The sequence below is a fragment of the Pristiophorus japonicus genome, unplaced genomic scaffold (assembly GCF_044704955.1).
Source record: "Pristiophorus japonicus isolate sPriJap1 unplaced genomic scaffold, sPriJap1.hap1 HAP1_SCAFFOLD_29, whole genome shotgun sequence".
NCBI classification, from domain to species: domain Eukaryota; kingdom Metazoa; phylum Chordata; class Chondrichthyes; family Pristiophoridae; genus Pristiophorus; species Pristiophorus japonicus.
Genome location: NW_027252668.1, coordinates 581,261 through 653,349, shown reverse-complemented (window position 1 = coordinate 653,349; position 72,089 = coordinate 581,261). Strand labels below are relative to the sequence as shown.

The following is a 72,089-nucleotide window of genomic DNA, read 5'->3' as shown; positions in this document are numbered from 1 at the left end:
TGGACAGTTTGCTGTAATGCACTGTTTATATAGACTCTGTAGACTGATTGCTGTAATGCACTGTTTATATAGCCTCTGTAGACAGTTTGCTGTAATACACTGTTTATATAGACTCTGTAGACAGTTTGCTGAAATACACTGTTTATATAGACTCTGTAGACTGATTGCTGTAATGCACTGTTTATATCGACTCTGCAGACAGTTTGCTGTAATGCACTGTTTATATAGACTCTGTAGACTGTTTGCTATAGAGCGCTGTTTATATAGACGCTGTAGACAGTTTGCTGTAATGCAGTTTATATAGACTCTGTAGACAGTTTGCTGTAATGCACTGTTTATATAGACTCTGCAGACTGTTTGCTGTAATGCACTGTTTATATAGACTCTGTAGACTGATTGCTATAATACACTGTTTATAGAGACTCTGTAGACTGTTTGCTGTAATGCACTGTTTAAATAGACTCTGTAGACAGTTTGCTGTAATGCACTGTTTATATAGACTCTGTAGACTGTTTGCTATAGAGCGCTGTTTATATAGACTCTGTCGACAGTTTGCTGCAATGCAGTTTATATAGACTCTGTAGACAGTTTGCTGTAATGCACTGTTTATATAGACTCTGTAGACAGTTTGCTATAATACTGTTTATATAGACTCTGTAGACTGTTTGCTGTAATGCACTGTTTAAATAGACTCTGTAGACAGTTTGCTGTAATACACTGTTTATATAGACTCTGTACTGATTGCTGTAATGCACTGTTTATATAGCCTCTGTAGACTGATTGCTGTAATGCACTGTTTATATAGCCTCTGTAGACTGATTGCTGTAATGCACTGTTTATATAGACTCTGTAGACAGTTTGCTGTAATGCACTGTTTATATAGACTCTGTAGACAGTTTGCTGAAATACACTGTTTATATAGACTCTGTAGACTGATTGCTGTAATGCGCTGTTTATATCGACTCTGTAGACAGTTTGCTGTAATGCACTATTTATATAGACTCTGTAGACTGTTTGCTATAGAGCGCTGTTTATATAGACTCTGTAGACAGTTTGCTGTAATGCAGTTTATATAGACTCTGTAGACAGTTTGCTGTAATGCACTGTTTATATAGACTCTGTAGACTGTTTGCTGTAATGCAGTTTAAATAGACTCTGTAGACAGTTTGCTGTAATACACTGTTTATATAGACTCTGTATTGATTGCTGTAATGCACTGTTTATATAGACTCTGTAGACTGATTGCTGTAATGCACTGTTTATATAGCCTCTGTAGACTGATTGCTGTAATACACTGTTTATATAGACTCTGTAGACAGTTTGCTGTAATGCACTGTTTATATAGACTCTGTAGACAGTTTGCTATAGAGCGCTGTTTATATAGACTCTGTAGACAGTTTGCTGTAATGCAGTTTATATAGACTCTGTAGACAGTTTGCTGTAATGCACTGTTTATATAGACTCTGTAGACAGTTTGCTGTAATGCACTGTTTATAAAGACTCAGTAGACTGATTGCTGTAATGCGCTGTTTATATCGACTCTGTAGACAGTTTGCTGTAATGCACTGTTTATATAGACTCTGTCGACTGTTTGCTATAGAGCGCTGTTTATATAGACTCTGTAGACAGTTTGCTGTAATGCAGTTTATATAGACTCTGTAGACAGTTTGCTGTAATGAACTGTTTATATAGACTTTGTAGACTGTTTGCTGTAATGCACTGTTTATATAGACTCTGTAGACTGATTGCTATAATACACTGTTTATATAGACTCTGTAGACTGTTTGCTGTAATGCACTGTTTATATAGACTCTGTAGACTGTTTGCTATAGAACGCTGTTTATATAGACTCTGCAGACAGTTTGCTGTAATGCAGTTTATATAGACTCTGTAGACAGTTTGCTGTAATGCACTGTTTATATAGACTCTGTAGACTGTTTGCTGTAATGCACTGTTTATATAGACTCTGTAGACTGATTGCTATAATACACTGTTTATATAGACTCTGTAGACAGTTTGCTGTAATGCACTGTTTATATAGACTCTGTAGACTGTTTGCTATGGAGCGCTGTTTTTATAGACTCTGTAGACAGTTTGCTGTAATGCAGTTTATATAGACTCTGTACAGTTTGCTGTAATGCACTGTTTATATAGACTCTGTAGACAGTTTGCTATAATACACTGTTTATATAGACTCTGTAGACTGTTTGCTGTAATGCACTGTTTAAATAGACTCTGTAGACAGTTTGCTGTAATACACTGTTTATATAGACTCTGTACTGATTGCTGTAATGCACTGTTTATATAGACTCTGTAGACTGATTGCTGTAATGCACTGTTTATATAGCCTCTGTAGACTGATTGCTGTAATACACTGTATATATAGACTCTGTGGACAGTTTGCTGTAATGCACTGTTTATATAGACTCTGTAGACTGATTGCTGTAATGCACTGTTTATATAGCCTCTGTAGACAGTTTGCTGTAATACACTGTTTATATAGACTCTGTAGACAGTTTGCTGAAATACACTGTTTATATAGACTCTGTAGACTGATTGCTGTAATGCACTGTTTATATCGACTCTGCAGACAGTTTGCTGTAATGCACTGTTTATATAGACTCTGTAGACTGTTTGCTATAGAGCGCTGTTTATATAGACGCTGTAGACAGTTTGCTGTAATGCAGTTTATATAGACTCTGTAGACAGTTTGCTGTAATGCACTGTTTATATAGACTCTGCAGACTGTTTGCTGTAATGCACTGTTTATATAGACTCTGTAGACTGATTGCTATAATACACTGTTTATAGAGACTCTGTAGACTGTTTGCTGTAATGCACTGTTTAAATAGACTCTGTAGACAGTTTGCTGTAATGCACTGTTTATATAGACTCTGTAGACTGTTTGCTATAGAGCGCTGTTTATATAGACTCTGTCGACAGTTTGCTGCAATGCAGTTTATATAGACTCTGTAGACAGTTTGCTGTAATGCACTGTTTATATAGACTCTGTACTGATTGCTGTAATGCACTGTTTATATAGCCTCTGTAGACTGATTGCTGTAATGCACTGTTTATATAGCCTCTGTAGACTGATTGCTGTAATGCACTGTTTATATAGACTCTGTAGACAGTTTGCTGTAATGCACTGTTTATATAGACTCTGTAGACAGTTTGCTGAAATACACTGTTTATATAGACTCTGTAGACTGATTGCTGTAATGCGCTGTTTATATCGACTCTGTAGACAGTTTGCTGTAATGCACTGTTTATATAGACTCTGTAGACTGTTTGCTATAGAGCGCTGTTTATATAGACTCTGTAGACAGTTTGCTGTAATGCAGTTTATATAGACTCTGTAGACAGTTTGCTGTAATGCACTGTTTATATAGACTCTGTAGACTGTTTGCTGTAATGCAGTTTAAATAGACTCTGTAGACAGTTTGCTGTAATACACTGTTTATATAGACTCTGTATTGATTGCTGTAATGCACTGTTTATATAGACTCTGTAGACTGATTGCTGTAATGCACTGTTTATATAGCCTCTGTAGACTGATTGCTGTAATACACTGTTTATATAGACTCTGTAGACAGTTTGCTGTAATGCACTGTTTATATAGACTCTGTAGACAGTTTGCTATAGAGCGCTGTTTATATAGACTCTGTAGACAGTTTGCTGTAATGCAGTTTATATAGACTCTGTAGACAGTTTGCTGTAATGCACTGTTTATATAGACTCTGTAGACAGTTTGCTGTAATGCACTGTTTATAAAGACTCAGTAGACTGATTGCTGTAATGCGCTGTTTATATCGACTCTGTAGACAGTTTGCTGTAATGCACTGTTTATATAGACTCTGTCGACTGTTTGCTATAGAGCGCTGTTTATATAGACTCTGTAGACAGTTTGCTGTAATGCAGTTTATATAGACTCTGTAGACAGTTTGCTGTAATGCACTGTTTATATAGACTTTGTAGACTGTTTGCTGTAATGCACTGTTTATATAGACTCTGTAGACTGATTGCTATAATACACTGTTTATATAGACTCTGTAGACTGTTTGCTGTAATGCACTGTTTATATAGACTCTGTAGACTGATTGCTGTAACACACTGTTTATCTAGACTCTGTAGACTGATTGCTGTAATGCACTATTTATGTAGACTCTGTAGACTGATTGCTGTAATACACTGTTTATATAGACTCTGTAGACAGTTTGCTGTAATGCATTGTTTATATAGACTCTGTAGACATTTTGCTGTAATACACTGTTTATATACTCTGTAGACTGATTGCTATAATACACTGTTTATAGAGACTCTGTAGACTGTTTGCTGTAATGCACTGTTTAAATAGACTCTGTAGACAGTTTGCTGTAATGCACTGTTTATATAGACTCTGTAGACTGTTTGCTATAGAGCGCTGTTTATATAGACTCTGTCGACAGTTTGCTGCAATGCAGTTTATATAGAATCTGTAGACAGTTTGCTGTAATGCACTGTTTATATAGACTCTGTAGACAGTTTGCTATAATACTGTTTATATAGACTCTGTAAACTGTTTGCTGTAATGCACTGTTTAAATAGACTCTGTAGACAGTTTGCTGTAATACACTGTTTATATAGACTCTGTACTGATTGCTGTAATGCACTGTTTATATAGCCTCTGTAGACTGATTGCTGTAATGCACTGTTTATATAGCCTCTGTAGACTGATTGCTGTAATGCACTGTTTATATAGACTCTGTAGACAGTTTGCTGTAATGCACTGTTGATAAAGACTCTGTAGACAGTTTGCTGAAATACACTGTTTATATAGACTCTGTAGACTGATTGCTGTAATGCGCTGTTTATATCGACTCTGTAGACAGTTTGCTGTAATGCACTGTTTATATAGACTCTGTAGACTGTTTGCTATAGAGCGCTGTTTATATAGACTCTGTAGACAGTTTGCTGTAATGCAGTTTATATAGACTCTGTAGACAGTTTGCTATAGAGCGCTGTTTATATAGACTCTGTAGACAGTTTGCTGTAATGCAGTTTATATAGACTCTGTAGACAGTTTGCTGTAATTCACTGTTTATATAGACTCTGTAGACTGTTTGCTATAGAGCGCTGTTTATATAGACTCTGTCGACAGTTTGCTGCAATGCAGTTTATATAGACTCTGTAGACAGTTTGCTGTAATGCACTGTTTATATAGACTCTGTAGACAGTTTGCTATAATACTGTTTATATAGACTCTGTAGACTGTTTGCTGTAATGCACTGTTTAAATAGACTCTGTAGACAGTTTGCTGTAATACACTGTTTATATAGACTCTGTACTGATTGCTGTAATGCACTGTTTATATAGCCTCTGTAGACTGATTGCTGTAATGCACTGTTTATATAGCCTCTGTAGACTGATTGCTGTAATGCACTGTTTATATAGACTCTGTAGACAGTTTGCTGTAATGCACTGTTTATATAGACTCTGTAGACAGTTTGCTGAAATACACTGTTTATATAGACTCTGTAGACTGATTGCTGTAATGCGCTGTTTATATCGACTCTGTAGACAGTTTGCTGTAATGCACTATTTATATAGACTCTGTAGACTGTTTGCTATAGAGCGCTGTTTATATAGACTCTGTAGACAGTTTGCTGTAATGCAGTTTATATAGACTCTGTAGACAGTTTGCTGTAATGCACTGTTTATATAGACTCTGTAGACTGTTTGCTGTAATGCAGTTTAAATAGACTCTGTAGACAGTTTGCTGTAATACACTGTTTATATAGACTCTGTATTGATTGCTGTAATGCACTGTTTATATAGACTCTGTAGACTGATTGCTGTAATGCACTGTTTATATAGCCTCTGTAGACTGATTGCTGTAATACACTGTTTATATAGACTCTGTAGACAGTTTGCTGTAATGCACTGTTTATATAGACTCTGTAGACAGTTTGCTATAGAGCGCTGTTTATATAGACTCTGTAGACAGTTTGCTGTAATGCAGTTTATATAGACTCTGTAGACAGTTTGCTGTAATGCACTGTTTATATAGACTCTGTAGACAGTTTGCTGTAATGCACTGTTTATAAAGACTCAGTAGACTGATTGCTGTAATGCGCTGTTTATATCGACTCTGTAGACAGTTTGCTGTAATGCACTGTTTATATAGACTCTGTCGACTGTTTGCTATAGAGCGCTGTTTATATAGACTCTGTAGACAGTTTGCTGTAATGCAGTTTATATAGACTCTGTAGACAGTTTGCTGTAATGAACTGTTTATATAGACTTTGTAGACTGTTTGCTGTAATGCACTGTTTATATAGACTCTGTAGACTGATTGCTATAATACACTGTTTATATAGACTCTGTAGACTGTTTGCTGTAATGCACTGTTTATATAGACTCTGTAGACTGTTTGCTATAGAACGCTGTTTATATAGACTCTGCAGACAGTTTGCTGTAATGCAGTTTATATAGACTCTGTAGACAGTTTGCTGTAATGCACTGTTTATATAGACTCTGTAGACTGTTTGCTGTAATGCACTGTTTATATAGACTCTGTAGACTGATTGCTATAATACACTGTTTATATAGACTCTGTAGACAGTTTGCTGTAATGCACTGTTTATATAGACTCTGTAGACTGTTTGCTATGGAGCGCTGTTTTTATAGACTCTGTAGACAGTTTGCTGTAATGCAGTTTATATAGACTCTGTACAGTTTGCTGTAATGCACTGTTTATATAGACTCTGTAGACAGTTTGCTATAATACACTGTTTATATAGACTCTGTAGACTGTTTGCTGTAATGCACTGTTTAAATAGACTCTGTAGACAGTTTGCTGTAATACACTGTTTATATAGACTCTGTACTGATTGCTGTAATGCACTGTTTATATAGACTCTGTAGACTGATTGCTGTAATGCACTGTTTATATAGCCTCTGTAGACTGATTGCTGTAATACACTGTATATATAGACTCTGTGGACAGTTTGCTGTAATGCACTGTTTATATAGACTCTGTAGACTGATTGCTGTAATGCACTGTTTATATAGCCTCTGTAGACAGTTTGCTGTAATACACTGTTTATATAGACTCTGTAGACAGTTTGCTGAAATACACTGTTTATATAGACTCTGTAGACTGATTGCTGTAATGCACTGTTTATATCGACTCTGCAGACAGTTTGCTGTAATGCACTGTTTATATAGACTCTGTAGACTGTTTGCTATAGAGCGCTGTTTATATAGACGCTGTAGACAGTTTGCTGTAATGCAGTTTATATAGACTCTGTAGACAGTTTGCTGTAATGCACTGTTTATATAGACTCTGCAGACTGTTTGCTGTAATGCACTGTTTATATAGACTCTGTAGACTGATTGCTATAATACACTGTTTATAGAGACTCTGTAGACTGTTTGCTGTAATGCACTGTTTAAATAGACTCTGTAGACAGTTTGCTGTAATGCACTGTTTATATAGACTCTGTAGACTGTTTGCTATAGAGCGCTGTTTATATAGACTCTGTCGACAGTTTGCTGCAATGCAGTTTATATAGACTCTGTAGACAGTTTGCTGTAATGCACTGTTTATATAGACTCTGTAGACAGTTTGCTATAATACTGTTTATATAGACTCTGTAGACTGTTTGCTGTAATGCACTGTTTAAATAGACTCTGTAGACAGTTTGCTGTAATACACTGTTTATATAGACTCTGTACTGATTGCTGTAATGCACTGTTTATATAGCCTCTGTAGACTGATTGCTGTAATGCACTGTTTATATAGCCTCTGTAGACTGATTGCTGTAATGCACTGTTTATATAGACTCTGTAGACAGTTTGCTGTAATGCACTGTTTATATAGACTCTGTAGACAGTTTGCCGAAATACACTGTTTATATAGACTCTGTAGACTGATTGCTGTAATGCGCTGTTTATATCGACTCTGTAGACAGTTTGCTGTAATGCACTGTTTATATAGACTCTGTAGACTGTTTGCTATAGAGCGCTGTTTATATAGACTCTGTAGACAGTTTGCTGTAATGCAGTTTATATAGACTCTGTAGACAGTTTGCTGTAATGCACTGTTTATATAGACTCTGTAGACTGTTTGCTGTAATGCAGTTTAAATAGACTCTGTAGACAGTTTGCTGTAATACACTGTTTATATAGACTCTGTATTGATTGCTGTAATGCACTGTTTATATAGACTCTGTAGACTGATTGCTGTAATGCACTGTTTATATAGCCTCTGTAGTCTGATTGCTGTAATACACTGTTTATATAGACTCTGTAGACAGTTTGCTGTAATGCACTGTTTATATAGACTCTGTAGACAGTTTGCTATAGAGCGCTGTTTATATAGACTCTGTAGACAGTTTGCTGTAATGCAGTTTATATAGACTCTGTAGACAGTTTGCTGTAATGCACTGTTTATATAGACTCTGTAGACAGTTTGCTGTAATGCACTGTTTATAAAGACTCAGTAGACTGATTGCTGTAATGCGCTGTTTATATCGACTCTGTAGACAGTTTGCTGTAATGCACTGTTTATATAGACTCTGTCGACTGTTTGCTATAGAGCGCTGTTTATATAGACTCTGTAGACAGTTTGCTGTAATGCAGTTTATATAGACTCTGTAGACAGTTTGCTGTAATGCACTGTTTATATAGACTTTGTAGACTGTTTGCTGTAATGCACTGTTTATATAGACTCTGTAGACTGATTGCTATAATACACTGTTTATATAGACTCTGTAGACTGTTTGCTGTAATGCACTGTTTATATAGACTCTGTAGACTGATTGCTGTAACACACTGTTTATCTAGACTCTGTAGACTGATTGCTGTAATGCACTATTTATGTAGACTCTGTAGACTGATTGCTGTAATACACTGTTTATATAGACTCTGTAGACAGTTTGCTGTAATGCATTGTTTATATAGACTCTGTAGACATTTTGCTGTAATACACTGTTTATATACTCTGTAGACTGATTGCTATAATACACTGTTTATAGAGACTCTGTAGACTGTTTGCTGTAATGCACTGTTTAAATAGACTCTGTAGACAGTTTGCTGTAATGCACTGTTTATATAGACTCTGTAGACTGTTTGCTATAGAGCGCTGTTTATATAGACTCTGTCGACAGTTTGCTGCAATGCAGTTTATATAGAATCTGTAGACAGTTTGCTGTAATGCACTGTTTATATAGACTCTGTAGACAGTTTGCTATAATACTGTTTATATAGACTCTGTAAACTGTTTGCTGTAATGCACTGTTTAAATAGACTCTGTAGACAGTTTGCTGTAATACACTGTTTATATAGACTCTGTACTGATTGCTGTAATGCACTGTTTATATAGCCTCTGTAGACTGATTGCTGTAATGCACTGTTTATATAGCCTCTGTAGACTGATTGCTGTAATGCACTGTTTATATAGACTCTGTAGACAGTTTGCTGTAATGCACTGTTGATATAGACTCTGTAGACAGTTTGCTGAAATACACTGTTTATATAGACTCTGTAGACTGATTGCTGTAATGCGCTGTTTATATCGACTCTGTAGACAGTTTGCTGTAATGCACTGTTTATATAGACTCTGTAGACTGTTTGCTATAGAGCGCTGTTTATATAGACTCTGTAGACAGTTTGCTGTAATGCAGTTTATATAGACTCTGTAGACAGTTTGCTATAGAGCGCTGTTTATATAGACTCTGTAGACAGTTTGCTGTAATGCAGTTTATATAGACTCTGTAGACAGTTTGCTGTAATTCACTGTTTATATAGACTCTGTGGGCAGTTTGCTATAATACACTGTTTATATAGACTCTGTAGACTGTTTGCTGTAATGCACTGTTTAAATAGACTCTGTAGACAGTTTGCTGTATTGCACTGTTTATATAGACTCTGTAGACTGCTTGCTGTAATGCACTGTTTATATAGACTCTGTAGACTGATTGCTATAATACACTGTTTATATAGACTCTGTAGACTGTTTGCTGTAATGCACTGTTTAAATAGACTCTGTAGACAGTTTGCTGTAATGCACTGTTTATATAGACTCTGTAGACTGTTTACTATAGAGCGCTGTTTAAATAGACTCTGTAGACAGTTTGCTGTAATGCAGTTTATATAGACTCTGCAGACAGTTTGCTGTAATGCACTGTTTATATAGACTCTGTAGACAGTTTGCTGTATTGCACTGTTTATATAGACTCTGTAGACTGCTTGCTGTAATGCACTGTTTATATAGACTCTGTAGACTGATTGCTGTAATACACTGTTTATATCGACTCTGTAGACTGATTGCTGTAATGCACTGTTTATGTAGACTCTGTAGACTGATTGCTGTAATACACTGTTTATATAGACTCTGTAGACAGTTTGCTGTAATGCACTGTTTATATAGACTCTGTAGACATTTTGCTGTAATACACTGTTTATATACTCTGTAGACTGATTGCTATAATACACTGTTTATAGAGACTCTGTAGACTGTTTGCTGTAATGCACTGTTTAAATAGACTCTGTAGACAGTTTGCTGTAATGCACTGTTTATATAGACTCTGTAGACAGTTTGCTGTAATGCACTGTTTATATAGACTCTGTAGACAGTTTGCTGTAATGCACTGTTTATAAAGACTCTGTAGACTGATTGCTGTAATGCGCTGTTTATATCGACTCTGTAGACAGTTTGCTGTAATGCACGGTTTATATAGACTCTGTCGACTGTTTGCTATAGAGCGCTGTTTATATAGACTCTGTAGACAGTTTGCTGTAATGCAGTTTATCTAGACTCTGTAGACAGTTTGCTGTAATGCACTGTTTATATAGACTTTGTAGACTGTTTGCTGTAATGCACTGTTTATATAGACTCTGTAGACTGATTGCTATAATACACTGTTTATATAGACTCTGTAGACTGTTTGCTGTAATGCACTGTTTATATAGACTCTGTAGACAGTTTGCTGTAATGCAGTTTATATAGACTCTGTAGACAGTTTGCTGTAATTCACTGTTTATATAGACTCTGTAGACAGTTTGCTATAATACACTGTTTATATAGACTCTGTAGACTGTTTGCTGTAATGCACTGTTTTAATAGACTCTGTAGACAGTTTGCTGTAATGCACTGTTTATATAGACTCTGTAGACTGTTTGCTATAGAGCGCTGTTTATATAGACTCTGTCGACAGTTTGCTGCAATGCAGTTTATATAGACTCTGTAGACAGTTTGCTGTAATACACTGTTTATATAGACTCTGTACTGATTGCTGTAATGCACTGTTTATATAGCCTCTGTAGACTGATTGCTGTAATGCACTGTTTATATAGCCTCTGTAGACTGATTGCTGTAATGCACTGTTTATATAGACTCTGTAGACAGTTTGCTGTAATGCACTGTTTATATAGACTCTGTAGACAGTTTGCTGAAATACACTGTTTATATAGACTCTGTAGACTGATTGCTGTAATGCGCTGTTTATATCGACTCTGTAGACAGTTTGCTGTAATGCACTGTTTATATAGACTCTGTAGACTGTTTGCTATAGAGCGCTGTTTATATAGACTCTGTAGACAGTTTGCTGTAATGCAGTTTATATAGACTCTGTAGACAGTTTGCTATAGAGCGCTGTTTATATAGACTCTGTAGACAGTTTGCTGTAATGCAGTTTATATAGACTCTGTAGACAGTTTGCTGTAATTCACTGTTTATATAGACTCTGTAGGCAGTTTGCTATAATACACTGTTTATATAGACTCTGTAGACTGTTTGCTGTAATGCACTGTTTAAATAGACTCTGTAGACAGTTTGCTGTATTGCACTGCTTATATAGACTCTGTAGACTGCTTGCTGTAATGCACTGTTTATATAGACTCTGTAGACAGTTTGCTGTAATGCAGTTTATATAGACTCTGCAGACAGTTTGCTGTAATGCACTGTTTATATAGACTCTGTAGACTGTTTGCTGTAATGCACTGTTTATATAGACTCTGTAGACTGATTGCTGTAATACACTGTTTATATCGACTCTGTAGACTGATTGCTGTAATGCACTGTTTATGTAGACTCTGTAGACTGATTGCTGTAATACACTGTTTATATAGACTCTGTAGACAGTTTGCTGTAATGCACTGTTTATATAGACTCTGTAGACATTTTGCTGTAATACACTGTTTATATACTCTGTAGACTGATTGCTATAATACACTGTTTATAGAGACTCTGTAGACTGTTTGCTGTAATGCACTGTTTAAATAGACTCTGTAGACAGTTTGCTGTAATGCACTGTTTATATAGACTCTGTAGACTGTTTGCTATAGAGCGCTGTTTATATAGACTATGTCGACAGTTTGCTGCAATGCAGTTTATATAGACGCTGTAGACAGTTTGCTGTAATGCACTGTTTATATAGACTCTGTAGACAGTTTGCTATAATACTGTTTATATAGACTCTGTAGACTGTTTGCTGTAATGCACTGTTTAAATAGACTCTGTAGACAGTTTGCTGTAATACACTGTTTATATATACTCTGTACTGATTGCTGTAATGCACTGTTTATATAGCCTCTGTAGATTGATTGCTGTAATGCACTGTTTATATAGCCTCTGTAGACTGATTGCTGTAATGCACTGTTTATATAGACTCTGTAGACAGTTTGCTGTAATGCACTGTTTATATAGACTCTGTCGACAGTTTTCTGAAATACACTGTTTATATAGACTCTGTAGACTGATTGCTGTAATGCGCTGTTTATATCGACTCTGTAGACAGTTTGCTGTAATGCACTGTTTATATAGACTCTGTAGACTGTTTGCTATAGAGCGCTGTTTATATAGACTCTGTAGACAGTTTGCTGTAATGCAGTTTATATAGACTCTGCAGACAGTTTGCTGTAATGCACTGTTTATATAGACTCTGTAGACTGCTTGCTGTAATGCACTGTTTATATAGACTCTGTAGACAGTTTGCTGTAATGCAGTTTATATAGACTCTGCAGACAGTTTGCTGTAATGCACTGTTTATATAGACTCTGTAGACTGTTTGCTGTAATGCACTGTTTAAATAGACTCTGTAGACAGTTTGCTGTATTGCACTGTTTATATAGACTCTGTAGACTGCTTGCTGTAATGCACTGTTTATATAGACTCTGTAGACTGATTGCTGTAATACACTGTTTATATCGACTCTGTAGACTGATTGCTGTAATGCACTGTTTATGTAGACTCTGTAGACTGATTGCTGTAATACACTGTTTATATAGACTCTGTAGACAGTTTGCTGTAATGCACTGTTTATATAGACTCTGTAGACATTTTGCTGTAATACACTGTTTATATACTCTGTAGACTGATTGCTATAATACACTGTTTATAGAGACTCTGTAGACTGTTTGCTGTAATGCACTGTTTAAATAGACTCTGTAGACAGTTTGCTGTAATGCACTGTTTATATAGACTCTGTAGACTGTTTGCTATAGAGCGCTGTTTATATAGACTCTGTCGACAGTTTTCTGCAATGCAGTTTATATAGACTCTGTAGACAGTTTGCTGTAATGCACTGTTTATATAGACTCTGTAGACAGTTTGCTATAATACTGTTTATATAGACTCTGTAGACTGTTTGCTGTAATGCACTGTTTAAATAGACTCTGTAGACAGTTTGCTGTAATACACTGTTTATATAGACTCTGTACTGATTGCTGTAATGCACTGTTTATATAGCCTCTGTAGATTGATTGCTGTAATGCACTGTTTATATAGCCTCTGTAGACTGATTGCTGTAATGCACTGTTTATATAGACTCTGTAGACAGTTTGCTGTAATGCACTGTTTATATAGACTCTGTAGACAGTTTTCTGAAATACACTGTTTATATAGACTCTGTAGACTGATTGCTATAATGCGCTGTTTATATCGACTCTGTAGACAGTTTGCTGTAATGCACTGTTTATATAGACTCTGTAGACTGTTTGCTATAGAGCGCTGTTTATATAGACTCTGTAGACAGTTTGCTGTAATGCAGTTTATATAGACTCTGCAGACAGTTTGCTGTAATGCACTGTTTATATAGACTCTGTAGTCTGTTTGCTGTAATGCAGTTTAAATAGACTCTGTAGACAGTTTGCTGTAATACACTGTTTATATAGACTCTGTATTGATTGCTGTAATGCACTGTTTATATAGACTCTGTAGACTGATTGCTGTAATGCACTGTTTATATAGCCTCTGTAGACTGATTGCTGTAATACACTGTTTATATAGACCCTGTAGACAGTTTGCTGTAATGCACTGTTTATATAGACTCTGTAGACAGTTTGCTGAAATACACTGTTTATATAGACTCTGTAGACTGATTGCTGTAATGCGCTGTTTATATCGACTCTGTAGACAGTTTGCTGTAATGCACTGTTTATATAGACTCTGTCGACTGTATGCTATAGAGCGCTGTTTATATAGACTCTGTAGACAGTTTGCTGTAATGCAGTTTATATAGACTCTGTACACAGTTTGCTGTAATGCACTGTTTATATAGACTCTGTAGACTGTTTGCTGTAATGCACTGTTTATATAGACTCTGTAGACTGATTGCTATAATACACTGTTTATATAGACTCTGTAGACTGTTTGCTGTAATGCAGTGTTTAAATGGACTCTGTAGACAGTTTGCTGTAATGCACTGTTTATATAGACTCTGTAGACTGTTTGCTATAGAGCGCTGTTTATATAGACTCTGTAGACAGTTTGCTGTAATTCACTGTTTATATAGACTCTGTAGGCAGTTTGCTATAATACACTGTTTATATAGACTCTGTAGACTGTTTGCTGTAATGCACTGTTTAAATAGACTCTGTAGACAGTTTGCTGTATTGCACTGTTTATATAGACTCTGTAGACTGCTTGCTGTAATGCACTGTTTAAATAGACTCTGTAGACAGTTTGCTGTAATGCACTGTTTATATAGACTCTGTAGACTGTTTACTATAGAGCGCTGTTTATATAGACTCTGTGGACAGTTTGCTGTAATGCAGTTTATATAGAATCTGTAGACAGTTTGCTGTAATGCACTGTTTATATAGACTCTGTAGACAGTTTGCTATAATACACTGTTTATATAAACTCTGTAGACTGTTTGCTGTAATGCACTGTTTAAATATACTCTGTAGACAGTTTGCTGTATTGCACTGTTTATATACTCTGTAGACTGTTTGCTGTAATGCACTGTTTAAATAGACTCTGTAGACAGTTTGCTGTATTGCACTGTTTATATAGACTCTGTAGACTGATTGCTGTAATGCACTTTTATATAGACTCTGTAGACTGTTTGCTGTAATACACTGTTTATATAGACTCTGTAGACAGTTTACTGTAATGTACTGTTTATATAGACTCTGCAGATTGTTTGCTGTAATCCGCTATTTATCTGGACTCTATAGACTGTTATAGTGTGCTGTTTATATAGACTCTGCAGACAGTTTGCTGTATTGCACTGTTTATATAGACTCTGTAGACTGTTTGCTGTAATGCACTGTTTATATAGACTCTGTAGACAGTTTGCTGTGATGCACTGTTTATATAGACTCTGTAGACTGTTTGCTGTAATGTGCTGTTTAAATAGATTCTGTAGACTGTTTGCTGTAATGCACTGTTTATATAGACTCTGTAGACTGTTTGCTGTAATGTGCTGTTTAAATAGATTCTGTAGACTGTTTGCTGTAATGCATTGTTTATATAGACTCTGTAGACTGTTTGCTGTATTGCGCTGTTTAAATAGATTCTGTCGACAGTTTGCTACAATGCACTGTTTATATAGACTCTGTAGACTGTTTGCTGTAATGCACTGTTTATATAGACTCTGTAGACAGTTTGCTGTAATGCACTGTTCATGTAGACTCTGTAGACTGATTGCTGTAATGCACTGTTTATGTTGACTCTGTAGACTGATTGCTGTAATGCACTGTTTATATAAACTCTGTAGACTGATTGCTGTAATGCACTGTTGATGTTGACTCTGTAGACTGATTGCTGTAATGCACTGTTTATATAGACTCTGTAGACTGATTGCTGTAATGCACTGTTTATATAGACTCTGTAGACAGTTTGCTGTAATGCACTGTTAATATAGACTCTGTAGACTGTTTTCTGAGACACCAGCCCTGCCTTCAACTCATTAGCTGACACAGTGCTGTCAAGAGATACTCTTGACCTTTAGCTGGTTTCTGACTGGACAGGCGTCACCCAATAATGGGGTTCATTGTTTACCTGGTTCGTGCTATCGCAGGTTAATGATCAGCATTCTCACCTCTGGCTCAGAACGTCTTGGGTTTATAAGAACATCAGAAATAGGAACAGGCGTAGGCCATTCAGCCCCTCGAGCCTGCCTCACCATTCAATTAGAGCACAGCTGATCTTCGACTACAACTCCACTTTCCCGTCCGATCTCCATCTCCCTTGCTTCACTTAATATTCAAAAATCAATCAATCTCTGTCTTGAATATACTCAAGAATTCATGTCCCACTCCTGAGACTTGAGTCCCTGATCTCAGCCGACACTCCTGCTACCAGTACTGAAGGAGTGCAGCACTGCCAGTGTGGGACTGAGCGCCCCCTGACACACAGAGCAGAAAAGGCCCAGACTCCATTCCCGGACTGTGCGGAGTTTGCAAATCACACCTGGTGTGGGACTGAGCACACCCCACCCCCCCCGCCAGCCACCGAGCAGGAAGGTATATGGAGACCAGAACTGCACACAGTGCTCCAAGTGTGGTCTAACCAAGGTATATGGAGACCACAACTGTGCACAGTGCTCCAAGTGTGGTCTAACCAAGGTATATGGAGACCACAACGGTGCACAGTGCTCCAAGTGTGGTCTAACCAAGGTATATGGAGACCAGAACTGTGCACAGTGCTCCAAGTGTGGTCTAACCAAGGTATATGGAGACCACAACTGTGCACAGTGCTCCAAGTGTGGTCTAACCAAGGTATATGGAGACCACAACTGCACACAGTGCTCCAAGTGTGGTCTAACCAAGGTATATGGAGACCATAACTGTGCACAGTGCTCCAAGTGTGGTCTAACCAAGGTATATGGAGAGCAGAACTGTGTACAGTGCTCCAAGTGTGGTCTAACCAAGGTATATGGAGACCAGAACTGTGCACAGTGCTTCAAGTGTGGTCTAACCAAGGTATATGGAGATCAGAACTGTGCACAGTGCTCCAAGTGTGGTCTAACCCAGGTATATGGAGATCAGAACTGTGCGCAGTGCTCCAAGTGTGGTCTAACCAAGGTATACGGAGACCACAACTGTGCACTGTGCTCCAAGTGTGGTCTAACCAAGGTATATGGAGACCACAACTGTGCGCAGTGCTCCAAGTGTGGTCTAACCAAGGTATACGGAGACCACAACTGTGCACTGTGCTCCAAGTGTGGTCTAACCAAGGTATATGGAGACCAGAACTGTGCGCAGTGCTCCAAGTGTGGTCTAACCAAGGTATACGGAGACCACAACTGTGCACTGTGCTCCAAGTGTGGTCTAACCAAGGTATATGGAGACCAGAACTGCACACTGTGCTCCAAGTGTGGTCTAACCAAGGTATATGGAGACCAGAACTGCACACAGTGCTCTAAGTGTGGTCTAACCAAGGTATATGGAGACCAGAACTGTGTGCAGTGCTCCAAGTGTGGTCTAACCAAGGTATATGGAGACCATAACTGCACACTGTGCTCAAAGTGTGGTCTAACCAAGGTATATGGAGACCAGAACTGTGCACAGTGCTCCAAGCGTGGTCTAACCCAGGTATATGGAGAGCATAACTGCACACTGTGCTCCAAGTGTGGTCTAACCAAGGTATATGGAGACCAGAACTGTGCGCAGTGCTCCAAGTGTGGTCTAACCAAGGTATATGGAGACCATAACTGCACACTGTGCTCAAAGTGTGGTCTAACCAAGGTATAGGGAGATCAGAACTGATAGAGGGGACCTGGTCAGTTGAAAGGGACCAGGTTTTATCAGGGATTCTACTCCGTCTAATATTAATCCTCTGCTGCAGCTCCTCGTGATTCTCACCCTCGGGTCATCTGCCCTGGAGAAGCATCATGGGTCGACTTGCTCGCGAAACCAAGGTGCAGACAAAGACTGTTCTCCAGGAGCTGGACCGTCAGATATGGTAAGGAACATCAAACCATCACTTGGGAGAATTGACCCCGGGATAATGACAGAGAGTGGATAATTCCACCCGTGCTGTATCTGTCCTGGGAGTGTTTGATGGGACAGTGTAGAGGGAGCTTTACTCTGTATCTAACCCCGTGCTGTACCTGCCCTGGGAGTGTTTGATGGGACAGTGTAGAGGGAGCTTTACTCTGTATCTAACCCGTGCTGTACCTGCCCTGGGAGTGTTTGATGGGACAGTGTAGAGGGAGCTTTACTCTGTATCTAACCCCGTGCTGTACCTGCCCTGGGAGTGTTTGATGGGACAGTGTAGAGGGAGCTTTACTCTGTATCTAACCCCGTGCTGTACCTGCCCTGGGAGTGTTTGATGGGACAGTGTAGAGGGAGCTTTACTCTGTATCTAACCCCGTGCTGTACCTTTCCTGAGAGTGTTTGATGGGACAATGTAGAGAGAGCTTTACTCTGTATCTAACCCCCTGTACCTGTCCTGAGAGTGTTTGATGGGACAGTGTAGAGGGAGCTTTACTCTCTATCTAACCCCCTGTACCTGCCCTGGGAGTGTTTGATGGGACAGTGTAGAGGGAGCTTTACTCTGTATCTAACCCCCTGTACCTGTCCTGAGAGTGTGTGATGGGGCAGTGTGGAGAGAGTTTTACTCTGTATCTAACCCCCTGTACCTGCCCTGGGAGTGTTTGATGGGACAGTGTAGAGGGAGCTTTACTCTGTATCTAACCCGTGCTGTACCTGCCCTGGGAGTGTTTGATGGGACAGTGTAGGGGGAGCTTTACTCTGTATCTAACCCCGTGCTGTACCTGCCCTGGGAATGTTTGATGGGACAGTGTAGAGGGAGCTTTACTCTGTATCTAACCCCCTGTACCTGTCCTGAGAGTGTTTGATGGGGCAGTGTAGAGGGAGCTTTACTCTGTATCTAACCCGTGCTGTACCTGCCCTGGGAGTGTTTGATGGGACAGTGTAGAGGGAGCTTTACTCTGTATCTAACCCGTGCTGTACCTGCCCTGGGAGTGTTTGATGGGACAGTGTAGAGGGAGCTTTACTCTGTATCTAACCCATGCTGTACCTGCCCTGGGAGTGTTTGATGGGACAGTGTAGAGGGAGCTTTACTCTGTATCTAACCCGTGCTGTACCTGCCCTGGGAGTGTTTGATGGGACAGTGTAGAGGGAGCTTTACTCTGTATCTAACCCTTGCTGTACCTGCCCTGGGAGTGTTTGATGGGACAGTGTAGAGGGAGCTTTATATAATTTAAGCCTTGGATTGCATGATTTATAGGGCTACCCAGGAGTGAGTTACAGGCTGGAATCTTATTAAGGGCTTCAAGGGATGTGGCCGTTTAATGAGAATATCAGTTCCTGAGAAACAATTTATTAATTCTACGTGATATATTTTGATATTTTGTATTTTATATGATATATTTTGAGGTTCATCTGCTACAGGATCTCGCTAACCCCTTGTTTGAGAAAGGTTTGGATGAAAAAGATGTCGATTTATTCGTGGGATGAGAGGGTTGTGCTATGAGTAGACTAGGCCTATACTCTGTAGATTTAGAAGAATGAGAGGTGATCTCATTGAAACATATAAAATTCTTACAGGGCCTGACAGGGTAGATGCAGGGAGGATGTTTCCCCCGGGCTGGGGAGTCTAGGTCACAGTCTCAGGATAAAGGGTCGGTCATTTAGGACTGAGATGAGGAGGAATTTCTTCACTCAGAGGGAGGTGAATCTTTGGAATTCTCTGCCCCAGAGAGCTGTGGAGGCTCAGTCCGAGTATATTCAAGACTGAGAACGATAGAATTTTGGATTTGGCAATCAAAGGATATGGGGATCGGGCGGGAAAGTGGAGTTAAGGTAGAAGATCAGCCATGATTGTATTGAATGGTGGAGCAGGCTCCAGGGGCCTACTCCTGCTCCTATTTCTTATGTTCTTATGTTCTTAAATGGAGGAGCTGAAGATGAAGGAGCCAATGATCCTGGTTGAAAACGTGGAGGGGAAGTTACATCTCAAATCAAAGGCCATGGAGGTTTTGAGCTCCATTGACGTTCCTGTGGTGGTGGTAGCAATGGCGGGAGCCACGCGGACAGCGAGAGCCTACTTCCTGAACAGGCTCGCGGGAGCCAAGAAGGGTAAGGGCGGAGGTCTGGACCCTCCATCACTATGGTCTAACCTTTCACCTCTGGGTGATGACAAATGCAGTACAGGACAACCCAATACCCATCACTCGCAATGGTGCACAAACACCAGGCTGATAGAGCTGGGATGTCAGGTTAAACTCACCTATTCAAATTTATCGGGAGAAATAAATCTACACAGATGCAGCCGAAATAGCAAAGTCCACATTGCATCGATACTTCAATCCGATTGAGGCACCGAGTCCTTAAAGCTTCTCTTACAGAATCCTTGAAACTGTATCTTCTACATCAACAATTTGCCTTGATAAGAATGAAAGAACTTGTATTAATACAGCGCTTTTCACGATCTCAGGATGTGCCAAGACGCTTTACAGCCAATGAAGGACTTTTTGAAGCGTGGTCACTGTTGTAATGTGGGAAACACGGCAGCCAATTTGCGCACAGCAAGCTCCCACAAACAGAAATGTGATAATGACCAGATAATCTGATTTAGCAGTGTCAGTGGGGCGATAAATATTGGCCCCAGGTTAATATAGCGCCTTTAACGTAGAAAAACGTCACAAGTAATGTTTCCTCTCATTTTTGCTTGCTCAGCCCATTCAGATTTCCGCACATGTGCAGTATCTTCCACGTGAAAGCCATCGAGCGGCTTGTTGTGTTAGTTCGGACTTCCTGGTACCCAGTCAAGGAGTGCCGCGGAATGTGTGTTTGATAGCCCGGGTCAGTTCTCTGTAGCCTGGGCTCTGCTGCTCACCCTCGTTTCCAAGAGCTGCCGTTAAACCCTTCTATCGCCTGATCTCCCGAACCTTCTCTCTCTCTCTCTCTCTCTCTCTCTCTCTCTCTCGCCACAGGTTTCTCCCTGGGATACACGGTCCAGTCTTACACCAAAGGTATCTGGATGTGGTGCCTGCCTCACCCTCGGAGACCGGACCAGCGCATCATCCTGCTGGACACCGAGGCCCTGGGATTTTGGGAAGAGGTAAGACGCTCACACCTCCCAATTCCCATCCCATCCCCAATTCACATTCCCACCCCATCCCCCCAATTCCCATCCCATCCCATTAAGGACTGCGTACCTCAATCGGATTGAAGTGTGGACTTTGCTATTTCGTATGTGTCTGTGTAGATTTATTTCTCCTGATAAATTGTAATTGGTGAGTTTAACCTGACATTCAGCTCTATCAGCCTGGTGTTCATCCCCAATTCCCATTCCACCCCCAAATTCCCATCCGACCACCTCCCCCCCAATTCCCATCCCATCCCCCAATTCCCATTAAGGACTGCGTGCCTCAATCGGATTGAAGTATCGGTGAAATGTGGACTTTGCTGTTTCGATTGTGTCTGTATAGATTTATTTCTCCTGATAAATTTTAATTGGTGAGTTTAACCTGACATTCGGCTCTATCAGCCTGGTGTTCATCCCCAATTCCCATTCCATCCCCAAATTCCCATCCTACCCGCCCCCCCCCCCCCACAGTATCCCCATTCCCATCTCCAATTCCCATCCCACCATTCCAATTGAAGGGAACGGTAGCATCGTGGTCATGTTACTACTCATCCAATGATCCCGCAACACAAGTTCAAATCTCACCCTGGCAGCTAGGGGAATTTAAATTCAGTTAATTCAATTAAACTGGAATTTAAAAAAAAAATCTAGCATCAGTAATGTAGACCACAAAGCGACTGGATTGTCGCAAGAACCCATCGGGTTCACTAATGTCCTTGAGGGTAGCAAATCTGCCGCAATTAGCCGGTCTGGCCTATGAATGTAGGGGGTATGATTAAAGTGTTTTCAGATGATATAAAATCGGCTGAGTGGTTGATAATGAAGAAGAAAGCTGTGGACTGCAGGAAGATATCGATGGACTGGTCAGGTGGGCAGAACAGAGGCAAATGGAGTTCAATCGGGAGAAGTGTGAGGTGATGCATTTGGGAGGGCTAACAAGGCAAGGGGAATACACATTAAATGGTAGGACACTGAGAAGTGTAGAGGAACAGAGGGACCTTGGAGAGCAGGTCCACAGATCCCTGAAGGTAGCAGGCCAGGTAGATAAGGTGGTTAAGAACATACGGAATACTTGCCTTGATTAGCCGAGGCATAGAATACAAGAGCAGGGAGGTTATGCTTGAACTGTATAAACCACTGGTTAGGCCACAGCTGGAGTACTGCGTGCAGTTCTGGTCACCACATTACAGGAAGGGCGTGATTGCACTGGAGAGAGTACAGAGGAGATTTACGAGGATGTTGCCGGGACTGGAGAATTTTAGCTATGAGGACAGATTGGATAGGCTGGGGTTGTTTTCTTTGGAACAGAGGAGGCTGAGGGAAGACCTGATTGAGGTGTATAAAATTATGAGGGGCCTGGATTGAGTTGATAGGACGGACCTGTTTCCCTTAGCAGAGGGGTCAACAACCAGGGGGCATAGATTTAAAGTAATTGGGGGGAGGTTTAGAGGGGATTTGAGGGGAAATGTCTTCACCCAGAGGGTGGTGGGGGTCTGGAACTCACGGCCTGAAAGGGTGGTAGAGGCAGAAACCCTCACCACATTTAAAAAGTACCTGGATGTGCACTTGAAGTGCTGTAACCTGCAGGGCTACGGACCGAGAGCTGGGAAGTGGGATTAGGCTGGGTAGCTCTTTGTTGGCCGGCGCGGACACGATGGGCCGAAATGGCCTCCTTCCGTGCTGTAAACTTCTGTGATTCTGTGATATGTGACCCCAGACCCACAACAATGTCTTTGACTCTTAACTGCCCTCTGAAATGGCTCAGCGAGCCACTCAGAGGGGCAATTAAGGATGGGCAATAAATGCTGGCCTTGCCAGCGACACCCACATCCAGTGAACGAATCCCACCCGCTCTCCCTCTGCCCCACCCGCTCCCAGGACACCTGTCTGAGATGGTGAATGCCTTGCACAGCAACCGGAGGAGGCCATTCAGCCCTTCGGGCCTGTTACACAGGAACAGGAGGAGGCCCATGCAGCCTCTCGGGCCTGTTACACAGGAACAGGAGGAGGCCATTCAGCCCCTCGAGCCTGTTACAGAGGAACAGGAGGAGGCCATTCAGACCCTCGAGTCTGTTACACAGGATCAGGTGGAGGCCATTCAGCCCCTCGAGCCTGTTACACAGGAACAGGAGGAGGCCATTGAGCCCCTCGGGCCTGTTACACAGGAACAGGAGGAGGCCATTCAGCCCCTCGAGTCTGTTACACAGGAACAGGAGGAGGCCCATTCAGCCCCTCGAGCCTGTTACACAGGAACAGGAGGAGGCCCATTCAGCCCCTCGAGCCTGTTACACAGGAACAGGAGGAGGCCATTCGGCCCCTCGAGCCTGTTACACAGGAACAGGAGGAGATCATTCAGCCCATCGAGCCTGTTACACAGGAACAGGAGGAGGCCCATGCAGCCTCTCGGGCCTGTTACACAGGAACAGGAGGAGGCCATTCAGCCCCTCGAGCCTGTTACACAGGAACAGGAGGAGGCCATTCAGACCCTCGAGTCTGTTACACAGGATCAGGTGGAGGCCATTCAGCCCCTCGAGCCTGTTACACAGGAACAGGAGGAGGCCATTGAGCCCCTCGGGCCTGTTACACAGGAACAGGAGGAGGCCATTCAGCCCCTCGAGTCTGTTACACAGGAACAGGAGGAGGCCCATTCAGCCCCTCGAGCCTGTTACACAGGAACAGGAGGAGGCCATTCAGCCCCTCGAGTCTGTTACACAGGAACAGGAGGAGGCCCATTCAGCCCCTCGAGCCTGTTACACAGGAACAGGAGGAGGCCATTCAGCCCCTCGAGTCTGTTACACAGGAACAGGAGGAGACCATTCAGCCCCTCAAGTCTGTTACACAGAAACAGGAGGAGGCCATTCAGCCCCTCGAGCCTGTTACACAGGAACAGGAGGAGGCCATTCAGCCCCTCGAGCCTGTTACACAGGAAGTGGAGGAGCCCATTCAGCCCCACGGGCCTGTTACACAGGAACAGGAGGCCCATTCAGCCCCTCGAGCCTGTTTAACAGGAACAGGTGGAGGCCATTCAGCCCCTCGAGCCTGTTACACAGGAACAGCGCGAGGCCATTCAGCCCCTCGAGCCTGTTACACAGGAACAGGAGGAGGCCATTCAGCCCCTCGAGTCTGTTACACACAAACAGGAGGAGACCATTCAGCCCCTTGAGCCAGTTTCACAGGAACAGGGGGAGGCCATTCAGCCCCTCGAGCCTGTTACATAGGAACAGGAGGAGGCCATTCAGCCCCTCGAGCCTGTTACACAGGAACAGGAGGAGGCCATTCAGCCCCTCGAGCCTGTTACACAGGAACAGCAGGAGGCCATTCAGCCCCTCGAGCCTGTTACACAGGAACAGGAGGAGGCCCATTCTGCTCCTCGAGCCTGTTACACAGGAACAGGAGGAGGCCATTCAGCCCCTCGGGCCTGTGACACAGGAACAGTAGGCCCATTTAACCCCTCGAGCCTGTTACACAGGAACAGGAGGAGGCCATTCTGCCCCTCGAGTCTGTTACACACAAACAGGAGCAGGCCATTCAGCCCCTCGAGTTTGTTACACAGAAACAGGAGTAGGCCATTCAGCCCCTCGAGCCTGTTACACAGGAACAGGAGGAGGCCCATTCAGCCCCTCGAGCCTGTGACACAGGAACAGGAGGAGGCCATTCAGCCCCTCGAGTCTGTTACACAGGATCAGGTGGAGGCCATTCAGCCCCTCGATCCTGTTACATAGGAACAGGAGGAGGCCATTCAGCCCCTCGAGCCTGTTTCACAGGAACAGGAGAAGGCCATTCAGCCCCTCGAGCCTGTTTCACAGGAACAGGAGGAGGCCATTCAGCCCCTCGAGCCTGTTACACAGGAACAGGAGGAGGCCATTCAGCCCCTCGAGCCTGTTACACAGGAACAGGAGGAGGCCATTCAGCCCCTCGAGCCTGTTACACAGGAACAGGAGGAGGCCATTCAGCCCCTCGAGCCTGTTACACAGGAAGTGGAGGAGCCCATTCAGCCCATCGAGTTTGTTACACAGGAACAGGAGGCCCATTCAGCCCCTCGAGCCTGTTTAACAGGAACAGGTGGAGGCCATTCAGCCCCTCGAGCATGTTACACAGGAACAGTGGGAGGCCATTCAGCCCCTCGAGCCTGTTACACGGGAACAGGAGGAGGCCCATTCAGCCCCTCGAGCCTGTTACACAGGAACAGGAGGAGGGCCATTCAGCCCCTCGAGCCTGTTACACAGGAACAGGAGGCCCATTCAGCCCCTCGAGCCTGTTACACAGGAACAGGAGGAGGCCAGTCAGCCCCTCGAGCCTGTTATACAGGAACAGGAGGAGGCCATTCAGCCCCTCGAGTTTGTTACACAGGAACAGGAGTCGGCCATTCAGCCCCTCGAGCCTGTTACACAGGAACAGGAGGAGGCCCATTCAGCCCCTCGGCCTGTTACACAGGAACAGGAGAAGACCATTCAGCCCTTCGAGCCTGTTACACAGGAAGAGGAGGAGCCCATTCAGCCCATCGAGTTTGTTACACTGGAACAGGAGGCCCATTCAGCCCCTCGGGCCTGTTACACAGGAACAGGAGGCCCATTCAGCCCCTCGAGCCTGTTACACAGGAACAGGAGGAGGCCAGTCAGCCCCTCGATCCTGTTATACAGGAACAGGAGGAGGCCATTCAGCCCCTCGAGCCTGTTACACAGCAACAGGAGGAGGCCCATTCAGTCCCTCGAGCCTGTTACACAGGAACAGGAGTCCCATTCAGCCCCTCGAGTCTGTTACATGGGAACAGGAGGAGGCCATTCAGCTCATCGAGTCTGTTACACAGGAACAGGAGGAGGCCATTCAGCCCCTCGAGCCTGTTACACAGGAACAGGAGGAGGCCATTCAGCCCCTCGAGCCTGTTACACAAGAACAGGAGGAGGGCCATTCAGCCCCTCGAGTCTGTTACACAGGAACAGGAGGAGGCCATTCAGCACCTCGAGCCTGTTACACAGGAACAGGAGGAGGCCATTCAGCCCCTCGAGCCTGTTACACAGGAAGTAGAGGAGCCCATTCAGCCTATCGAGTTTGTTACACAGGAACAGGAGGCCCATTCAGCCCCTCGGGCCTGTTACACAGGAACAGGAGGCCCATTCAGCCCCTCGAGCCTGTTCAACAGGAACAGGTGGAGGCCATTCAGCCCCTCGAGCCTGTTACACAGGAAGTGGAGGAGCCCATTCAGCCCATCGAGTTTGTTACACAGGAACAGGAGGCCCATTCAGCCCCTCGAGCCTGTTACACAGGAACAGGAGGAGGCCCATTCAACCCCTCGAGCCTGTTACACACAAACAGGAGGAGGCCATTCAGCCCCTCGAGCCTGTTACACAGGAACAGGAGGAGGCCCATTCAGCCCCTCGAGCCTGTTACATAGGAACAGGAGGAGGCCATTCAGCCCCTCGAGCCCGTTACATAGGAACAGAAGGAGGCCATTCAGCCCCTCGAGCCCGTTACACAGGAACAGGGGGAGACCATTCAGCCCCTCGAGCCTGTTACACAGCAACAGGAGGAGGCCATTCAGCCCCTCGAGCCTGTTACACAGGAACAGGAGGAGGCCATTCAGACCCTCGAGTCTGTTACACAAGAACAGGAGGAGGCCATTCAGCCCCTCGAGCCTGTTACACAGGAACAGGAGGAGGCCCATTCTGCTCCTCGAGCCTGTTACACAGGAACAGGAGGAGGCCATTCATCCCCTCGGGCCTGTGACACAGGAACAGGAGGCCCATTTAGCCCCTCGAGACTGTTACACAGGAACAGGAGGAGGCCATTCAGCCCCTCGCGTCTGTTACACACAAACAGGAGCAGGCAATTCAGCCCCTCGAGTTTGTTACACAGGAACAGGAGTCGGCCATTCAGCCCCTCGAGCCTGTTACACAGGAACAGGAGGAGGCCCATTCAGCCCCTCGGGCCTGTTACACAGGAACAGGAGAAGACCATTCAGCCCATCGAGTTTGTTACACTGGAACAGGAGGCCCATTCAGCCCCTCGAGCCTGTTACACAGGAACTGGAGGAGGCCATTCAGCCCCTCGAGCCTGTTACACAGGAACAGGAGGAGGGCCATTCAGCCCCTCGAGCCTGTTACACAAGAACAGGAGGAGGCCCATTCAGCCCCTCGAGCCTGTTACACAGGAAGAGGAGGAGCCCATTCAGCCCATCGAGTTTGTTACACTGGAACAGGAGGCCCATTCAGCCCCTCGGGCCTGTTACACAGGAACAGGAGGAGGCCAGTCAGCCCCTCGAGCCTGTTATACAGGAACAGGAGGAGGCCATTCAGCCCCTCGAGCCTGTTACACAGGAAGAGGAGGAGCCCATTCAGCCCATTGAGTTTGTTACACTGGAACAGGAGGCCCATTCAGCCCCTCGGGCCTGTTATACAGGAACAGGAGGAGGCCCATTCAGCCCCTCGAGCCTGTTACACAGCAACAGGAGGAGGCCCATTCAGTCCCTCGAGCCTGTTACACAGGAACAGGAGGAGGCCATTCAGCCCCTCGAGTCTGTTACACAGGAACAGGAGGAGTCCATTCAGCCCCTCGAGCCTGTTACACAGGAACAGGAGGAGCCCATTCAGCCCCTCGAGCCTGTTACACAGGAACAGGAGGAGGCCCATTCTGCTCCTCGAGCCTGTTACACAGGAACAGGAGGAGGCCATTCAGCCCCTCGGGCCTGTTACACAGGAACAGGAGGCCCATTCAGCCCCTCGAGTCTGTTACACAGGAACAGGAGGAGGCCCATTCTGCTCCTCAAGCCTGTTACACAGGAACAGGAGGAGGCCATTCATCCCCTCGGGCCTGTGACACAGGAACAGGAGGCCCATTTAGCCCCTCGAGACTGTTACACAGGAACAGGAGGAGGCCATTCAGCCCCTCGCGTCTGTTACACACAAACAGGAGCAGGCAATTCAGCCCCTCGAGTTTGTTACACAGGAACAGGAGTCGGCCATTCAGCCCCTCGAGCCTGTTACACAGGAACAGGAGGAGGCCCATTCAGCCCCTCGGGCCTGTTACACAGGAACAGGAGAAGACCATTCAGCCCATCGAGTTTGTTACACTGGAACAGGAGGCCCATTCAGCCCCTCGAGCCTGTTACACAGGAACTGGAGGAGGCCATTCAGCCCCTCGAGCCTGTTACACAGGAACAGGAGGAGGGCCATTCAGCCCCTCGAGCCTGTTACACAAGAACAGGAGGAGGCCCATTCAGCCCCTCGAGCCTGTTACACAGGAAGAGGAGGAGCCCATTTAGCCCATCGAGTTTGTTACACTGGAACAGGAGGCCCATTCAGCCCCTCGTGCCTGTTACACAGGAACAGGAGGAGGCCAGTCAGCCCCTCGAGCCTGTTATACAGGAACAGGAGGAGGCCATTCAGCCCCTCGAGCCTGTTACACAGGAAGAGGAGGAGCCCATTCAGCCCATTGAGTTTGTTACACTGGAACAGGAGGCCCATTCAGCCCCTCGGGCCTGTTACACAGGAACAGGAGGAGGCCAGTCAGCCCCTCGAGCCTGTTATACAGGAACAGGAGGAGGCCCATTCAGCCCCTCGAGCCTGTTACACAGCAACAGGAGGAGGCCCATTCAGTCCCTCGAGCCGGTTACACAGGAACAGGAGGAGGCCATTCAGCCCCTCGAGTCTGTTACACAGGAACAGGAGGAGTCCATTCAGCCCCTCGAGCCTGTTACACAGGAACAGGAGGAGCCCATTCAGCCCCTCGAGCCTGTTACACAGGAACAGGAGGAGGCCCATTCTGCTCCTCGAGCCTGTTACACAGGAACAGGAGGAGGCCATTCAGCCCCTCGGGCCTGTTACACAGGAACAGGAGGCCCATTCAGCCCCTCGAGTCTGTTACACAGGAACAGGAGGAGGCCCATTCAGCCCCTCGAGCCTGTTACACAGGAACAGGAGGAGGCCATTCAGCCCCTCGAGCCTGTTACACAGGAACAGGAGGAGACCATTCAGCCCCTCGAGCCTGTTATACAGGAACAGGAGGAGGTCATTCAGCCCCTCGAGCCTGTTACACAGGAACAGGAGGAGGCCATTCAGCCCCTCGAGTCTGTTACACACAAACAGGAGGAGGCCCATTCAGCCCCTCGAGCCTGTTACACAGGAACAGGGGGAGGCCATTCAGCCCCTCGAGCCTGTTACATAGGAACAGGAGGAGGCCATTCAGCCCCTCGAGCCTGTTACACAGGAACAGGAGGAGGCCATTCAGCCCCTTGAGCCAGTTACACAGGAACAGGGGGAGGCCATTCAGCCCCTCGAGCCTGTTACATAGGAACAGGAGGAGGCCATTCAGCCCCTCGAGCCTGTTACACAGGAACAGGAGGAGGCCATTCAGCCCCTCGAGCCTGTTACACAGGAACAGGAGGAGGCCAGTCAGCCCCTCGGGCCTGTTACACAGGAACAGGAGGACGCCAGTCAGCCCCTCGAGCCTGTTTAACAGGAACAGGGGGAGGCCATTCAGCCCCTCGAGCCTGTTACACAGGAACAGGAGGAGGCCCATTCAGCCCCTCGAGCCTGTTTAACAGGAACAGGAGGAGGCCATTCAGCCCCTCGAGTTTGTTACACAGGAACAGGAGGAGGCCATTCAGCCCTCGAGCCAGTTACACAGGAACAGGGGGAGGCCATTCAGCCCCTCGAGCCTGTTACATAGGAACAGGAGGAGGCCATTCAGCCCCTCGAGCCTGTTACACAGGAACAGGAGGAGGCCATTCAGCCCCTCGAGCCTGTTACACAGGAACAGGAGGAGGCCATTCAGCCCCTCGAGCCTGTTACACAGGAACAGGAGGAGGCCCATTCAGCCCCTCGAGCCTGTTACACAGGAACAGGAGGAGGCCCATTCAGCCCCACCAGTCTGTTACATAGGAACAGGAGGAGGCCCATTCAGCCCCTCGAGCCTGTTACACAGGAACAGGAGGAGGCCCATTCAGCCCCTCGAGCCTGTTACACAGGAACAGGAGGAGGCCATTCAGCCCCTCGAGTCTGTTACACAAGAACAGGAGGAGGCCATTCAGCCCCTCGAGTCTGTTACACAGGAACAGGAGGAGGCCCATTCAGCCCCTCGAGCCTGTTACACAGGAACAGGAGGAGGCCATTCAGCCCCTCGAGCCTGTTACACAGGAACAGGAGGAGGCCATTCAGCCCCTCGAGCCTGTTACACAGGAACAGGAGGAGGCCATTCAGACCCTCGAGTCTGTTACACAAGAACAGGAGGAGGCCATTCAGCCCCTCGAGCCTGTTACACAGGAACAGGAGGAGGCCCATTCTGCTCCTCGAGCCTGTTACACAGGAACAGGAGGAGGCCATTCAACCCCTCGGGCCTGTGACACAGGAACAGGAGGCCCATTTAGCCCCTCGAGACTGTTACACAGGAACAGGAGGAGGCCATTCAGCCCCTCGCGTCTGTTACACACAAACAGGAGCAGGCAATTCAGTCCCTCGAGTTTGTTACACAGGAACAGGAGTCGGCCATTCAGCCCCTCGAGCCTGTTACACAGGAACAGGAGGAGGCCCATTCAGCCCCTCGGGCCTGTTACACAGGAACAGGAGAAGACCATTCAGCCCCTCGAGCCTGTTACACAGGAAGAGGAGGAGCCCATTCAGCCGATCGAGTTTGTTACACTGGAACAGGAGGCCCATTCAGCCCCTCGGGCCTGTTACACAGGAACAGGAGAAGACCATTCAGCCCCTCGAGCCTGTTACACAGGAAGAGGAGGAGGCCCATTCAGCCCCTCGAGCCTGTTAGACAGGAACAGGAGGAGGCCATTCAGCCCCTCGAGTCTGTTACACACAAACAGGAGCAGGCCATTCAGCCCCTCGAGTTTGTTACACAGGAACAGGAGTAGGCCATTCAGCCCCTCGAGCCTGTTACACAGGAACAGGAGGAGGCCCATTCAGCCCCTCGAGTCTGTTACACAGGAACAGGAGGAGGCCACTCAGCCCCTCGAGCCTGTTACACAGGAACAGGAGGAGGCCCATTCGGCCCCTCGAGCCTGTTACACAGGAACAGGAGGAGGCCATTCAGCCCCTCGAGCCTGTTACACAGGAACAGGAGGAGGCCCATTCAGCCCCTCGAGCCTGTTACACAGGAACAGGAGGAGGCCCATTCAGCCCCTCGAGCCTGTTACACAGGAACAGGAGGAGTCCCATTCAGCCCCTCGAGCCTGTTACACAGGAACAGGAGGAAGCCATTCAGCCCCTCGAGTCTGTTACACAGGATCAGGTGGAGGCCATTCAGCCCCTCGAGCCTGTTACACAGGAACAGGAGGAGACCATTCAGCCCCTCGAGCCTGTTACACAGGACCAGGAGGAGCCCATTCAGCCCCTCGAGCCTGTTACACAGGAACAGGAGGAGGACATTCAGACCCTCGAGTCTGTTACACAAGAACAGGAGGAGGCCATTCAGCCCCTCGAGCCTGTTACACAGGAACAGGAGGAGGCCATTCAGCCCCACGAGCCTGTTACACAGGAACAGGAGTAGGCCATTCAGCCCCTCGGGCCTGTTACACAGGAACAGGAGGCCCATTCAGCCCCTCGAGCCTGTTACACAGCAACAGGAGGAGACCATTCAGCTCCTCGCGCCTGTTACACAGGAACAGGAGGAGGCCATTCAGCCCCTCGCCCCTGTTACACAGCAACAGGAGGAGACCATTCAGCTCCTCGCGCCTGTTACACAGGAACAGGAGGAGACCATTCAGCCCCTCGAGCCTGTTGCACAGGAACAGGAGGAGGCCCATTCAGCCCCTCGAGCCTGTTACACAGGAACAGGAGGAGACCATTCAGCTCCTCGCGCCTGTTACACAGGAACAGGAGGAGACCATTCAGCCCCTCGAGCCTGTTGCACAGGAACAGGAGGAGGCCCATTCAGCCCCTCGAGCCTGTTACACAGGAACAGGAGGAGGCCATTCAGCCCCTCGAGCCTGTTGCACAGGAACAGGAGGAGGCCCATTCAGCCCCTCGAGCCTGTTATACCGGAACAGGAGGAGGACCATTCAGCCCCTCGAGCCTGTTACACAGGAACAGGGGGAGGCCATTTAGCCCCACTAGCCTGTTACACAGGAACAGGAGGAGGCCATTCAGCCCCTCGAGCCTGTTACACAGGAACAGGAGGAGGCCATTCAGCCCCTTGAGCCTGTTACACAGGAACAGGAGGAGGCCATTCAGCCCCTTGAGCCTGTTACACAGGAACAGGAGGAGGCCATTCAGCCCATCGAGTCTGTTGCACAGGAACAGGAGGAGGCCTTTCAGCCCCTCGAGCCTGTTACATAGGAACAGGAGGAGGCCTTTCAGCCCCTCGAGTCTGTTACACAGGAACAGGAGGAGGCCCATGCAGCCCCTCGACCCTGTTACGCAGGAACAGGAGGAGGCTAATCAGCCCCTCGAGCCTGTTACACGGGAACAGGAGGAGGCCATTCAGCCCCTTGAGCCTGTTACAAAGGAAGAGGAGAAGGCCATTCAGCCCCTCGAGCCTGTTACACAGGAACAGGAGGAGGCCCATTCAGCCCCTCGAGCCTGTTACACAGGAACAGGAGTAGGCCATTCAGCCCCTCGAGCCTGTTACACAGGAACAGGAGGAGGCCATTCATCCCCTCGAGCCTGTAACACAGGAACAGGAGGAGGCCATTCAGCCCCTCGAGTCTGTTACACAGAAACAGGAGGAGGCCATTCAGCCCTTCGAGCCTGTTACACAGGAACAGGAGGAGGCCATTCAGCCCCTCGAGCCTGTTACACAGGAACAGGAGGAGGCCATTCAGCCCCTCGAGCTCGTAACACATGAACAGCAGGAGGCCATTCAGCCCCTCGAGCCTGTTTCCCCATACATTGTGACTGATGTGTACCTCAACCCTATTTACCTGCCTTGGTTCCATATCCCTCAATAACCTTGTCCAACTAAAGTCCCGGTCTTGAAAGCTCCAACTGACCCCCAAGCATCACATTTCTCTTCAGATCCAGAGGCCCCAGGACACTGGGCGGAGACTCAGAGTGCAGTGACACACAACCTCTCACCCTCCCACCCCGCCCCCCCACCACCATACACAAGGCCCACACACAGAGCAGGAAAGGGCCAGGCTCCATCCCCGGCCTACTGCTGAGTTAGCCTGATCTCACACCCGGTGTGGGACTGAGCCCCACACACATACACACACACACACACACACACACAGAGCAGGAAAGGGCCAGGCTCCATCCCCGGCCTAGTGCTGAGTTAGCCTGATCTCACACCCGGTGTGGGACTGAGCCCCACACACACACACACACACACACACACACACACACAGAGCAGGAAAGGGCCAGGCTCCATCCACGGCCTAGTGCTGTGTTAGCCTGATCTCACACCCGGTGTGGGACTGACCCCCGCCCTCACACACACAGAGCAGGAAAGGCCCGTGCTCCGACCTCGGCCTGTGCTGATTTAGCCTGATCTCACACCCGGTGTGGGACTGAGCACCCCACACACACAGAGCATGAAAGGCCCAGGCCCCAGACTCGGCCTGTGCTGAGTTAGCCTGATCTCACACCCGGTGTGGGACTGAGCCCCACACACACACACACACAAACACAGAGCATGAAAGGCCCAGGCCCCAGATTCGGCCTGTGCTGAGTTAGCCTGATCTCACACCCGGTGTGGGACTGAGCCCCCACACACACACACAGAGCAGGAAAGGCCCGTGCTCCGACCTCGGCCTGTGCTGAGTTAGCCTGATCTCACACCCGGTGTGGGACTGAGCACCCCACACACACAGAGCAGGAAAGGCCCGGGCTCCGACCTCGGCCTGTGCTGTGTTAGCCTGGTCTCACACCCGGTGTGGGACTGAGCACCCCACACACACAGAGCAGGAAAGGCCCGGGCCCCAGACTCGGCCTGTGCTGAGTTAGCCTGGTCTCACACCCGGTGTGGGACTGAGCCCCACACACACACACAGAGCAGGAAAGGCCCGGGCTCCGACCTCGGCCTGTGCTGACTTAGCTGGATCCTGTCCAGGGTAATGGGTGTGTGTTGTCAGCTGGAGGTGGAGCGGGATAGCCAATCACATGCCCTCATTGGCACATGTCGGTCAAGTGAGGAAAGGATCTGGGCTTGCTGTGATGCTGCCTATGGTTGAATATCACTCAGACAGCACACATGGTGAACGGGGCCACGTGGATGAGGGGCCACTGGTGCAGTCGGGCCACCATCAGCAGAACGAAAGTTGCTGGTTTCAGGGGAGGGGGGCAAACATGGGAATGGCTGACCTCTGACCTTACCACCCAATCTCTCTCACCCACAGGGAGATGAACATAACGATAACTCAGTCTTCGCATTGGCTATCCTCCTCAGCAGTGTCTTTGTCTTCAACAGCCAGGGGACCATTAACCAACAGTCCATGAGGGACCTCCAGTATCCTTTCCTCGCTAGGCCTGTCTACCCAGCATTCCTCAGTCAGGGCCATCGCACAGCAACGGAGATTCCCGGCCTAGTTGTTGGGGCTTACTACCCATTCTGCGTAGTCTCTCAGAGAACACAAGAACTGCATGAAGATCTCAACACTGACTGGTGTCTCTCAGTCCCCTCTCTCTCAGGGAGATATCTGTACACTGACTGGTGTCTCTCAGTCCCCTCTCTCTCAGGGAGATATCTGTACACTGACTGGTGTCTCTCGGTCCCCTCTCCCTCAGGGAGATATCTGTACACTGACTGGTGTCTCTCGTCCCCTCTCCCTCAGGGAGATATCTGTACACTGACTGGTGTCTCTCAGTCCCTCTCCCTCAGGGAGATATCTGTACACTGACTGGTGTCTCTCAGTCCCTCTCCCTCGGGGAGATGACGTGAGTAGCACGTGTAGCGAGTTGGTCTTACCGCAGGTGAAGGGTCCACAGCCAGATCGGGAATGGAAGACCAACAGGAAGAGTAGTGCAAGGAAGGTAGTGCAGGAGTCCCCTGCGGTCATCCCCCTGCAAAACAGATACACCGCTTTGAGGACTGTTGAGGGGGATGACTCATCAGGGGAGGGCAGCAGCAGCCAAGTTCATGGCACCGTGGCTGGCTCTGTTACACAGGAGGGCAGGAAAAAGAGTGGGAGAGCGATAGTGATAGGGGATTCAATTGTAAGGGGAATAGATAGGCGTTTCTGCGGCCGCAACCGAGACTCCAGGATGGTATGTTGCCTCCCTGGTGCAAGGGTCAAGGATGTCTCGGAGCGGGTGCAGAACATTCTGAAATGGGAGGGAGAACAGCCAGTTGTCGTGGTGCACATTGGTACCAACGATATAGGTAAAATAAGGGATGAGGTCCTACGAGACGAATTTAAGGATCTAGGAGCTAAATTAAAACATAGGACCTCAAAAGTAGTAATCTCGGGATTGCTACCAGTGCCACGTGCTAGTCAGAGTAGGAATCACAGGATAGCGCAGATGAATACGTGGCTTGAGCAGTGGTGCAGCAGGGAGGGATTCAAATTCCTGGGGCATTGGAACCGGTTCTGGGGGAGGTGGGACCAGTACAAACAGGACGGTCTGCACCTGGGCAGGACCGGAACCAATGTCCTAGGGGGAGTGTTTGCTAGTGCTGTTGGGGAGGAGTTAAACTAATATGGCAGGGGGATGAGAACCAATGCAGGGAGATAGAGGGAAACAAAATGGAGACAGAAGCAAAAGGCAGAAAGGAGATGAGTAAAAGTGGAGGGCAGAGAAACCCAAGGCAAAAAACAAAAAGGGCCACTGTACAGCAAAATTCTAAAGGGTCAATAAAAAGGCAAGCATGAAAGCTCTGTGTCTCAATGTGAGGAGTATTTGGAACCCAGGAGAGGGCTCTGAGCTAGTTAGAGTGGGTGAGAGCTCAGATGAACAGGACCCCAAGAAAGAATGCAAAAGGCAGGAGGCAACAGAGCAGAGTAGCACTGGGGTAAGTGTAAACCACAAGGTGATAGGAAGGGACAATATGTATAAATATAAAGGGGCTGCAGGAGGGGTCAAAACTAAAAATCATGGTTTAAAAACTAGTATTAAAACACTCTACCTAAACGCATGCAGCATTCAAAATAAAGTAAATGAGTTGACGGCACAAATCATTACAAATGGGTATGATTTGGTGGCCATTACAGAAACGTGGTTGCAGGGTGGCCAAGACTGGGAATTAAACATACAGGGATATCTGACGATTCGGAAAGATAGACAAGAAGGGAAAGGAGGTGGGGTAGCTCTGTTAATAAAGGATGATATCAGGGCAGTTGTGAGAGATGATATTGGCTCTAATGAACAAAATGTTGAATCATTGTGGGTGGAGATTAGAGATAGTAAGGGGAAAAAGTCACTGGTGGGTGGAGTTTATAGGCCCCCAAATAATAACTTCACGGTGGGGCGGGCAATAATCAAGGGAATAATGGAGGCATGTGAAAAAGGAACGGCAGTAATCATGGGGGATTTTAACCTACATATCGATTGGTCAAATCAAATCGCACGGGGTAGCCTTGAGGAGGAATTCATAGAATGCATACGGGATTGTTTCTTAGAACAGTATGTTACAGAACCTACAAGGGAGCAAGCTATCTTAGATCTAGTCCTGTGTAATGAGACAGGAATAATAAACGATCTCCTAGTAAAAGTTCCTCTCGGAATGAGTGATCACAGTATGGTTGAATTTGTAATACAGATTGAGGAAGAGGAAGTAGTGTCTCAAACAAGCGTACTATGCTTAAACAAAGGGGACTACAGTGGGATGAGGGCAGAGTTGGCTAAAGTAGACTGAAAACACAGACTAAACGGTGGCACAATTGAGGAACAGTGGAGGACTTTTAAGGAGCTCTTTCATCGTGCTCAATAAAAATATATTCCAGTGAAAAAGAAGGGCGGCAAGAGAAGGGATAACCAGCCGTGGATAACCAAGGAAATAAAGGAGAGTATCAAATTAAAAACCAATGCGTATAAGGTGGCCAAGGTTAGTGGGAAACTAGAAGATTGGGAAAATTTTAAACAACAGCAAAGAATGACTAAGAAAGCAATAAAGAAAGGAAAGATAGATTCCGAAAGTAAACTTGCGCAAAACATAAAAACAGATAGTAAAAGCTTTTACAGATATATAAAATGGTAAAGAGTGACTAAAGTAAATGTTGGTCCCTTAGAAGATGAGAAGGGGGATTTAATAATGGGAAATGTGGAAATGGCTGAGACCTTAAACAATTATTTTGCTTCGGTCTTCACAGTGGAAGACACAAAAACCATGCCAAAAATTGCTGGTCACAGGAATGTGGGAAGGGAGGACCTGGAGACAATCACTATCACTAGAGGGGTAGTGCTGGACAGGCTAATGGGACTCAAGGTAGACAAGTCCCCTGGTCCTGATGAAATGCATCCCAGGGTATTAAAAGAGATGGCGTAAGTTATAGCAGATGCAGTAGTTATAATCGACCAAAATTCTCTGGACTCTGGGGAGGTACCAGCAGATTGGAAAGAAGCTAATGTAACGCCTCTGTTTAAAAAAGGGGGCAGACAAAAGGCAGGTCACTATAGGCCGGTTAGTTTAACATCTGCAGTGAGGAAAATGCTTGAAACTATCATTAAGGAAGAAATAGCGGGACATCTAGATAGGAATAATGCAATCAAGCAGACGCAACATGGATTCATGAAGGGGAAATCATGTTTAACTAATTTACTGGAATTCTTTGAGGATATAATGAGCATGGTGGATAGAGGTGTTCCGATGGATGTGGTGTATTTAGATTTCCAAAAGGCATTCGATAAGGTGCCACACAAAAGGTTACTGCAGAAGATAAAGGTACGCGGAGTCAGAGGAAATATATTAGCATGGATAGAGAATTGGCTGGCGAACAGAAAGCAGAGAGTCGGGATAAATGGGTCCTTTTCGGGTTGGAAATCGGTGGTTAGTGGTGTGCCGCAGGGATCGGTGCTGGGACCACAACTGTTTACAATCTACATAGATGACCTGGAAGAGGGGACAGAGTGTAGTGTAACAAAATTTGCAGATGACACAAAGGATTAGTGGAAAAGCGGGTTGTGTAGAGGACACAGAGAGGCTGCAAAGAGATTTAGATAGGTTCAGCGAATGGGCTAAGGTTTGGCAGATGGAATACAATGTTGGAAAATGTGAGGTCATCCACCTTGGAAAAAAAAACAGTAAAAGGGAATATTATTTGAATGGGGAGAAATTACAACATGCTGTGGTGCAGAGGGACCTGGGGGTCCTTGTGCATGAATCCCAAAAAGTTAGTTTGCAGGTGCAGCAGGTAACCAGGAAGGCGAATGGAATGTTGGCCTTCATTGCGAGAGGGATGGAGTACAAAAGCAGGGAGGTCCTGCTGCAACTGTACAGGGTATTGGTGAGGCCGCACCTGGAGTACTGCGTGCAGTTTTGGTCACCTTACTTAAGGAAGGATATACTGGCTTTGGAGGGTGTACAGAGATGATTCACTAGGCTGATTCCGGAGATGAGGGGGTTACCTTATGATGATAGATTGAGTAGACAGGGTCTTTACTCGTTGGAGTTCAGAAGGATGAGGGGTGATCTTATAGAAACATTTAAAATAATGAAAGGGATAGACAAGATAGAGGCAGAGAGGTTGTTTCCACTGGTCGGGGAAACTAGAACTAGGGGGCACAGCCTCAAAATACGGGGGAGCCAATTTAAAAGCGAGTTGAGAAGGAATTTCTTCTCCCAGAGGGTTGTGAATCTGTGGAATTCTCTGCCCAAGGAAGCAGTTGAGGCTAGCTCATTGAATGTATTCAAGTCACAGATAGATAGATTTTTAACCAATAAGGGAATTAAGGGTTACGGGGAGAGGGTGGGTAAGTGGAGCTGAGTCCACGACCAGATCAGCCATGATCTTGTTGAATGGCGGAGCAGGCTCGAGGGGCTAGATGGCCCACGCCTGTTCCTAATTCTTATGTTCTTATGTACACTGACTGGTGTCTCTCAATCTCCTCTCAGGGAGATGTTTGTACACTGACTGGTGTCTCTCAGTCCCCTCTCCCTCAGGGAGGTATCTGTACACTGACTGGTGTCTCTCAGTCCCTCTCCCTTAGGGAGATATCTGTACACTGATTGGTGTCTCTCAGTCCCTCTCCCTCAGGGAGATATCTGTACACTGACTGGTGTCTCTCAGTCCCCTCTCCCTCAGGGAGATATCTGTACACTGATTGGTGTCTCTCAGTCCCTCTCCCTCAGGGAGATATCTGTATACTGACTGGTGTCTCTCAGTCCCTCTCCCTCAGGGAGATATCTGTACACTGACTGGTGTCACTCAGTCCCACTCTCAGGGAGATATCTGTACACTGACTGGTGTCTCTCAGTCCCTCTCCCTCAGGGAGATATCTGTACACTGACTGGTGTCTCTCAGTCCCTCTCCCTCAGGGAGATATCTCTACACTGACTGGTGTCTCTCAGTCCCACTCTCAGGGATATGCCCGTACACTCTCAGTGTATCTCCCAGTCCCGTCTTGCTGTCCCATTGACTCCTAGGCCCTTGACTGACCGACCAGCTTTGTGACGGAACTCGCGAAGCGCATTCAGGTGAAGTCACAGCCGGATGGGGGCGAGGAGCGAGATTTTATCCAGTTCTTTCCTGACTTTGTGTGGTCATTGCGCGACCTGACCTTGGATTTGGAGATTAATGGAACCGATGTGACTGCAGACCAATATCTGGAGAACAGTCTGCGACTCAGGAATGGTATGTGGTATCACAACACACATCGAGCATGTCATCGTATAGGCAGGGGCAGGGAGTGTGCGTAACCGAGGGAGGAGGAGAGGTAGACTGAGAGATGGATAGAGAGAGCGAGACAGAGAGAGCGAGACAGACAGAGAGAGACAGACAGAGAGAGAGGGAGAGAGCGAGACAGAGAGAGCGAGACAGAGAGAGAGAGACAGACAGAGAGAGTCAGAGACAGACAGAGTGAGAGAGAGCGAGACAGAGAGAGAGCGAGAGAGAGAGAGACAGAGAGAGAGAAAGGGAGACAGATGAGAGAAAGGGAGACAGAGATGAAAGAGAGAGAGAGACGGAGTGAGAGAGGGAAAGAGAAGGGAGAGACAGAGAGAGAGAGAGAGACGGATAGAGAAAGACAGAGAGAAAGAGAGAGACAGGGAGGGAGAGTCAGATAGAGAGAGCCAGAGAGACAGAGAGAGAGAGAGAGAGAGTCAGAGAGACAGAGGGAGAAAGAGATGGGGAGAGAGACAAAGAGAGACACACAGAGATATTGTGAGAGATAGATACAGAGAGATAGAGACAGAAATACAAAGAGAGAGACTGAGAGAGATAGAGAGAGAGGGAGAGAGAGACAGACACAGACACACATACTCACAGTTTTGGAGAGATAGTGAGATCGAGTGTGACAGGGACACATGGAGAAACATAAAGAGGAACAGATGGAGAGTGAGCTGGAGAGGGGGTGATGTGGGAGTGGTGATCCTCAGTCTGGGGGGAGAGGGTGATGTGGGAGGGGGGAATCTTCAGTCTGGGGGGAGGGGGTGATGTGGGAGGGGAAATCCTCAGTCTGGGGGGAGGGGGTGATGTGGGAGGGGAGATCCTCAGTCTGGGGGGAGGGGGTGATGTGGGAGGGGAGATCCTCAGTCTGGGGGGAGGGGGGTGATGTGGGAGGGGGGAGGGGGTGATGTGGGAGGGGGATCCTCAGTCTGGGGGGAGGGGGTGATGTGGGAGGGGGGGGAATCCTCAGTCTGGGGGGAGGGGGTGATGTGGGAGGGGGGAATCCTCAGTCTGGGGGGAGGGGGTGATGTGGGAGGGGGATCCTCAGTCTGGGGGGAGAGGGTGATGTGGGAGGAGGGGATCCTCAGTCTGGGGGGAGGGGGTGATGTGGGAGGGGGGAATCCTCAGTCTGGGGGGAGGGGGTGATGTGGGAGGGGGATCCTCAGTCTGGGGGGAGGGGGTGATGTGGGAGGGGGGATCCTCAGTCTGGGGGGAGGGGGTGATGTGGGAGGGGGGGAATCCTCAGTCTGGGGGAAGGGTGTGATGTGGGAGGGGAGATCCTCAGTCTGGGGGGAGAGGGTGATGTGGGAGGGGAGATCCTCAGTCTAGGGGGAGGGGGTGATGTGGGAGGGGGGATCCTCAGTCTGGGGGGAGGGGGTGATGTGGGAGGGGAGATCCTCAGTCTGGGGGGAGGGGGTGATGTGGGAGGGGAGATCCTCAGTCTGGGGGGAGGGGGTGATGTGGGAGGGGAGATCCTCAGTCTGGGGGAAGGGTGTGATGTGGGAGGGGAGATCCTCAGTCTGGGGGGAGGGGGTGATGTGGGAGGGGAGATCCTCAGTCTTGGGGGAGGGGGTGATGTGGGAGGGGAGATCCTCAGTCTGGGGGGAAGGGGTGAAGTGGGAGGGGGGAATCCTCAGTCTGGGGGGAGGGGGTGATGTGGGAGGGGGGATCCTCAGTCTGGGGGGAGGGGGTGATGTGGGAGGGGAGATCCTCAGTCTGGGGGGAAGGGGTGAAGTGGGAGGGGGGAATCCTCAGTCTGGGGGGAGGGGGTGATGTGGGAGGGGAGATCCTCAGTCTGGGGGGAGGGGGTGATGTGGGAGGGGGGAATCCTCAGTCTGGGGGGAGGGGGTGATGTGGGAGGGGGGATCCTCAGTCTGGGGGGAAGGGGTGAAGTGGGAGGGGGGAATCCTCAGTCTGGGGGGAGGGGGTGATGTGGGAGGGGGGAATCCTCAGTCTGGGGGGAGGGGGTGATGTGGGAGGGAGATCCTCAGTCTGGGGGGAAGGGGTGATGTGGGAGGGGGAATCCTCAGTCTGGGGGGAGGGGGTGATGTGGGAGGGGGAATCCTCAGTCTGGGGGGAGGGGGTGATGTGGGAGGGGGGAATCCTCAGTCTGGGGGGAGGGGGTGATGTGGGAGGGGGGAATCCTCAGTCTGGGGGGAGGGGGTGATGTGGGAGGGGGGAATCCTCAGTCTGGGGGGAGGGGGTGATGTGGGAGGGGGGAATCACTGATCTGCCGTTGTGACACCGCTCTGATTCCCGGTGTTCCGACAGAGACGACTGAGCGAGACCAGGATTACAACAACCTGCGGAGGTGTATCCGGAACTACTTCCCGACACGCCGCTGCTTCGGGTTCGTGTGCCCCGCAACGCGGAAGGATCTGAGGTGGATCCAGGAGCTGACAGACGGGCAACTAGATCAGAAGTTCGTGGCGGAGTTTCGCAAGTTCTCCGAGTACATTTACACCTCCGGGAAGGTTAAGACGGTGCTTGGTGGCCACCAGGTCACGGGCAGGAGTGAGTACACGGATGTTGGCCACACCTGAAGTCTGCATTGACTTCTGTTCCCTCCCTCTCCTCGATCTCCCCGCATCCTCCCCGATCTTCCAGCTCCCCTTCCCATGTATCCAACACGTATGGGAACCCAGACAGAGACCGTCGGGAGAGAAAGATAGAACTTGCAATTCATATCCTCAGCATGTCTCAAGGCCAGTGATGTACATTTAGCAGCGTCATCACTTAGTAATGTGGGATACTGTACCATCGGGAGTGAATGGGAAGGGGTAGGGTCCATTGGGATTGTGTACAATAGGAGTGAATGGGAAGGGGTTGGGTCCATTGGGATTGTGTACAATAGGAGTGAATGGGAAGGGGTTGGGTCCATTGGGATTGTGTACAATAGGAGTGAATGGGAAGGGGTTGGGTCCATTGGGATTGTGTACAGTGGGAGTGAATGGGAAGGGGGTGGGTCCATTGGGATTGTGTACAAGGGGAGTGAATGGGAAGGGGTTGGGTCCATTGGGATACTGTACCATCGGGAGTGAATGGGAAGGGGTTGGGTCCATTGGGATTGTGTACAATAGGAGTGAATGGGAAGGGGTTGGGTCCATTGGGATTGTGTGCAGTGGGAGTGAATGGGAAGGGGTTGGGTCCATTGGGATTGTGTACAGTGGGAGTGAATGGGAAGGGGTTGGGTCCATTGGGATTGTGTACAAGGGGAGTGAATGGGAAGGGGTGGGGTCCATTGGGATTGTGTACAATGGGAGTGAATGGGAAGGGGTCACATCCATTGGGATCGTGTACAATGGGAGAGAATGGGAAGGGGTTGGGTCCATTGGGATTGTGTACAATGGGAGTGAATGGGAAGGAGTTGGGTCCATTGGGATTGTGTACAATGGGAGTGAATGGGAAGGGGTTGTGTCCATTGGGATTGTGTACAATGGGAGTGAATGGGAAGAGGTTGGGTCCATTGGGATTGTGTATAATGGGAGTGAATGGGAAGGGGTCGGGTCCATTGGGATTGTGTATAATAGGCGTGAATGGGAAGGGGTCGGGTCCATTCGGATTGTGTATAATCGGAGTGAATGGGAAGGGGTCGGGTCCATTGGGATTGTGTTGAATAGGCATGAATGGGAAGGGGTCGGGTCCATTGGGATTGTGTATAATCGGAGTGAATGGGAAGGAGTTAGGTCCATTGGGATTGTGTACAATGGGAGTGAATGGGAAGGGGTTGGGTCCATTGGGATTGTGTACAATGGGAGTGAATGGGAAGGGGTTGGGTCCATTCGGATTGTGTACAATGAGAGTGCATAGGAAGGGGTTGGATCCATTGGTATCGTGTACAGTGGGATTGAATGAGAAGGGGTCATTTACATTGGGATTGTGTACAATCGAAGTGAATGGAAAGGGTTGGATCCATTGGGATTGTGTATAATGGGAGTGAATGGGAAGGGGTCGGGTCCATTGGGATTGTGTACAATGGGAGTGAATGGGAAGGGGTCGGGTCCGTTGGGATTGTGTACAATGGGAGTTAATGGGAAGGAGTTGGGTCCATTGGGATTGTGTACAATGGGAGTGAATGGGAAGGGGTTGGGTCCATTGGGATTGTGTACAATAGGAGTGAATGGGAAGGGGTTGGGTCCATTGGGATTGTGTACAATGGGAGTGAATGGGAAGGGGATGGGTCCATTGGGATTGTGTACAGTGGGAGTGAATGGGAAGGGGTTGGGCCCATTGGGATTGTGTACAGTGGGAGTGAATGGGAAGGGGATGGGTCCATTGGGATTGTGTACAGTGGGAGTGAATGGGAAGGGGTTGGGTCCATTGGGATTGTGTACAGTGGGAGTGAATGGGAAGGGGATGGGTCCATTGGGATTGTGTACAGTGGGAGTTAATGGGAATGGGTTGGGTCCTTTTGGATTGTGTACAATGGGAATGAATGGGAAAGGGTTGGGTCCATTGGGATTGTGTACAGTGGGAGTGAATGGGAAGTGGTTGTGTCCATTGGGATTGTGTATAATGGGAGTGAATGAGAATTGGGTGGGTCCATTGGGATTGTGTACAATGGGAGTGAATGGGAAGGGGATGGGTCCATTGGGATTGTGTACAGTGGGAGTGAATGGGAAGGGGATGGGTCCATTGGGATTGTGTACAGTGGGAGTGAATGGGAAGGGGTTGGGTCCATTGGGATTGTGTACAGTGGGAGTGAATGGGAAGGGGATGGGTCCATTGGGATTGTGTACAGTGGGAGTTAATGGGAAGGGGTTGGGTCCTTTGAGATTGTGTACAATGGGAATGAATGGGAAAGGGTTGGGTCCATTGGGATTGTGTACAGTGGGAGTGAATGGGAAGTGGTTGTGTCCATTGGGATTGTGTACAATGGGAGTGAATGAGAATTGGGTGGGTCCATTGGGATTGTGTACAGTGGGAGTGAATGGGAAGGGGTTGGGCCCATTGGGATTGTGTACAGTGGGAGTGAATGGGAAGGGGATGGGTCCATTGGGATTGTGTACAGTGGGAGTGAATGGGAAGGGGTTGGGTCCATTGGGATTGTGTACAGTGGGAGTGAATGGGAAGGGGATGGGTCCATTGGGATTGTGTACAGTGGGAGTTAATGGGAAGGGGTTGGGTCCTTTGGGATTGTGTACAATGGGAATGAATGGGAAAGGGTTGGGTCCATTGGGATTGTGTACAGTGGGAGTGAATGGGAAGTGGTTGTGTCCATTGGGATTGTGTACAATGGGAGTGAATGAGAATTGGGTGGGTCCATTGGGATTGTGTACAATGGGAGTGAATGGGAAGGGGTTGGTTCCATTGGGATTGTGTACAATGGGAGTGAATGGGAAGGGTTGGGTCCATTGGGATTGTGTACAATGGGAGTGAATGGGAAGGGGTTGGGCCCATTGGGATTGTGTACAATGGGAGTGAATGGGAAGGGGATAGGTCCATTGGGATTGTGTACAATGGGAGTGAATGGGAAGGAGTTGGGTCCATTGGAATTGTGTACAATGGGAGTGAATGGGAAGGGGTTGGGCCAATTGGGATTGTGTACAGTGGGAGTGAATGGGAAGGGGTTGGGTCCATTGGGATTGTGTACAAGGGGAGTGAATGGGAAGGAGTTGGGTCCATTAGGATTGTGTACAATGGGAGAGAATGGGAAGGGGTTGGGTCCATTGAGATTGTGTACAATGGGAGTGAATGGGAAGGGGTTGGGTCCATTGGGATTGTGTACAATGGGAGTGAATGGGAAGGGGTTGGGTCCATTGGGATTGTGTACAATGGGAGAGAATGGGAAGGGGTTGGGTCCATTGGGATTGTGTACAATGGGAGTGAATGGGAAAGGGTTGGGTCCATTGGGATTGTGTACAATGGGAGAGAATGGGACGGGGTTGGGTCCATTGATTGTGAACTCCTCCATCTTCTACCTCAGGGTTGAGCCACTTGGCCATGATCTACGTGGACGCCATTGCTAAAGGCGAGCTGCCTTGTGTGGAGAGTGGAATAGCGAGAATGGCGGAGCTCGAAAACTCCGCCGCTGTCAAGAGAGCGCTGGAATACTATGACCGCAAGGTGGCAGCGATGTCCCAGCTTCCAGCGCACATTGACGATCGTCTCACCGATCTGTTCATTTATTACCACAACGAGGCCAACAAAATTTTTATGAAACATTCTCTCAAGGATGACACAGGGAAACATATCTGGAAATTAGAGGTGATTTTTGGCTGTCTGGTGATTTATTTTCTCCTCATTACACTAACAGGATCCTTGTTCTCCACAATTCAGGTCAAAGAATGATGGACGTGACTCAGGGACATGGGTTACAGTACAGGTATCTAACTGAGGGAGAGGGGATTGAGAGACACCAGTCAGTGTACAGATATCTCCCTGAGGGAGAGGGACTGGAGACACCAGTCAGTGTACAGATATCTCCCTGAGAGAGAGGGACTGAGAGACACCAGTCAGTGTACAGATATCTCCCTGAGGGAGAGGGACTGAGAGATACCAGTCAGTGTACAGATATCTAACTGAGGGAGAGGGGACTGAGAGACACCAGTCAGTGTACAGATATCTCCCTGAGGGAGAGGGGACTGAGAGACACCAGTCAGTGTGCAGCTATCTCCCTGAGGGAGGAGGACTGAGAGACACCAGTCAGTGTACAGATATCTACCTGAGGGAAAGGGTACTGAGAGACACAGTCAGTGTACAGATATCTCCCTGAGAAAGAGGGACTGAGAGACACCAGTCAGTGTACAGATATCTCCCTGAGGGAGAGGGGACTGAGAGACACCAGTCAGTGTACAGATATCTCCCTGAGGTCCAGGGTCTTTTACTCATTATTTCTTCCTGTTCCAGGAGTCCTTGAGATCCCGGTACGACTCAAAAGTTGCCAAGGTTGAAAGTGAATCAGTAGAAAGATGTGAGGCGTTACTGTTGGAAGTGATGGGATCAGTAATGGAGAACTTGGATTCTGGTTATTATTTGAGACCTGGGGGATATCGGGAGTTGGAGGACGCACTGGAGATTGGCATCAAGCAATTCAAGGCTCAGACTGTCGAGGAGGTGAAGGTCAGTCCACCACTTTCCTTTCTGTCTTTCTCCACTTCTCCATTCCTCCCTGTGCTTTTCTCTCTTTCTGACTCTCCCTCTCTCGGTCTCCATCTCTCCATTTCTGTTCTCTTCATAATTCGCTTAATGTCTCTCTCTGCACCCCACATCTCTGATAGATGGATAAAGTCAGTGATAGGGGAGTGTGTACATGGGCTGTGGGAGGATTAAATGGGTGGGGAGAGTCAGTGATAGGGGAGTGTGTACATGGGCTGTGGGAGGATTAAATGGGTGAGGAGAGTCAGTGATAGGGAAGTGTGTACATGGGCTGTGGGAGGATTAAATGGGTGGGGTGAGTCAGTGATAGGGGAGCGTGTTCATGGGCTGTGGGAGGGGATTAAATGGGTGGGGAGAGTCAGTGATAGGGGAGTGTGTACATGGGCTGTGGGAGGACTAAATGGGTGGGGAGAGTCAGTGATAGGGGAGTGTGTACATGGGCTGTGGGAGGATTAAATGGGTGGGGAGAGTCAGTGATTGGGGAGTGTGTACATGGGCTGTGGGAGGATTAAATGGGTGGGGAGAGTCAGTGATAGGGGAGTGTGTACATGGGCTGTGGGAGGATTAAATGGGTGGGGAGAGTCAGTGATAGAGGAGTGTGTACATGAGCTGTGGGAGGATTAAATGGGTGGGGAGAGTCAGTGATAGGGGAGTGTGTACATGGGCTGTGGGAGGATTAAATGGGTGGGGAGAGTCAATGATAGGGGAGTGTGTACATGGGCTGTGGGAGGATTAAATGGGTGGGGAGAGTCAGTGATAGGGGAGTGTGTACATGGGCTGTGGGAGGATTAAATGGGTGGGGAGAGTCAGTGATAGGGGAGTGTGTACATGGGCTGTGGGAGGATTAAATGGGTGGGGAGAGTCAGTGATAGGGGAGTGTGTACATGGGCTGTGGGAGGATTAAATGGGTGGGGAGAGTCAGTGATAGGGGAGTGTGTACATGGGCTGTGGGAGGATTAAATGGGTGGGGAGAGTCAGTGATAGGGGAGTGTGTACATGGGCTGTGGGAGGATTAAATGGGTGGGGAGAGTCAGTGATAGGGGAGTGTGTACATGGGCTGTGGGATGATTAAATGGGTGGGGAGAGTCAGTGATAGAGAAGAGTGATATTTGGGTGAGCTGTGTTGTTGCCAGTTGACTCCCTGTTCTATTGGATGGTTGACTGTGACTGTGGAACCTTCTCTCTGTCCAGGGAACTGATGTCCTCGCCCACTTGCTTCGCACGGTGAAGCCCTACTTAGCCGCAGTGCTGATGATGGACAGCATGATGCCCGAGAAGAAGCACTCAGTGCCTGGTGAGAGAGGTGATTTGCAGGGGGTGCCGAGGGGGGTTTGGGGTTGAGCCGACACACCCAGGAGATGAGGGGGAGGGTTAGCGGGGCAAAGCTGAGGGATGTGGTGGGCTAGCGAGACGCTGCAATGGTACACGCCAATCCTGCTCTGTGGCAGTGTGGCTCAGCACACGCCAGGGAATGGCACTGAGCACCACACACAGGGTGGGAATGGCACTGAGCTCCACACACAGGCCAGGGAATGGCACTGAGCTCCACACACAGGCCGGGGATGGCACTGAGCTCCACACACAGGACGGGGATGGCACTGAGCTCCACACACAGGCTGGGAATGGCACTGAGCACCACACACAGGCCAGGGAATGGCACTGAGCTCCACACACAGGGTGGGAATGGCACTGAGCACCACACACAGGGTGGGAATGGCACTGAGCACCACACACAGGCCAGGGAATGGCACTGAGCTCCACACACAGGCCGGGAATGGCACTGAGCTCCACACACAGGCCAGGGAATGGCACTGAGCTCCACACACAGGCCAGGGAATGGCACTGAGCACCACACACAGGACGGGGATGGTCCTGAGCTCCACACACAGTCCGGGAATGGCACTGAGCTCCACACACGCCAGGGAATGGCACTGAGCACCACACACAGTCCGGGAATGGCACTGAGCTCCACACACGCCAGGGAATGGCACTGAGCACCACACACAGGCCAGGGAATGGCACTGAGCTCCACACACAGTCCAGGCATGGTCCTGAGCACCACACACAGGCCGGAGATGGTCCTGAGCTCCACACACAGGCCGGGAATGGCACTGAGCTCCACACACAGGCCAGGGAATGGCACTGAGCTCCACACACAGTCCAGGGATGGTCCTGAGCACCACACACAGGCCGGGGATGGTCCTGGGCTCCACACACAGGCCGGGAATGGCACTGAGCACCACACACAGGCCGGGGATGGTCCTGAGCTCCACACACAGGTCGGGAATGCCACTGAGCTCCACACACAGGCCGGGGAATGGCACTGAGCTCCACACACAGGCCGGGGAATGGTCCTGAGCTCCACACACAGGCCGAGTATGGTCCTGAGCTCCACACACAGGCCGGGGATGGTCCTGAGCTCCAAACACTGGCCAGGGATGGTCCTGAGCTCCAAACACTGGCCAGAGATGGTCCTGAGCTCCACACACAGGCCAGGGATGGTCCTGAGCTCCATGCACAGGCCTGGGATGGTCCTGAGCTCCACACACAGGCCGGGGATGGTCCTGAGCTCCACACACAGGGTGGGGATGGTCCTGAGCTCCACACACAGGGTGGGGATGGTCCTGAGCTCCACACAGAGGCCGGGGATGGTCCTGAGCTCCAGAGACAGGCTGGGGAAGGTCCTGAGCTCCACACAGAGGCCGGGGATGATCCAGAGCTCCACACACAGGGTGGGGATGGTCCTGAGCTCCACACACAGGGTGGGGATGGTCCTGAGCTCAACACTGTCCCATCAAACAATCCCAGGGCAGGTACAGCACGGGTTAGATACAGAGTGAAGCTCCCTCTACACTGTCCCATCAAACACTCCCAGGGCAGGTACAGGGGGTTAGATACAGAGTAAAGCTCCCTCTACACTGTCCCATCAAACGCTCCCAGGGCAGGTACAGGGGGTTAGATACAGAGTAAAGCTCCTTCTACACTGTCCCAACAAACACTCCCAGGGCAAGTACAGCACGGGTTAGATACAGAGTAAAGCTCCCTCTACACTGTCCCATCACACACTCCCAGGGCAGGTACAGCACGGGGTTAGAAACAGAGTAAAGCTCCCTCTACACTTTCGCATCAAACACTCCCAGGGCAGGTACAGCACGGGTTAGATACAGAGTAAAGCTCCCTCTACACTGTCCCATCAAACACTCGAAGGGCAGGTACAGCACGGGTTAGATACAGAGTAAAGCTCCCTCTACACTGTCCCATCAAACACTCCCAGGGCAGGTACAGCACGGGATTAGATACAGAGTAAAGCTCCCTCTACTCTGTCCCATCAAACACTCCCAGGGCTGGTACAGCACGGGTTAGATACAGAGTAAAGCTCCCTCTATACTGTCCCATCAAACACTCCCAGGGCAGGTACAGCACGGGGTTAGATACAGAGTAAAGCTCCCTCTACACTGTATCATAAAACACTTCCAGGGCAGGTACAGCACGGGTTAGATACAGAGTAAAGCTCCCTCTACACTGTCCCATCAAACACTCCTAGGGCAGGTACAGGGGGTTAGATACAGAGTAAAGCTCCCTCTACACTGTCCCATCAAACACTCCCAGGGCAGGTACAGGGGGTTAGATACAGAGTAAAGCTCCCTCTACACTGTCCCATCAAACACTCCCAGGGCAGGTACAGCATGGGTTAGATACAGAGTAAAGCTCCCCCCACACTGTCCCATCAAACACTCCCAGGGCAGGTACAGGGGGTTAGATACAGAGTAAAGCTCCCTCTACACTGTCCCATCAAACACTCCCAGGGCATGTACAGGGGGTTAGATACAGAGTAAAGCTCCCTCTACACTGTCCCATCAAACACTCCCAGGGCATGTACAGCACGGGTTAGATACAGAGTAAAGCTCCCTCTACACTGCCCCATCAAACACTCCCAGGGCAGGTACAGGGGGTTAGATACAGAGTAAAGCTCCCTCTACACTGCCCGAGATGTAATGACGTCGGGTGTCACAACTTTGTCATGTATTTTTTGAATAGTTTTACATGCTTTGATTGAAAATCTCTGGATGGCGGACTGGAAGAGACAATCCAGGGAAGAGCAGAGAGAGGAGGAGGAGCGGCTGAGGACTGAGGAGGTGCTGAGACAGATGAAGGAGCAGTTCGAGGAGGAGATGGAGAAGAGCTGGCTTCAGCTGAAGGAGGCCACGCAACGTAAGCAGGCGGAGAGGGCAAAGTACTTGTCCGAGAGGCGTGAAACGGAGAAGCAGAAGATGATTGACAACTACAAACGCTTCAGCCGAGAATGGGAACGGATATTGAATTACAAGCTGTGGTACTATTTCTGCAACTATTGCAGGATGTTGATGGGGAGATTTCGAGAGTTTCTTCATTTGTGATGAGGTCAGGACAGTCCTGAACCTCGAACTGATCTGCCCTTCGCAACCTGTCTAACGATGGTCCGAGAATCGGTTGAGCTAACTAAGATCCTTGTTCTCGTCACCTTACTGAATTCTTTGAAGATGTAACAGAAAGGGTAGACAGGGGTAATGCAGTAGAGGTAATATATTTGGAATTATAAAGGTGTTGATAAGGTAGTAGATACATGACTACGGTCGGGATATGTGGACAAGTAGCAGAATGCCTAGCAAACTGGCTTCTGAGCTGAAAACAGAGAGTAGCGGGTACAGGTAGTTACACCAGTCGGCACAAAGGTGGGAAGTGCTGTTCCACAAGGATTGGCGCTGGGACCACTGTTGTTCACCACTTACATAAACAATTTGGGCCCGGGAATGGGAGCGCAATTTGTAAATTGAGAGGTGCAGCCAATACAGAGGAGGACTGTGACGGAATACGGGAGGATGTTAGTGAACTTGCAGAATGGGGCGAGGAATTGGCCAATTAACTTCAGGATAGATAAGTGTGAGGAGGTCAGAAGAATAAGAAGCCCACCTACCCCTTGGAAAATAAGTGTCTAACAGGGATAGAGGAGCACAGGGATCTGGGGGTACAGTTACACAGGTCACTAAAATTAGTAACGCAGGTTAATAAGGCCATAAAAAAGCAAACCAAGCACTAGGGTTTATTTCTAGAGGGATAGAATTGAAAAGCAGAGAAGTTATGTCAAACCTTGGTTCGACCACACTTGGAACACTGTGCACAGTTCTGGTCTCCATATATCTTGGTTAGACCACATTTGGAGCACTGTGCACAGTTCTGGTCTCCATATACCTTGGTTAGACCTCACTTGGAGCACTGTGCACAGTTCTGTTCTCTATATACCGTGGTTGGACCACACTTGGAGCACTGTGCACAGTTCTGCTCTCCATATACCTTGGTTAGACCACACTTGGAGCACTGTGCACAGTTCTGGTCTCCATATACCTTGGTTAGACCACACCTGGAGCACTGTGCACAGTTCTGGTCTCCATATACCTTGGTTAGACCACACTGGGAGCACTGTGCACAGTTCTGGTCTCCATATACCTTGGTTGGACCACACTTGGAGCATTGTGCACAGTTCTGCTCTCCATATACCTTGGTTAGACCACACCTGGAGCACTGTGCACAGTTCTGGTCTCCATATACCTTGGTTAGACCACACCTGGAGCACTGTGCACAGTTCTGGTCTCCATATACATTGGTTAGACCACACTGGGTGCACTGTGCACAGTTCTGGTCTCCATATACCTTGGTTAGACCACACTTGGAGCACTGTGCACAGTACTGCTCTCCATATACCTGGGTTAGACCACACTTGGAGCACAGTGCACAGTTGTGGTCTCCATTTCCCTTGGTTAGACCACACTGGGAGCACTGTGCACAGTTCTGGTCTCTATATACCTTGGTTAGACCACACTTGGAGCACTGTGCACAGTTCTGGTCTCCATATACCTTGGTTAGACCACACTGGGAGCACTGTGCACAGTTCTGGTCTCCATATACCTTGGTTAGACCACACCTGGAGCACTGTGCACAATTCTAGTCTCCATATACCTTGGTTATACCACACATAGAGCACTGTTCACAGTTCTTGTCTCCAAATACCTTCGTTAGACAACACTTGGAACACTGTGCACAGTTCTGGTCTCCATCTACCTTGGTTAGACCACACGGGAGCACTGTGCACAGTTCTGGTCTCCAAATACCTTGGTTAGACCACACTTGGAGCACTGTGACCAGTTCTGGTCTCCAAATACCTTGGTAGACCACACTTGGAGGACTATGACCAGTTCTGGTCTCCATATTATAAAAAGGAGATAGAGGCACTGCTGAAGATGTAACCAGGGATTTATTAGAATGATACCAGAACTGAAAGATTATCCTAATCAGGAACGATTGAACAGGCTGGGGCTCTTTTCAGTGGAAAAAAGGTTGACGGAGGACCTGAGGTCTTTAAGGGTTTTATAAAATCATAGACCCTTACTGCACAGAAGGAAGCAGAGAAGGTTAAGGAGAGAGTGACCAGAATGGTACCGGGGATGGGGAACTTCAGTTACCTGGGGAGACTGGAGAAGCTGGGGTTGTTCTCCTCAGAGCAGAGAAGGTTAAGGGGAGATTGACCAGAATGGTACCGGGGATGGGGAACTTCAGTTACATGGGGAGACTGGAGAAGCTGGGATTGTTCTCCTTAGAGCAGAGAAGGTTAAGGGGAGATTAACCAGAATGGTACCGGGGATGGGGAACTTCAGTTACATGGGGAGACTGGAGAAGCTGGGATTGTTCTCCTTAGAGCAGAGAAGGTTAAGGGGAGAGTGACCAGAATGGTACCAGGGATGGGGAACTTCAGTTACATGGGGAGACTGGAGAAGCTGGGGTTGTTCTCCTTAGAGCAGAGAAGGTTAAGGGGAGATTGACCAAAATGGTACCGGGGATGCGGAACTTCAGTTACATGGGGAGACTGGAGAAGCTGGGATTGTTCTCCTTCGAGCAGAGAAGGTTAAGGGGAGAGTGACCAGAATGATACCGGGGATGGGGAACTTCAGTTACATGGGGAGACTGGAGAAGCTGGGATTGTTCTCCTTAGAGCAGAGAAGGTTAAGGGGAGAGTGACCAGAATGATACCGGGGATGGGGAACTTCAGTTACATGGGGAGACTGGAGAAGCTGGGGTTGTTCTCCTTAGAGCAGAGAAGGTTAAGGGGAGAGTGACCAGAATGGTACCAGGGATGGGGAACTTCAGTTACATGGGGAGACTGGAGAAGCTGGGGTTGTTCTCCTTAGAGCAGAGAAGGTTAAGGGGAGATTTGATCGAGGTGTTCAATATCATGAGGGATCTGGACAGAGTAGAGAGAGAGAAACTGTTCCCATTGGTGGAAGGGTGGAGAACCAGAGGACACAGATTTAAGGTGATTGACAGAAGAACCAAAGGCGACATGAGGAAAAACGTATTTACGCAGCGAGTGGTTAGGATCGGGAATGCACGGCCTGAGAGGGTGGGGGAGGCAGACTCCATCGTGGCTTTCAAAAGGGAGTTGGATAAGTGCCTGAAGGAAAGGGATTAGCAGGGCCCCGGGGAAAGGGCGGGGGAGTGGGACTGGCTGAGAGTCAGCACGGGCTCGACTGGCCGAATGGCCTCCTTCCCTGCTGTGACCATTCTATCCGGGTAATCCTGAGAGATCGGTGCTGGTGTGGTGTCCATCTGAGGCCTAACCCGTGATTTATAACGTTAAGGCATCATCGCTTTGCTTTTACATCCTATTCCCCTATTTAATAAACCATTTGCCTTTTCAACCACCTGAACAACTTGCCCTGCCACCTTTAAGGATTTGTGCATTTGACAGGTTCGGTGGGATAGATGTAGGGAAGATGTTCCCACTTGTGGGAGAGACCAGAACTAGGGGCCATCAATATAAGATAGTCACTAATAAACCCAATAGTGAATTCAGGAGAAACTTCTTTACTCAGAGAGTGGTGAGAATGTGGAACTCGCTGCCACAGGTTGAGGTGAATAGTATCGATGTATTTAAGGGGAAGTTAGATAAAGACATGAGGGAGAAGGGAATAGAAGGATATGGTGATGGGGTGAGATGAAGGGGGATGGGAGGAGGCTTGTGTGGAGCATTAACAGCGGACGGACCTGTTAGGCCCAATGGACTGTTACTGTGCAGTACACTCGATGTACTACCATGTAATTCCAACAGCCAGCTCTTGACCTTTTTAATATGTACAAAAACATTGCTCTCAAACAGAGCAGGCAATTCCCCGGTTTCAACACCGGCCGAGTGCTGAATTAGCTCATCTCTCCTGCTGTGAGACTGAGCCATACAGTGCTGAGAGAGACATCATACACTCCCAGGGCAGGTACAGCACGGGTTAGATACAGAGTAAAGCTCCCTCTACACTGTCCCATCAAACACTCCCAGGGCAGGTACAGGGGGTTAGATACAGAGTAAAGCTCCCTCTACACTGTCCCATCAAACACTCCCAGGGCAGGTACAGGGGGTTAGATACAGAGTAAAGCTCCATTTACACTGTCCCATCAAACACTCCCAGGGCAGGTACAGGGGGTTAGATACAGAGTAAAGCTCCCTCTACACTGTCCCATCAAACACTCCCAGGGCAGGTACAGGGGGTTAGATACAGAGTAAAGCTCCCTCTACACTGTCCCATCAAACACTCCCAGGGCAGGTACAGCACGGGGTTAGATACAGAGTAAAGCTCACTCTACACTGTCCCATTAAACACTCCCAGGGCAGGTACAGGGGGTTAGATACAGAGTAAAGCTCCCTCTACACTGTCCCATCAAACACTCCCAGGGCAGGTACAGCACGGGGTTAGATACAGAGTAAAGCTCCCTCTACACTGTCCCATCAAACACTCCCAGGGCAGGTACAGGGGGTTAGATACAGAGTTAAGCTCCCTACGGCTAAAGGGGTCAAGGGGTATGGAGAGAAAGCAGGAAAGGGGTACTGAGGTGAATGATCAGCCATGATCTTATCGAATGGCGGTGCAGGCTCGAAGGGCCGAATGGCCTACTCCTGCACCTATTTTCTATGTTTCTATGTTTCTATGAACAAAGGAGAGTAAGTTGAACGTGACTTCAGACATGTGGGCTAAACTTTCACCTTCATTCTTGGCGTTTGTTCGGCGTTTTTTGCGGTACAGCTGTTTTTGGGAGAGAAACCTCCCCCCGCCCCCTGGCGAGAGTTTCCCTCTGAGTTTTTCAATGGTACGGCCCAAGTCTCGAAACGCCCGCCTGGAGCAAACTGGTGCACAGCCAAGAAAATCGCCAGGGCGTAAGTTTGGCCTCAACGGAGGCCCGTCCAGGTCGCCGAGGGAACCGCCCGGCCAAAGCAGCTTAAACAGGGGCGGGAGGTGAGTACTTTGCAAAGAAAGGGAAGTTAACATCGAAACATAGAAAATAGGTGCAGGAGTAGGCCATTCGGCCCTTCGAGCCTGCACCACCATTCAATAAGATCATGGCTGATCATTCACCTCAGTACCCCTTTCCTGCTTTCTCTCCATACCCCTTGATCCCTTTAGCCGTAAGGGCCATATCTAATTCCCTCTTGAATATATCTTATTGAATGGTGGTGCAGGCTCGAGGAGCCGAATGGCCTACTCCTGCACCTATTTTCTATGTTTCTAATAACGGTGTGTTGACCACGCACACCGTTATTATTGCTCAAATTGCCCAGCGAGTTCAGGGGATGAAGAGATACTGCGGGAGTTGCAAGTCTCCGCAACACGCTGGTCAAGTTACGCTTCACGCAAATGGAATCTTGCTCTTAGCATCCCAGTTATTTTGAGGAACTTGGTGACTTTTCCACATTAATTGCCCATTAAACTCGTCTGCAGAAAGTTTGCGTTGGAGCTTCACAGTGCGGGTACATTTCATAATGACGTGATCATTCTTCATGCAATGCCAATCAGCCTCTTTGGCCCAGAAAAGAAACAACTGACACTGTTCAATCTCAGTCCAGCATGTAGTAAATTATTTTTAGAGATTTCAAAAATGTCCAGTGGGAAGCTGGGCGAGGTGTCGATTAACTATATCAGTTAGTCCACCTTGACGGAGAGAAGCCTGCTTTGTACGCCAACACGGTTCTAGTTATGGAAGAGACATGGGCTTAGTCATTAACCTGTCACATGGGCAGGGCCAACGGTTAAGCAGCTGTCAGTCACAGACATATGTGGACGTTCCTTATCTTTGTAAATTGTCGAGCTTACGCTTCCGCCCACTCATGTATAAAATCTGGTGTAATTGTTCGATCAGAGAGAGTCTTTGCTTTGCTAAAGTTCTCTCCCCTGCACGCCTGTAATAAAGTTTGTCACATCATAGCCTACCCATGACACCAGCTGGTTTCTTTTCACAACGCTATCAAATCTGTAATGTACGCCCTTGTGAGCATGCTCACAGGTTTGTAGAGCTGTTGCATTGTGAATGGCTTAGCCAGTCACGTGATGTTCACAAGGACTCAATAAAACCCCAGCCAGTTGGGTCTAGGTCATCAACAATGAGGTATGCAGTTGTGAGCCTAGTAATTGTGATGTGAAATTGTGATTGCTAAAAATCTGTTAATAAACCAACTAGTTCTTAATAGCAACGTGTTGCTATGGATTCCTACGCAAAGAACCCATGAAGCAAATACACTACAGAATCCTTCAATCATCTTGAACACCTCAATTAGATCACCCCTGCTATTAGCCTGACATCTGTGGTTGGGAAAATGTTGGAGTCCATTATTAAAGAAGCAGTAGCAGGACATTTGGAAAAGCAAAATTCGGTCAGGCAGGGTCAGCATGAAGCGGAAGTCATGTTTGACAAATTTGCTGGAGTTCTTTGAGGATGTAACGAGCAGGGTGGATAAGGGGGAACCAGTGGATGTGGTGTATTTGGATTTCCAGTAGGCATTTGACAAGGTGCCAGACAAAAGGTTACTGCACAAGATAAAAGTTCACGGGGTTGGGAGTAATATATTAACATGGATAGAAGATTGGCTGACAAACAGAAAACAGAGAGTCGGGATAAATGGTTCATTCTCGGGTTGGCAATCAGTAACTAGTGGGGTGCCGCAGGGATCAGTGCTGGGACCCCAACTATTTACAATCTATATTAACGACTTGGAAGAAGGGACTGAGTGTAACGTAGCCAAGTTTGCTGATGATACAAAGATGGGAGGAAGGGCAATGTGTGAGGAGGACATAAAGAGGATGCAAAAGGACAGAGACAGGCTAAGTGAGTGGGCAAAAATTTGGCAGATGGAGTATAATGTTGAAAAGTGTGAGGTCATGCACTTTGGCAGAAAAAAAAATCAAAGAGCAAGTTATTATTTAAATGGAGAAAGATTGCAAAGTGCTGCAGTACAATGGGACCTGGGGGTACATGTGCATGAAACACAAAAGGAGAGTATGCAGGTACAGCAAGTGATCAGGAAGGCCAATGGAATCTTGGCCTTTATTGCAAAGGGGATGGAGTATAAAAACAGGGAAGTCTTGCTACAGCTATACAGGGTATTGGTGAGGCCACACCTGGAGTACTGCGTGCAGTTTTGGTTTCCATATTTACGGAAAGATATACTTTGGAAGCAGTTTAGAGAAGGTTCACTCGGTTGATCCCGGGGATGAGGGGGTTGACTTATGAGGAAAGGTTGAGTAGGTTGGGCCTCTGTTCACTGCAATTCAGAACAATGAGAGGTGATCTTACAGAAATGTATAAGATTATGAGGGGATTTGACAAGGTGGATGCAGAGAGGATGTTTCCACTGGTGGGGGAGACTAGAACTAGGGGGCATGATCTTAGAATAAGGGGCCGCCCATTTAGAACTGAGATGAGGAGGAAATTTTTTCTCTCATAGGATTGTGAATCTGTGGAATTCGCTGCCTCAGAGAGCTGTGGAGGTTGGGACATTAAATAAATTTAAGACAGAGATAGACAGTTTCTTAAATGATAAGGGGAGCGGGCAGGGAAGTGGAGATGAGTCCATGATCAGATCAGCCATGATCATATTGAATGGCGGAGCAGGCTCGAGGGGCCTTATGGCCGACTCCTGCTCCTATTTCGCATCAAAGACTTTAGGGGGGAATGCTGTCATATATGTATACTCTGTATATACGATGCTGGTACCACTAGAGGGTGTAACTGTGGGAGGCCCAGGCAGCGGCTGTATAAAAGGCGGGTCACCACACTGCTGCCTCACTCTGGGTTACAATAAAGAGACTAAGGTCACAGCAGTTCACGCCCAGCACTAGGCCTCGTGGAGTTAGTCGACAGATAAATAGAGACATATTTCTTAGGTTTTTATGTTCTATACTCGAGGGAATACATGCCTAGTCTATGCAAACTGTCCTCATAATGTCACCCTTTAGAAAGCTTGCATTTCTACAGCGCCTGTCACGACCACAGGATGTAGGTCGAGGGATAAAAATCGGCCCCAGGACACCAGGGAGAACTCCCGCCCCACCCCCCGCAGCTCTACTTCTGATAGTGTTGTGGGATTTTACACGTGCCTGACGAGGCAGAGGGTTTAACATCACAAAAAAAATGATCTGGTCGTCATCACATTGCAGTTTGCGGGAGCTTGCTGTGCGCAAATTGGCCGCCGCGTTTCCTACATCACAAAAGGGACCACGCTTCAAGTGTACTTCACTGGCTGTCAAGCTCCAAGGGATGTCCTGAGGTCGTGAAAGGCGCTATAGAGATGCAAGTCTTTCTTTTTGTTGAATGGGTTGTTACGGTGTCAGTATCAGTCCCATTTCAATGGAAAAGCTACCCTGCCCCACACCGTCCCTGGAAGTCGAACGAGTTGAAGCTTTGAGGACTTAAAAGAGTGTGTGTTTCGTGGGGAGGGGGGAAGCGATCGGCGCTACATTGGGCCCACCAATTCATCACCAATTTACGCCCATTTCAAGATTGGGCCTTTGCATCTTCTGTCAATCACCTTAAATCTGTGTCCTCTGGTTCTCCACCCTTCCACCAATGGGAACAGTTTCTCTCTCTCTCTACTCTGTCCAGATCCCTCACGATATTGAACACCTCGATCAAATCTCCCCTCAACCTTCTCTGCTCTAAGGAGAACAATCCCAGCTTCTCCAGTCTCCCCATGTAACTGAAGTTCCCCATCCCTGGTACCATTCTGGTCAGTCTCCCCTTAACCTTCTCTGCTCTAAGGAGAACAACCCCAGCTTCTCCAGTCTCCCCATGTAACTGAAGTTCCCGCATCCCTGGTACCATTCTGGTCACTCTCCCCTTAACCTTCTCTGCTCTAAGGAGAACAACCCCAGCTTCTCCAGTCTCCCCATGTAACTGAAGTTCCCCATCCCTGGTACCATTCTGGTCACTCTCCCCTTAACCTTCTCTGCTCTAAGGAGAACAATCCCAGCTTCTCCAGTCTTCCCATGTAACTGAAGTTCCCCATCCCTGGTACCATTCTGGTCACTCTCCCCTTAACCTTCTCTGCTCTAAGGAGAACAACCCCAGCTTCTCCAGTCTCCCCATGTAACTGAAGTTCCCCATCCCTGGTACCATTCTGGTCACTCTCCCCTTAACCTTCTCTGCTCTAAGGAGAACAATCCCAGCTTCTCCAGTCTCCCCATGTAACTGAAGTTCCCCATCCCTGGTACCATTCTGGTCACTCTCCCCTTAACCTTCTCTGCTCTAAGGAGAACAATCCCAGCTTCTCCAGTCTCCCCAGGTAACTGAAGTTCCCCATCCCTAGTACCATTCTGGTCAATCTCCCCTTAACCTTCTCTGCTCTAAGGGGAACATCCCAGCTTCTCCAGTCTCCCCATGTAACTGAAGTTCCCCATCCCTGGTACCATTCTGGTCAATCTCCCCTTAACCTTCTCTGCTCTAAGGAGAACAACCCCAGCTTCTCCAGTCTCCCCATGTAACTGAAGTTCCCCATCCCTGGTACCATTCTGGTCAATCTCCCCTTAACCTTCTCTGCTCTAAGGGGAACATCCCAGCCTCTCCAGTCTCCCCATGAAACTGAAGTTCCCCATCCCTGGTACCATTCTGGTCACTCTCCCCTTAACCTTCTCTGCTCTAAGGAGAACAACCCCAGCTTCTCCAGTCTCCCCATGTAACTGAAGTTCCCCATCCCTGGTACCATTCTGGTCACTCTCCCCTTAACCTTCTCTGCTCTAAGGAGAACAACCCCAGCTTCTCCAGTCTCCCCAGGTAACTGAAGTTCCCCATCCCTGGTACCATTCTGGTCAATCTCCCCTTAACCTTCTCTGCTCTAAGGGGAACATCCCAGCTTCTCCAGTCTCCCCACGTAACTGAACGCCCTCATCCCTGGAATCATTCTCGTAAAAGGCAATGACTATCTCCAACACGTGAGAGAGTCTAACCACCGCCCCTTGATATTCAACGGCATTACCATCACCGAATCCCCCACCATCAACATCCCGGGGCTCTCATTGACCAGAAACTTAACTGGACCAGCCACGTAAATACTGTGGCTACGAGAGCGGGTCAGAGGCTGAGTATTCTGTGGCAAGTGTCTCATCTCCTGACTCCCCAAAGCCTTTCCACCATCTATAAGACACAAGTCAGGTGTGTGATGGAACACTCTCCACTTACCTCCAACAACACTCAAGAAGCTCAACACCATCCAGGACAAAGCAGCCCGTGTGATCGACACGCTATCCACCACCTTCAACACTCACTCCCTCCACCACCGGCGCACCGTGGCTGCAGTGTGTACCATCTACAAGATGCACTGCAGCAACTCGCCAAGGCTTCTTCGGCAGCACCTCCCAAACCCACGACCTCTGCCACCTAGAAGGTCAAGGGCAGCAGGCGCATGGGAACACCACCATCTCCACGTTCCCTTCCCAGTCACACACCATCCCGACGTGGAAATATATCGGCCGTTCCTTCATCGTCGCTGGGTCACAATCCTGGAACTCCCTCCCTAACAGCACTGTGGGAGCACCTTCAGTAATTTCAGTTTGGAACTCTGTTCCGCAAACCGCTATGGATGCGGGGTCAGTTGTTCATTTTAAATCTGAGATTGATGGATTATTGTTAACCCACTTAATTAAAGAATATGGGCCAAAATACGGGTATATAGAAACATAGAAAATAGGTGCAGGAGTAGGCCATTTGGCCCTTCGAGCCTGCACCACCATTCAATAAGATCATGGCTGATCATTCCCTCAGTACCCCTTTCCTGCTTTCTCTCCATACCCCTTGATCCCTTTAGCCATAAGGGCCATATCTAACTCCCTTTTGAATATATCCAACGAACTGGCCTCAACAACTTTCTGTGGTAGAGAATTCCACAGGTTCACCACTCTCTGGGTGAAGAAGTTTCTCCTCATCTCGGTCCTAAATGGCTTACCCCTTATCCTCAGACTGTGACCCCTGGTTCTGGACTTCCCCAACATCGGAAACATTCTTCCTGCCTCTAACCTGTCCAGTCCCGTCAGAATTTTCTATGTTTCTATGAGATCCCCTCTCATCCTTCTAAACTCCAGTGAATATAAGTCCAATCGATCCAGTCTCTCCTCATATGTCAGTCCTGACATCCTGGATCACAGATCAGCCATGATTGCATCGAATGACCGAACAGGCTCAATACATTTTATCGGTGTTTTTGGCGACCAATAAAAGTTCTGCCCCTTGTCACTGACTCCAGCCTCCTCCCCAGCCACTCATTCAGGCTGAAGCAGGCAGTGCCCGACCTTTGACCTTTGTTTGCCACAGAGCTGAGCGCCAAATTTAACATCCTACCCATCACAACAACAACAACTTGAATTTATATCGCGCATTTAACGTAGTGAAACGTTCCAAGTCGCTTCACAGGGGTATTACACAACAGATCAATTTGACACGGAGCCACATAAGGACAAATGACCAAAAGCTCGGTCAAAGAGGTCAGTTTTAAGGAGCGTCTCAAAGGAGGAAAGCGAGTTCGAGAGGCGGAGAGGTTTAGGGAGGGAGTTCCAGAGCTTGGGGCCCAGGCAACAGAAGGCACGGCCACCGATGGTGGAGCGATTATAATCAGGGATGGTCAAGGGGGCAGAATTAGAGGACGCAGACATCTCGGGGGGTTGTGGGGCTGGAGGAGGTTACAGAAGTAGTGAGGGGCGAGGGCCATGGAGGGATTTGAAAACCAGGATGAGAATTTTGAAATCGAGGCGTTGCTTAACCGGGAGTCAATGTAGGTCAGTGAGCACAGGGGGTGATGGGTGAGCGGGACTCGGTGCGAGTTAGGACACGGGGCAGCGAGCACAGGGGGTGATGGGTGAGTGGGACTCGGTGCGAGTTAGGACACGGGGCAGTGAGCACAGGGGGTGATGGGTGAGTGAGACTTGGTGCGAGTTAGGACACGGGGCACAGGAGGTGATGGGTGAGCGGGACTTGGTGCGAGTTAGGACACGGGGCACAGGGGGTGATGGGTGAGCGGGACTTGGTGCGAGTTAGGACACGGGGCACAGGAGGTGATGGGTGAGCGGGACTTGGTGCGAGTTAGGACACGGGGCAGCGAGCACAGGGGGTGATGGGTGAGCGGGACTTGGTGCGAGTTAGGACATGGGGCAGTGAGCACAGGGGGTGATGGGTGAGCGGGACTTGGTGCGAGTTAGGACACGGGGCAGTGAGCACAGGGAGTGATGGATGAGTGGGACTTGGTGCGAGTTAGGACACGGGGCAGCGAGCACAGGGGGTGATGGGTGAGTGGGACTCGGTGCAAGTTAGGACACGGGGCACAGGAGGTGATGGGTGAGCGGGACTTGGTGCGAGTTAGGACATAGAAACATAGAAACATAGAAAATAGGTGCAGGAGCAGGCCATTCAGCCCTTCTAGCCTGCACCGCCATTCAACGAGTTCATGGCTGAACATGAAACTTCAGTACCCACTTCCTGCTTTCACGCCATACCCCTTGATCCCCCGAGTACTAAGGACTTCATCTAACTCCCTTTTGAATATATTTAGTGAATTGGCCTCAACTACTTCCTGTGGTAGAGAATTCCACAGGTTCACCACTCTCTGGGTGAAGAAGTTTCTCCTTATCTCGGTCCTAAAAGGCTTACCCCTTATCCTTAGACTGTGACCCCTGGTTCTGGACTTCCCCAACATTGGGAACATTCTTCCTGCATCCAACCTGTCCAAACCCGTCAGAATTTTAAACGTTTCTATGAGGTCCCCTCTCACTCTTCTGAACTCCAGTGAATACAAGCCCAGTTGATTCAGTCTTTCTTGATAGGTCAGTCCCACCATCCCGGGAATCAGTCTGGTGAATCTTCGCTGCACTCCCTCAACAGCAAGTATGTCCTTCCTCAAGTTAGGAGACCAAAACTGTACACAATACTCCAGGTGTGGCCTCACCAAGGCCCTGTACAACTGTAGCAACACCTCCCTGCCCCTGTACTCAAATCCCCTCGCTATGAAGGCCAACATGCCATTTGCTTTCTTAACCGCCTGCTGTACCTGCATGCCAACCTTCAATGACTGATGTACCATGACACCCAGGTCTCGTTGCACCTTCCCTTTTCCTAATCTGTCACCATTCAGATAATAGTCTGTCTCTCTGTTTTTACCACCAAAGTGGATAACCTCACATTTATCCACATTATACTTCATCTGCCACGCATTTGCCCACTCACCTAACCTATCCAAGTCACTCTGTAGCCTCATAGCATCCTCCTCGCAGCTCACACTGCCACCCAACTTAGTGTCATCCGCAAATTTGGAGATACTACATTTAATCCCTTCGTCTAAATCATTAATGTATAATGTAAACAGCTGGGGCCCCAGCACAGAACCCTGCGGTACCCCACTAGTCACTGCCTGCCATTCCGAAAAGTACCCATTTACTCCTACTCTTTGCTTCCTGTCTGACAACCAGTTCTCAATCCACGTCAGCACACTACCCCCAATCCCATGTGCTTTAACTTTGCACATTAATCTCCTGTGTGGGACCTTGTCGAAAGCCTTCTGAAAGTCCAAATATACCACATCAACTGGTACTCCTTTGTCCACTTTATTGGAAACATCCTCAAAAAATTCCAGAAGATTTGTCAAGCATGATCTCCCTTTTACAAATCCATGCTGACTTGGACCTATCATGTCACCATTTTCCAAATGCGCTGCTATGACATCCTTAATAATTGATTCCATCATTTTACCCACTACTGAGGTTAGGCTGACCGGTCTATAATTCCCTGCTTTCTCTCTCCCTCCTTTTTTAAAAAGTGGGGTTACATTGGCTACCCTCCACTCGATAGGAACTGATCCAGAGTCAATGGAATGTTGGAAAATGACTGTCAATGCATCCGCTATTTCCAAGGCCACCTCCTTAAGTACTCTGGGATGCAGTCCATCAGGCCCTGGGGATTTATCGGCCTTCAATCCCATCAATTTCCCCAACACAATTTCCCGACTAATAAAGATTTCCCTCAGTTCCTCCTCTTTAATAGACCCTCTGACCACTTTTATATCCGGAAGGTTGTTTGTGTCCTCCTTAGTGAATACTGAACCAAAGTACTTGTTCAATTGGTCTGCCATTTCTTTGTTCCCCGTTATGACTTCCCCTGATTCTGACTGCAGGGGACCTACGTTTGTTTTTACTAACCTCTTTCTCTTTACATACCTATAGAAACTTTTGCAATCCGCCTTAATGTTCCCTGCAAGCTTCTTCTCGTACTCCATTTTCCCTGCCCTAATCAAACCCTTTGTCCTCCTCTGCTGAGTTCTAAATTTCTCCCAGTCCTCAGGTTCGCTGCTATTTCTGGCCAATTTGTATGCCACTTCCTTGGCTTTAATACTATCCCTGATTTCCCTAGATAGCCACGGTTGAGCCACCTTCCCTTTTTTATTTTTACGCCAGACAGGAATGTACAATTGTTGTAATTCATCCATGCGTTCTCTAAATGTCTGCCATTGCCCATCCACAGTCAACCCCTTAAGTATCATTAGCCAATCTATCTTAGCCAATTCATGCCTCATACCTTCAAAGTTACCCTTCTTTAAGTTCTGGACCATGGTCTCTGAATTAACTGTTTCATTCTCCATCCTAATGCAGAATTCCACCATATTATGGTCACTCTTCCCCAAGGGGCCTCGCACAATGAGATTGCTAATTAATCCTCTCTCATTACACAACACCCAGTCTAAGATGGCCTCCCCCCTAGTTGGTTCCTCGACATATTGGTCTAGAAAACCATCCCTTATGCATTCCAGGAAATCCTCCTCCACCGTATTGCTTCCAGTTTGGCTAGCCCAATCTATGTGCATATTAAAGTCACCCATTATAACTGCTGCACCTTTATTGCATGCACTCCTAATTTCCTGTTTGATGCCCTCCCCAACATCACTACTACTGTTTGGAGGTCTGTACACAACTCCCACTAACGATTTTTGCCCTTTAGTGTTCTGCAGCTCCACCCATATAGATTCCACATCATCCAAGCTAATGTCTTTCCTAACTATTGCATTAATCTCCTCTTTAACCAATAATGCTACCCCACCTCCTTTTCCTTTTATTCTATCCTTCCTGAATGTTGAATACCCCTGGATGTTGAGTTCCCAGCCCTGATCATCCTGGAGCCACGTCTCCGTAATCCCAATCACATCATATTTGTTAACATCTATTTGCACAATTAATTCATCCACCTTATTGCGGATACTCCTTGCATTAAGACACAAAGCCTTCAGGCTTGTTTTTTTAACACCCTTTGTCCTTTTAGAATTTTGCTGTACAGTGGCCCTTTTTGTTCTTTGCCTTGGGTTTCTCTGTGCTCCACTTTTCCTCATCTCCTTTCTGTCTATTGCTTTTGTCTCCTTTTTGTTTCCCTCTGTCTCTCTGCATTGGTTCCCATTCCCCTGCAATATTAGTTTAACTCCTCCCCAACAGCACTAGCAAACACTCCCCCTAGGACATTGGTTCCGGACCTGCCCAGGTGCAGACCGTCCGGTTTGTACTGGTCCCACCTCCCCCAGAACCGGTTCCAATGCCCCAAGAATTTGAATCCCTCCCTGCTGCACCACTGCTCAAGCCATGTATTCATCTGCGCTATCCTGCGATTCCTACTCTGACTAGCACGTGGCACTGGTAGCAATCCCGAGATTACTACTTTTGAGGTCCTACTTTTTAATTTAGCTCCTAGCTCCTTAAATTCTTTTCGTAGGACCTCATCCCTTTTTTTACCTATGTCGTTGGTACCAATGTGCACCACGACAACTGGCTGTTCTCCCTCCCATTTCAGAATGTCCTGCACCCGCTCCGAGACATCCTTGACCCTTGCACCAGGGAGGCAACATACCATCCTGGAGTCTCGGTTGCGTCCGCAGAAACGCCTATCTATTCCCCTCACCATCGAATCCCCTATCACTATCGTGCTCCCACTCTTTTTCCTGCCCTCCTTTGCAGCAGAGCCACCTACGGTGCCATGAACTTGGCTGCTGCTGCCCTCCCCTGATGAGTCATCCTCCCCAACAGTACTCAAAGCAGTGTATCTGTTTTGCAGGGGGATGACCACAGGGGACTCCTGCACTATCTTTCTTGCACTGCTCTTCCTGTTGGTCTTCCATTCCCTATCTGGCTGTGGACCCTTCTCCTGCGGTAAGACCAACTCACTACACGTGATACTCACGTCATTCTCAGCATCGTGGATGCTCCAGAGTGAATCCACCTTCAGCTCCAATTCTGCAACGCGGACCGTCAAGAGCTCGAGGCGGATACACTTCCCACACACGTAGTCGTCAGGGACACTAGAAGTATCCCCGAGTTCCCACATGGTACAGGAGGAGCATATCACATGACTGAGCTCTCCTGCCATGTCTTAACCTTAGATACCCTTAAATTGGTAATAACAATGTTATAGTTCACTTACTGATATAAAAAATAAAAGAAAAGCTACTCACCCAACACCAGCCAATCACTTACCCCATTGGCTGTGACGTCACTTTTTGATTACTTTCTACTTCTATTTTGCTTTCTCTCCCGCTGTAGCTGCACCGGTACGCTGGCTCTCGATCTCCCGCTGGGCCTTTATAGGTCGCTCCCCTCTCACCAACTGCCGCTGGCTCTCGATCTCCCGCTGGGCCTTTATAGGTCGCTCCCCTCTCACCAACTGCCGCTGGCTCTCGATCTCCCGCTGGGCCTTTATAGGTCGCTCCCTTCTCACCAACTGCCGCTGGCTCTCGATCTCCCGCTGGGCCTTTATAGGTCGCTCCCTTCTCACCAACTGCCGCTGGCTCTCGATCTCCCGCTGGGCTTTTGATAGGTCGCTCCCCTCTCACCAACTGCCGCTGGCTCTCGATCTCCCGCTGGGCTTTTGATAGGTCGCTCCCCTCTCACCAACTGCCGCTGGCTCTCGATCTCCCGCTGGGCTTTTGACAGGTCGCTCCCCTCTCACCAACTGCCGCTGGCTCTCGATCTCCCGCTGGGCCTTTATAGGTCGCTCCCCTCTCACCAACTGCCGCTGGCTCTCGATCTCCCGCTGGGCCTTTATAGGTCGTTCCCCTCTCACCAACTGCCGCTGGCTCTCGATCTCCCGCTGGGCTTTTGACAGGTCGCTCCCCTCTCACCAACTGCCGCTGACTCTCGATCTCCCGCTGGGCTTTTGATAGATCGCTCCCCTCTCACCAACTGCCGCTGGCTCTCGATCTCCCGCTGGGCCTTTATAGGTCGCTCCCCTCTCACCAACTGCCGCTGGCTCTCGATCTCCCGCTGGGCTTTTGACAGGTCGCTCCCCTCTCACCAACTGCTGCTGGCTCTCGATCTCCCGCTGGGCCTTTATAGGTCGCTCCCCTCTCACCAACTGCCGCTGGCTCTCGATCTCCCGCTGGGCCTTTATAGGTCGCTCCCTTCTCACCAACTGCCGCTGGCTCTCGATCTCCCGCTGGGCTTTTGATAGGTCGCTCCCCTCTCACCAACTGCCGCTGGCTCTCGATCTCCCGCTGGGCTTTTGATAGGTCGCTCCCCTCTCACCAACTGCCGCTGGCTCTCGATCTCCCGCTGGGCTTTTGATAGGTCGCTCCCTTCTCACCAAATGCTGCTGGCTCTCGATCTCCCGCTGGGCCTTTATAGGTCGCTCCCCTCTCACCAACTGCCGCTGGCTCTCGATCTCCCGCTGGGCCTTTATAGGTCGCTCCCCTCTCACCAACTGCTGCTGGCTCTCGATCTCCCGCTGGGCTTTTGACAGGTCGCTCCCCTCTCACCAACTGCCGCTGGCTCTCGATCTCCCGCTGGGCCTTTATAGGTCGCTCCCCTCTCACCAACTGCTGCTGGCTCTCGATCTCCCGCTGGGCCTTTATAGGTCGCTCCCCTCTCACCAACTGCCGCTGGCTCTCGATCTCCCGCTGGGCCTTTATAGGTCGCTCCCCTCTCACCAACTGCCGCTGGCTCTCGATCTCCCGCTGGGCTTTTGACAGGTCGCTCCCCTCTCACCAACTGCCGCTGGCTCTCGATCTCCCGCTGGGCTTTTGATAGGTCGCTCCCCTCTCACCAACTGCTGCTGGCTCTCGATCTCCCGCTGGGCTTTTGACAGGTCGCTCCCCTCTCACCAACTGCCGCTGGCTCTCGATCTCCCGCTGGGCCTTTATAGGTCGCTCCCCTCTCACCAACTGCCGCTGGCTCTCGATCTCCCGCTGGGCTTTTGACAGGTCGCTCCCCTCTCACCAACTGCCGCTGGCTCGATCTCCCGACATGGGGCAGTGAGCACTGGGGGTGATGGGTGAGCGGGACTTGGTGCGAGTTAGGACACGGGGCACAGGAGGTGATGGGTGAGCGGGACTCGGTGCGAGTTAGGACACGGGGCACAGGGGGTGATGGGTGAGTGCGACTCGGTGCGAGTTAGGACACGGGGCAGTGAGCACAGGGAGTGATGGGTGAGTGGGACTGGGTGCGAGTTAGGACACGGGGCACAGGGGGTGATGGGTGAGTGGGACTTGGTGCGAGTTAGGACACAGGGCACAGGGGGTGATGGGTGAGTGCGACTCGGTGCGAGTTAGGACACGGGGCAGTGAGCACAGGGAGTGATGGGTGAGTGGGACTGGGTGTGAGTTAGGACACGGGGGCAGTGAGCACAGGGGGTGATGGGTGAGTGGGACTTGGTGCGAGTTAGGACACGGGGCAGTGAGCACAGGGAGTGATGGGTGAGTGGGACTGGGTGTGAGTTAGGACACGGGGCACAGGGGGTGATGGGTGAGTGGTACTTGGTGCGAGTTAGGACACGGGGGCAGCCGAGTTTTGGATCGCCTCTAGTTTACGTCGGGTAGAATGTGGGAGGCCGGCCAGGAGTGCGTTGGAATAGTCAAGTCTGGAGGTAACAGAGGCACGGACGAGGGCTTCAGCAGCGGATGAGCTGAGGCAGGGGCGGAGACGGGCGATGTTACGGAAGCGGGAGGAGGCGGACTTGGTGGTGGAGCGGGTATGTGGTCGAAAGCTCACTTCAGGGTCAAATATGACACCAAGGTTGCAAACAGTCTGGTTCAGCCTCGGTCAGGAGTTGGGAGAGAGATGGAGGCGGTGGCTAGGGAAGTTCAACTTCTCGGTTGCATCTTTGCAACACTGCTCGTTTCTGCTCCTACTTCAAATCCTGAAACCATGCTTTTGTCATCGACAGAATATTGTGCTCAATGTCCTCTATCTGACTCTGACTTTCCAACCGCCATAAATTCTTACTCGTTGAAGACTTGTTCACCCATTATCTCCATTTTCACCAACTAACTTTCGCTGTGCAACCGCCATCCTCCTAAATTTTTTGAATTTCTCACTAGCTTCAAATCCCCTCACGGCCTCAACCAAATTTCCTGCAACCTCCACCATATATCACCCAGTGGCTCAGTGCGTAGCACTCCCGCCTCGAAGTCAGAAGGTTGTGGGTTCGAGTCCCACTCCAGGGACGCGAGCACAAAAATCTAGGCTGACACTCCCAGTGCAGTACTGAGGGAGTGCCGCACTGTCGGAGGGGCAGTACTGAGGGAGTGCCGCACTGTCGGAGGGGCAGTACTGAGGGAGTGCCGCACTGTCGGAGGGGCAGTACTGAGGGAGTGCCGCACTGTCGGAGGGGCAGTACTGAGGGAGTGCCGCACTGTCGGAGGGGCAGTACTGAGGGAGCGCTGCACTGTCGGAGGGGCAGTACTGAGGGAGTGCTGCACTGTCGGAGGGGCAGTACTGAGGGAGTGCCACACTGTTGGAGGGGCAGTACTGAGGGAGTGCTGCACTGTCGGAGGGGCAGTACTGAGGGAGCGCTGCACTGATGGAGGGGCAGTACTGAGAGAGAGCCGCACTGTCGGAGGGGCAGTACTGAGAGAGGGGTAGTACTGAGGGAGTGCTGCACTGTCGGAGGGGCAGTACTGAGGGAGCGCCGCACTGTTGGAGGGGCAGTACTGAGAGAGTGCTGCACTGTCGGAGGGGCAGTACTGAGGGAGCGCTGCACTGTCAGAGGGGCAGTACTGAGGGAGCGCTGCACTGTCAGAGGGGCAGTACTGAGGGAGTGCTGCACTGTCAGAGGGGCAGTGCTGAGGGAGGGCGGTACTGAGGGAGCGCTGCACTGTCGGAGGGACAGTACTGTTGGAGATGCTGTGTTTCAGATGACATGTTAAACCGAGGCCCTCTCGGGTGGATGTAGATGAACCCGAGGCACTATTCCGAAGAAGAGCAGGGGTGTTATCCCTAGAGTCCTGGCCAATATTTATCCCTCAATCAAAAACAGATTATCTGGTCATTATCACATTGTGGGAGCTTGCTGTGCGCAAATTGGCTGCCACGTTTCCTACATTACAACAGTGTCTGCACTTCAAAAAGTACTTCATTGACTGTAAAGCGCTTTGGGACGTCCAGTGGTGGTGAAAGGTGCTAGAAATGCCGGTCTTTCTTTCTGCCCCCTGCTCCATTCCTTCGCCTTTTGACTCTGGCCTTTGGGTGTTCCCAGTCCCTTCGGCTCACCATTGGTGGCCGAACCGTTAGCTGCCTCGTCTCTTTCTCTGGAACTCCCTCCCTAAACCCCTCCACCTCTTGAAAAACCAACTCAATACACCACGTGCAATTTCAGCCAAAATAA

The 72,089-nt window shown here is 48.7% G+C and overlaps 1 protein-coding gene across 1 annotated transcript; it reads left to right on the top strand.

Moving 5' to 3' along the window:
* The first annotated feature begins 20,129 nt into the window (after window positions 1-20,129).
* On the top strand, window positions 20,130-51,526 carry LOC139248102 (guanylate-binding protein 1-like). The gene is made up of 9 exons (XM_070871851.1): window positions 20,130-20,316; window positions 21,174-21,301; window positions 34,608-34,717; window positions 39,811-39,998; window positions 42,303-42,545; window positions 45,958-46,238; window positions 46,881-47,093; window positions 48,321-48,423; window positions 51,168-51,526. Exons 1-9 carry the CDS (start codon window positions 20,130-20,132, stop codon window positions 51,524-51,526), a joined length of 1,812 nt encoding a protein of 603 aa, XP_070727952.1.
* Window positions 51,527-72,089: the final 20,563 nt, after the last annotated feature.

Excerpts from the sequence above, each read along its gene's own strand:
- LOC139248102 (XM_070871851.1), top strand. The coding sequence starts at position 20,130 with ATGGAGGAGCTGAAGATGAAGGAGCCAATGATCCTGGTTGAAAACGTG. Across the intron at positions 46,239-46,880 it reads AACATATCTGGAAATTAGAG|GAGTCCTTGAGATCCCGGTA; the intron begins GTGATTTTTGGC and ends TTCCTGTTCCAG. Across the intron at positions 48,424-51,167 it reads GAAGAAGCACTCAGTGCCTG|TTTTACATGCTTTGATTGAA; the intron begins GTGAGAGAGGTG and ends TTTTTTGAATAG.